This window comes from Arachis ipaensis, chromosome B10 (genome assembly GCF_059453495.1).
Source record: "Arachis ipaensis isolate K30076 ecotype BB chromosome B10, ASM5945349v1, whole genome shotgun sequence".
Classification (NCBI taxonomy): domain Eukaryota; kingdom Viridiplantae; phylum Streptophyta; class Magnoliopsida; order Fabales; family Fabaceae; genus Arachis; species Arachis ipaensis.
The window spans coordinates 143,233,607-143,305,695 of record NC_142435.1 but is presented as its reverse complement, the minus strand read 5'-3'; the positions used below and the strand labels follow the sequence as shown (position 1 = coordinate 143,305,695).

At 33.9% G+C, this 72,089-nt stretch overlaps 5 protein-coding genes, 1 long non-coding RNA gene and 3 pseudogenes across 13 annotated transcripts; 6 read left to right on the top strand and 3 right to left on the bottom strand.

Moving 5' to 3' along the window:
* Positions 1–17,177: 17,177 nt before the first annotated feature.
* On the top strand, positions 17,178–17,963 carry LOC148581984 (receptor-like protein kinase FERONIA). Its single transcript, XM_088484780.1, has one exon. The coding sequence runs from the start codon at positions 17,178–17,180 to the stop codon at positions 17,961–17,963; it is 786 nt and encodes a 261-aa protein (XP_088340906.1).
* A 20-nt stretch (positions 17,964–17,983) lies between these two features.
* On the top strand, positions 17,984–19,651 carry LOC148581983 (receptor-like protein kinase FERONIA pseudogene; annotated as a pseudogene).
* A 5,147-nt stretch (positions 19,652–24,798) lies between these two features.
* Positions 24,799–25,278, bottom strand: LOC148581982 (uncharacterized). The gene has a single exon (XM_088484790.1). It carries the CDS (start codon positions 25,276–25,278, stop codon positions 24,799–24,801), a length of 480 nt encoding a protein of 159 aa, XP_088340916.1.
* Positions 25,279–41,115: 15,837 nt separating this feature from the next.
* Positions 41,116–43,293, bottom strand: LOC148581981 (uncharacterized). Its single transcript, XM_088484775.1, has 2 exons — positions 41,465–43,293; positions 41,116–41,150 (listed from the first exon to the last, which is right to left on the bottom strand). The coding sequence occupies exons 1-2, from the start codon at positions 42,651–42,653 to the stop codon at positions 41,116–41,118; spliced, it is 1,224 nt and encodes a 407-aa protein (XP_088340901.1). The 5' UTR covers positions 42,654–43,293.
* Positions 43,294–45,358: 2,065 nt separating this feature from the next.
* LOC107621365 (senescence-specific cysteine protease SAG39 pseudogene) lies at positions 45,359–47,465 on the top strand (annotated as a pseudogene).
* Positions 47,466–48,638: 1,173 nt separating this feature from the next.
* On the top strand, positions 48,639–50,801 carry LOC107621366 (pentatricopeptide repeat-containing protein At2g22070 pseudogene; annotated as a pseudogene).
* Positions 49,537–50,431, top strand: LOC148581980 (pentatricopeptide repeat-containing protein At2g22070-like). Its single transcript, XM_088494784.1, has 4 exons — positions 49,537–49,753; positions 49,892–50,083; positions 50,198–50,322; positions 50,378–50,431. The coding sequence occupies exons 1-4, from the start codon at positions 49,537–49,539 to the stop codon at positions 50,429–50,431; spliced, it is 588 nt and encodes a 195-aa protein (XP_088350910.1).
* An 895-nt stretch (positions 50,802–51,696) lies between the features above and the next one.
* LOC107622722 (pentatricopeptide repeat-containing protein At2g22070-like) lies at positions 51,697–61,464 on the bottom strand. 8 transcript variants are annotated; one of them, XM_088484757.1, is made up of 7 exons: positions 61,214–61,464; positions 58,353–59,066; positions 57,767–58,004; positions 53,581–56,354; positions 53,245–53,376; positions 52,587–52,683; positions 51,697–52,105 (listed from the first exon to the last, which is right to left on the bottom strand). In XM_088484757.1, the coding sequence occupies exon 4, from the start codon at positions 56,246–56,248 to the stop codon at positions 53,882–53,884; it is 2,367 nt and encodes a 788-aa protein (XP_088340883.1). In that variant the 5' UTR covers positions 56,249–56,354; positions 57,767–58,004; positions 58,353–59,066; positions 61,214–61,464; the 3' UTR covers positions 51,697–52,105; positions 52,587–52,683; positions 53,245–53,376; positions 53,581–53,881. The 8 variants fall into 8 exon arrangements, with proteins under 8 accessions (XP_088340883.1, XP_088340892.1, XP_088340882.1 ...); XM_088484766.1 differs by having other exon boundaries at positions 57,767–57,799; positions 61,214–61,448; XM_088484756.1 differs by lacking the exon at positions 58,353–59,066 and having other exon boundaries at positions 61,214–61,458.
* A 496-nt stretch (positions 61,465–61,960) lies between these two features.
* On the top strand, positions 61,961–63,617 carry LOC148581979 (uncharacterized). Its single transcript, XR_015881002.1, has 2 exons — positions 61,961–62,325; positions 62,921–63,617. It is a non-coding gene; the product is annotated as an uncharacterized LOC148581979 (long non-coding RNA).
* Positions 63,618–72,089: the final 8,472 nt, after the last annotated feature.

The following is a 72,089-nucleotide window of genomic DNA, read 5'->3' as shown; positions in this document are numbered from 1 at the left end:
TCGATTGCACACGTGTGTAGAATAATTTTTAAGAAGGAGTCATGTATAGTAAATGCGCTCGATGATTGTAAAACTGTATACTAACATTGATATAATATTATTTCAGGTATATATTTTGTAGGCATCAAAGAAAAGTGTTGAGTTATTTTTTAGTAGATTTAAATTATTTATTGTTTATTAGAGAATTTTGTGCATTAGAATTTTCTAATAATTTATTATTTATTTTGATATAATTTTGATATGTCCTTACTTGACAGTAAAACAACATATAAAAATTTGTTGGTGGGTCTAAGTATTATTAAGTTATTTATGGTCACATTGAGTATATATGTTTGATTTATTAAAGAAAGTAGATTACTAAAACCAATTAATAACTATTTTAGAGTTAATATATTTAATACTAGATTAAGAAAAAACAAATAATACATAACATATTATATTTTTATTAATCAAATTATTATAATTTAAATTAATTTTAACAAAATAATTTAAAATTATAATTTTAATCTTATCACGTGCATGGCACGGGTTAATACACTTGTTAAAATCACTAATAATGACTAATTAATGGTTATAAATCATACAAATTGCTGACCCTCCCACTCCGCTATTTTTAAATTTTTAATTAATATTTTTATAAAAAACATTTGTATATAAATTTTTATGAGTAAATAGCTAAAATCGTCCCTGAAAGATACCCCAATCTCCATTTTGGTCTTTCAAAGATAAAGTTAATCGAAATCGTCCTCGAAAGATACACGATTGGTCACGTTAGTCCTTCCGTCAATTGGATGATGACGTGGGGACTAATGCCACGTGTCATAAGATGATTGGTTGACGTGTCAGCTCAGTGACACCTGGCATGCCACGTGTCAGATCAGTGACACGTGACATGCCACGTGGCACTTGACATGTAAAAAAGTTATTTATAATCAAAATAGTCCTTGAAAGTTCAGATGTAAGTCATTTTCATCCCTGAAATTTTAAATGTTTTAGAAAAATAGTCCTTTGTAAGAAAAATATTTTAGAATAGAAAAGAATAAGATAGATTTTGACAAGAATTAAAAGAGAGAGATAATTTTATTGAAAAAATTTTTAAGAAGAAAATATACAATTATTAATTTTTTTATTGTCAATTACATTTCTATTAAAATTAGTAGTATCAAAAAATATTTTAAATTTAATATTATCAAGAAAAAATAAAAAAAATTATATAAGGACTAATTTGATTAATTTTTAAAATTTCAGAGATGAAAATGACTTACGTCTGAACTTTCAATGACTATTTTGATTATAAATAACTTTTTTACATGTCAAAGTGCCACGTGGCATGCCAGGTGTCACTGAGCTGACACGTCAACCAATCATCTTGTGACACGTGGCATTAGTCCCCACGTCATCATCCAACTGACGGAAGGACTAACGTGACCAATCGTGTATCTTTCGGGGACGATTTCGATTAACTTTATCTTTCGAGGACCAAAATAGAGATTGGAGTATCTTTCAGAGACGATTTTGGCTATTTATTCAGATTTTTATCCTAAAATAATATACAATAATATTGTCTAAAATCTAATGGTATGTAGTTGTTAATGGTAAGAACATTTTATATAAATAGTTAAAATAAGAAACAGTTATTTTTTTATTAATATTAGTTAATTTTTTTAAATTTTAATTACACAATTTTAATTTTAAATTCTAACTTTAAAAAAAAATTAAAATTAAAAAATATGATATAAATAATTAATTACTATGCTTATAAAAAAATTCTTAATACTTTTTCATGTTTCAAAAAAATTGTTTGGTGTTTGGAGCTTGCATTGAAACTACAAGAGATTGGTGAGACACATCAAGAACGTCTTGTTATTGCAACTGAAATGCTTGAAATTAGCCATGTGTAATGAGAAAATATTCAGTTTGGTCTTTTAAGTTATATTTGAGTCTTAATTTAGTCTTGAAGTTTTAATTGTCTCTATTTAGTCCCTAAATTTATCAAATTTTAATTATATTAGTCTCTACGGTAGTTTCCATCACAAAGTCATTACCGAAGAAATGACGTGTATAACAAAATGTCACGCTGGACGTCTAACAGATATATTACGTAGCATTTGAAATTTTTGCATCAGTTTAGTCCCTAACAACGATTTAAATTCCTAATCCCCAATTCTATTTGAAGCTCCTAAGCTTTTTCTTTAATTCTTACTCCTCTTTTGGGAGACATTTTTATGAAGTTCATGCTGGGTAGCGACAATAAATTCGTGAGGAGTTTCAACAACCAACGCTCTAATGGAGGTTGGAGAACCACTCGAAGCAGAGAAGAACGATTTTCAGAGTGGTGTGGGTGTGGGTGTAGACCGTTTTGAGATGGTCAAAAACAGATGCAAATCCAGAGAGATCTTTATTTGGATGTCCAAACTACAATGTAAGTTTAAGATTATTCTTAACTTTTTCTAAAATTTGTAGTATCTGATTCTTTCTCCATCTCTATTGAATCTGATTGCAGAGTATTGACAAAAGATGATGTGGGTTGTTTGTTTGGACTAATGAATTTCATAAAGAAGGAAAAGTAAGAAGCAGAGTGGTATCAAAAAATGAAAATGATGAAGATTGGAGGATGAACTTTGCTTGAAAGATTGAAAACTTGAAATCTGATGTTAGGGCTTTGAAATTGGGAGTAACTTTGTTGGTTGTAATAAATTTGCTTGTAGTTGCTATGTTATTATGAAAATGGTGAAGATTGGCTTGATATTTTTTTGTAAAAGCTAAATTTGATGGTTTAGATTCAAATTGCAGGAATATTTTAAAAAAAAGTTATATTATTGTATCTATTTTTGTATTAAGTCTCAATGAATGAAAATTACACCTGTGTTAATATGAATCAAATAACACAAAATAAAATATAACAATTTCACACAAGAAATATCATCCCGTTCTTTTATAATTCATTAACAAAACATTCACATTGATAATGAATTTAAATACAACTAAAAGGTTTTGTGTAATGCAACACACAAACAAAATAAGTAAGTTATCCAAAAAAACCATTCCAAGTATGCAAACTTAGAAAAACAAGATAACTAATACAAAATATAATGCCTTATTATATATAAGACTTCCAAACACAGAATGATCAACAATTCAATTCTTTTTTCTTGGAGGTTTGAATTCGGGAGTACGGACAAATTTCATGAAACTAGCTAGTCGCATGGCTGTCTCTAGAGATGCACCTTGTATTGGATCAACTAGTACATTGGTTGTTGGTGGAGTACTAGATGATCGGGACACCATTCTTTTGGTTACAAGTTTTGGGGCCTTGCATTATGTTACATTACACTAATCTCCATCTATAAAAAGTGTGAAGTTAGTGAAATTTGAACAAAAAATAAATTGGCATAGTGGTTAAATTTAAGAACTAATTTAAAATATACCATTATTTGTAGAGAGTCTTCATTCTGAGACATAATTGGTTGGCTCATGCTAAGCTCAATCTCAGTATGACCTTCATGCTAAATTTTTTGGTGTTGAATTATAGGTAGATTGTTATTAGGTGCATCAACTTGAGATGGTACATCAGCAGGTGGAATAGCATGGGCAGAGTTCACAACTGGCGCAGCAATGGTAAGAACAGCAGGGTTGGAATTACCACCATTAGTAGTAGCAGCCAGCTGCCACTTCTTCAGCCTTCTTTTTTGGGCAATTTCTGTTGGTGTGAGCTTTTTTTCCACAATAGTGACAAAAACCTTCTTTATAAATCCTCATCTTGGTCTTTTGCTTCTTGCTTCCATCAGGGCTCTCATCAGCATCCTTTCTATGTTTTTTTTGGGTGCTCCTGGCATCTTTTGGAATTTTGGTTCTTATGGTCTGTTATTGGAGACTTCTTCCACAATGCTTGGCCAAGAATAGGAATGCATATTGTCATTATATGCATTCATTGTCAACCACTTGTAGCATAATTCATCAAGACGTTTTTCAACCCTAGCCAATGCAGCACAAGCATGGACACAAGGCATCCCTACACATAGAATTACAATAGATACAACCAGCAATATATCAATATATTTGTATCAAAAAACCAAAACATGGTATCATATAAGATGAATCTTGATCATGTAACAAAAAAAAATTCATTAACTACTACTTAGTTGCCAAAAACCACATGAATATAGCCTCTCTCCTAAATCAACTACCATATTGGTTAGGTGGCCAATAACTTCAAACTTTTCATACTTTTCGTCTCCAGACCATACAAGGTTCCAACTCTTTGATTCTTTCCTTATCTTCTCCAACTTACTACGCTATATTAGGGGTAAAATTTCAATGTGGCTCCTAAGTTTCACCTTAGTCCTAGCAATTGTCCTCATAGCATACATTCTAACCTCTTCCAATAGTGTGATGATGGGTTTGGCTCTGGCCTCCTTAATTCGTGAGTTGAAAACCTCACATGCATTTTTATGAATATTGTCCATGTTGGGTACATTACTAAAGAAAGTTCTACTCCATGCATCCTTTGGCCACTTGTTCAAGTAAGATCATGCCTCTTCATTGAGCCTCTTAATTCTTCTCATTCCCTCAATCCGCCCTTCTTGTGTTGTTGACCTTACACATTCCCACAATAGTCTTCTAAACTCATTGTCCTTCCATTGCTTGTTAAAGTTTTTCTACATATACACAAAATCTATGATGGGCATTCGGAATGACTTTCCAAAGTGTTGGAATCAGCCCCTATACAAAGTTAAACAAAAAATCACAGAATGTAATTATTCTCGAGCCTCAAGAAGATCCCTGAACTAGTTTTAATGAACTCAAACTGGTCCCTGAACTAATTTTAATGAACTCAAAATTAGTCAGTGTCCTTAAACTAGTTGTCAAGGGCATGTTGGGAACTAACCACCTACATTGCTCGACTTTATCATAGCCAAGGTGTTTGTAGTAGTCTCTGACTGAAAAAATATCTAATGTATTTTTTTTTTGAACTAAAGGAGCTCAACACATGGACAGAAACCAAAAGAAACTAGAAACTAAAACGTACCCACCCAACAACTTTGCAACCTAAAACAATCCCCTTGTCATTTTCGGCACTGCCATCAACAACAAAAGGGATCCTCCCTCCTCCACTCTTGATAACTAATGCTAGACAAGTTGACAACTTCTTCTACCTCTTTGCCTTTATTCTGAAATATCCTCCTATTTCTTTCAATCCAGATGTTCCAAACTATTGCAAAGAATGATATATACCATTTTTTGTGCTCCTCTTTTCTACAAGTCGCGCCTGTCCAGCTTTGAAAATGGTCCTTCAAAGTACCCGGGGCACACCAATTCCTGTCAAGAAGAGATAACCAAGCGCACCATACCTGCCAAGAAAACTCACATGCAAGGAATAAATGATGGACATTTTCTACATCCGTATGACATAGGGCGCACATATTATCCTCATTATTAACTATCCCAAGCCGACACAATCTCTCTTTTGTATTCACCCTCCCTACTAAAGCAAACCAAACAAGCAGCTCCACCCTTGGAGGAACTAATCCTTTCCAGATGGTCTTGGTGAAACTAAAACTGGTTACTTCCTCCAGGAGCGTTTCCTCCTGCAATACCTGCACAAATGAGTTAGTGAAAAAAATACCTTGTCTTTCAAACTTCTACACCACTCTATCCTCTCTGTCAACTGCTAACTTAACTATTCTCAGAGTTTTATGTAATTGATTCACAATTTTTAATTCCCACTGAAATAACTCACGCCTCCATTGGAAATTCCATATCCACTCTAACCCATCCCAGAACCCACAATCCCCTATGACAGATCCTTTTTGGTTTGAAACCGAGAAGAGTTTTGGAAACTTATCCTTTAGAGCACCATAATTATAGCCAGACATCCTCCCAGAATCTAGTTCTTCGATCATCACCAACTTCCATGGTCAACCCTGTTATCATATTATCTCTTACATGCTGCTCCTTTATCTGTAGCTGACAGATATTCTTCCATGGACCCCCTCTAGTCGGTAGTTTCTGAGTGGAGATGAGCTCGTCGGGGTTGAGTTTATTACACGAACATACCACTTTTTTCCACAACGGACAATCCTCCTTGGAAAACCTCCTTGGTCGCCAACTCCTAAACCCCCTAGCTTTTTTGGGGCCTGAACCAATTCCCATTTAACCAAAGCCATACCGTTCCTACCATCCTCCTTACTCCATAAGAATCTCCTCTGTAATGATATCAACTTCTCAGCAACCACCTTTGGCATCTTATATAAGCTTAAGTAATATACCGGTAAGCTATTTAGAACAGCTTTGATGAGCACCAATTTTCCCACTTTGTTGAGCACCTTAGACTTCCATAAGCTGAGCTTCTCCTCCACTTTGTCTATAATTAGCTTCCAAGTCTTGACCAACCTCGGATTATCTCCTAGAGGAATTCCAAGGTATCTGACCGGAAGAGTAGCTTCATTGCATCCTAACAAGTTGCACATACTTTGCACCCACTGTGGATCACAATTGATTGGGATGAAGCTAGATTTTTCAAAATTGATGCTTAGCCCCGACATAAACTCAAAGCAGCGTAGGAGCCTCTTATAATTCTTGATAGTCTCTTCCTCTGGCGGGCAAAATAACATAGTGTCGTCTGCAAACTGAAGGTGTGACAGTTTTATACTGTCTCTCCCAACCAACAATGGGGATATACGTCGGTTTCTAACAGTCTCACCTACCATTCTATGTAGGACATCAACGACAAGAACAAATAAGAATGGGGAAAGTGGACCACCTTGTCTCAAGCCTCTTTCCATCTTGAATGGTTTCGTTGGTGAACCATTTACCAAAACTGACATAAAAGCTGTGCCGACACACTCCATCACCCACTCCCGCCATTTACGCCCAAACCCCATCTTCTGTAAGACAAAGTCCACAAATCTCCACTTGACTCTATCATATGCCTTCTGAAAATCCAATTTGATTATTGCCGCTTCCTTTTTCCTTTCTTTAAGCCAATGCACAGTACACGCAATAAGTGTCCCATCATGTATTTTACGACCCTTGACAAACACACTCTGAGTCTCTCCAACCAGTCCTGGCATCACTGATCTCATCCTCCTAACTAATACCTTTGAAATCACCTTATATACACATCCAACCATACTGATCGGCCGAAGGTCTTTGATCTCCTTAGCCCCAATGAACTTGGGTGCCAGCGCCACCCATGTGATATTAGAGTCTTTAGGTAGTCTGGATGTCTGAAAAAAATCAGTCACAGCTGCCGTAAACTCAGCCCCAATCTCACCCCAACAGTTCTTGATGAAGTTCATGTTATATCCGTCACTTTCTGGTGCTTTAGACGATTCACAGTCCCACAATGCCTCTTTAATCTCTTCAACTGACGGCAAAACTTCTAAAGCCATTGAATCCTCTTCAGATATCATTTCTACCAATCCATCCCTGAAGCCCACCAAAGGAGATTTCTCCTGATGATACAACTGCTTATAAAACTCTCTGATAGCAATCTTTATTCTAGCCGAGTTTCTGACTAATCTTCCATTGATTACCTGACCATCAATTATGTTATTCCTCCTCCTTGAAGAAGCTATGTGGTGAAAGTATCTGGTGATTTTGTCCATGTCCTTCGCATGCTTAGATCGCGACATCTGTTTCCAATGTACTTCTTTCCTGACATACCATCTCTCACAGCAAGTCACCAGCGCCTTCCTTCTTGCTTCTAGTATTGCATCATATACCCCACTACTTACCAAGTCGTCTACCTTCTTCATCTCTTCCTCAAACCTCTTAATTTTCTTATCCATATCCCCAAAATTATCTTTGCGCCATCTTCCCAAAGGAGCTGTCAAGGCTTTCAATTTTTCTGTGAACTCTATCTCCCCCAACCCCCTCCATTCCTCCTTGACCATTCCTAGAAAACCTTCATGTGTAAACCATGAGTCTAGATTTCTAAACGGTCTTGGACCACCACTTATCTTTGTATCTTCCACTATCATCGGACAATGATCTGATAAACCCCTTGGGCCTCCCTTAAGGCGGGTATCGGGAAACTCCTTAATCCATTCCAAGCTAACCATCACTCTGTCAATCCGACTACATGAAGACCCTCTGAATCATGTATACTTTCGGTCATTGAGCGGCAAATCCACTAAGTGCATATCTTGTACCCAGTTCTTGAAATCCTCAGCCGATGCTGTTAAGTTATCAGCGCCTTTCCTTTCCTCCACCTGTACAATCTCATTAAAGTCCCACATGAATCAGCAAGGGACCTGGCATAACCCAACAATATAGCTCAGCTCCTCCCACACAACAAGTTTTTCATCTCTAGTATGAGCGCCGTAAACCAAGAAGAATGCGCAATTGAAGTTATTCTTTAATAAGACCCCTTCAACACACAACTATCTCTCTCCTTTGTAGCAATTGTTCATTTTAAACGTCAATTCGTCCTAGATTAACAACAATTCACCCGATGCACCACAGACGCAACATATTCCCACCCCACGCTATCGCTCCCCCAGAGCCGTGCTACATCAAATCTCGTCAATACATGCCTTTTAGTCTCAATCAATCCTAGCATATTCAGTCTATATTTCAACTTTAACTCCTTGACCATTCTCAGCTTTCCATCACCCCTCAAACCCCTAACATTCCATGAACTGAAAATTATTTTAATAGTTTATTACACACCTTTTTTCCATTCTTGGGTCTGCACCGTCTTGCTTTCGCCTTTTGCTTTGCTAATCTTCTTTTTTGAGCATTTTCTTCATTCTGAGCTTGGAGCATTGCCATAATATCGCCTTCTTCATCATATAACATAGCACCAGATTCCACCACTAGATCCCAGGTCCTTTTATTCTCCATCATTTGCTCCTCCACTTTTGAAATCTGATTGCCACTCGTATCTCTATCAACTTCATTACCTTTTGCTTCTATTAGAGTCTCCCCAGTTTCAGCCCCCTCTTGCGCCACACTCTCCCTGATTACCGTCAACCCGCTACGTTTATTAACAACATTAGCTTCATGATCCTCGTACTCGTTAGCCCAGGTTTTGTTTTCCATGTCACTGTCCGAGTTCCCAGCATCATTCCCTTCTTGGCTCATCTCTCTGCTATCCCCGTTCACGTCTACCACATCTTCATCATCTCTAGCTAACCCTGTTCCCAAGTCCTCCACTCCCGCAACGTCTTCACTGCTTATAGCCAGCCATGTCCTCACTACTTTAGTCTCAACAGAATCCCCTGCGACGCCGGTCCCTTCATCTCCATGCTTACCAGCCTCATCGGTGTGATTCACGCTCCCTGGACGTCGCGGACCCGCCTTACCACTGCTGCCAACAACCTCAATTACACCGTCCTTCACTCGACTATCTCCGTCGCAGCGTGTCCTTCTATTGGCCTTCATCGCCGGCCAACCTTCTCCATAGTCTCTCCCTCGAGCTGCTGCGCTAGGAAGGAGCGAGTCGCTCGCTTCAGATGCGGCGCTAGGGCCTGGGCAAACTTCCCCCCGCTTCCCACGATCCGCTCGACCCGGCTGTTGATGGATCAGTCCACCCATGCCTCCTGACCTAGCGTTGCTATGGCTTGGTGCGTTTGAAGGAATTGGGCCCTGTTGCAAAGGCAAGGCCTTAATAGCGTGGCAATTGACCGTGGGCCATTTTTTTTGAGCCCACCACGGTTTTTCTTTCCCTTATGGCTCCCCTGGCCAGCCCATATATCTGATTGCAAATCCCCTCTGATATAGTTCTGTCTGAATCTTCCCCATCACTCATAATATCTCTTCCCACAAAATCAGCTCTTTCTTTAATTCCATGATAATTTCGTTCAACTGTTCCCATTTTGATATGATTCTGTTTTGAATTGTCATAATTCCATTCATTCAAAATTTCTTGTGAAACTACCAATATGCCCTTACCTTTTTCATCCTCCCTCGTAACCCTCATCGGCAACTCCGCCGCCTGGTCTCGGTTATTCGGCAGGATTGTTCGCTGCTACTAATGTCGCCAGCTGCCAAATTTTTGAACTTACATCCTACACTATATGTCTCTCCTCCCACTTCTTTTACCAGTACATCAAAACCACTGAGGCATATTGTAATATGTATCCACTCATTGATCACGTCCATAGCGCATGTATCGATCTGCACTCGCCCCGACACTGAATGAATTGCAGGATTCTGTCATTTTATCGCACCCAACTACTTCCCCCCATTGTCCTCCTATTCTCTTGAACGTGTCTACTGACCAAACATGCAAGGGGACTCCAAATCATTCTAACCAAACTCTTTTTGTTTCACTTCGCTCCGCCTCCTCCCATCTCCATACACTGTGAAAGAATTGTAGGAGGCTATTCATTTTAAAGGTGTAAGTCTCTTCCGCGCTTAGCACACAATCAAAAGTCAGTAGAGCTTTGTATGCACCCAATTCTCGTACTTGAGTGACTTGCGGGAAGTTTTTGGCTATAGTGTCTTTCAGAGAATTAAAATCAATAGGCTTTGCCGTTCCTCCTACTAAGCTCCTTTGTAGCCAGTCCAAATTCTCTTTCGCCACAGTAACCTCCATCTTTTTTGTCCACCCATTTCCATGTGGATCTTGTTTTTTTTCCTCCATTCTGACCTCTATTGTATTCAGACGTGCGTCAATTCGAAGTTCTTCACATTGTGCCTGTTGAGTAATGTTGTTGTGATTAGTTTCTCCTCTACGAGGTCTATTCATGACGGTCGCACCCATCTTCCTTCTGTACTTCGCTTCACCCACAAAAACCACTTTTCCTCTCAACCTCATTCGATTCATTTCCATTATTGCCTTCAAGGCCCCCCTTCGTAGTGTATCGTATGAACGCAAAAATGTATATGTTATCACGTTTTTGTTTACGTGACAAATATATGTCATTTATGCGTCCCGTCCAATTGAACAACTGAAACAGCTCCCTCTTTGATATGTCTTTAGGAAGGTTATCCACAAAGATGAAAAAAGATTCATGCTCCAACTGTTGATACGCTTCTCGGTTCCAGATTCTCGGATCTTTGTCATATTTCCTAGCTCTACCCCCCCTGTGTTTTCCACCCACACACACTCTCTCTCACTCTCTCTCTCATCTCTTCATCTAATGTATTTGTATCTAATTCAAGTAATTCTGAAATTTGCTCCCTGCAATATGTCAAGCTTCCATCTTCATTTATGACAAATGATCCTCCATGGTGATATATAATTTTAATGAATTGATCTTCCTTCTACGCATAGAAAATTTAAAAAATGGTTAACAACAACAATAATAACTAGAACTAGTGTGCTTGATATAAATATAAGTTGTTATGAGACAACAACAAACTAAATTAATGCACAAAAACTAAATTTAGAACATCCACATATGAAATAGGAATAAAAAGAGGAACGATGTACAAGAATAAATACTAATATCTTCCCCACAAAGGTAAAAAACTAGGAGGGCAATTCTATGATGTGTTGTATTATCTCTTACAGGAAAAATATAATTATTCTAGGTTCTCAAAAAGAAAGCCACTTAGATAAAGATATCAAAAATGTCTTTTTATAAAGATGATTTTTAAAAATTAAAATTTAATACATATAATCAATTAAATTATATTATTTTTATTAAAATTAGACTAGGCAAATCAGTTTATCAAAAAAATTAATAAATTAAATTTTAAATTGGTATAAATTAATATTTTTTATAAAAAAATTACTACAATATCCCTATTATAAAACACAACTAAAATATTCCTATATATATATTAATTTTAAAAAATTTTAAATTCTAACCCTATAACGATAGAGAAAAAAAGGGCTAAAATTTAGAATTCTCAAAATTAAGATATATAATAAGAATATTTTAGTTATTTTATATAATAGGGATATTGTAGTCATTTTTTATAAAAAATAATATTAATTTAGACGGATTCAAAATTTAATTCACTATTTTTCGGTCAAATTAATTTATCTGACCTAATTTTGAGAAAAATAACATAATTTAAGTGATTATATGTGTTAACTTTTAATTATTAAAAAATATTTTTAAAAAAAGACGTATTTTCTGCGTCTTTATGAGAGTATCCCCTCTCGAAAAATAAGATCAAACCAAAAAGTAATGTTTCCAATAAATTCGGTAAAACATAAAAACACAATTCAAAATTAATTAACTAGCAAGTCCAGTCGTTATTGGCATAAAAAAACGAATTTTATAATTTCATACAAAGTAAGCAGCAACTCAAAACAAAATTTTCATTTAAATTTAGAATATGAACACTTGAACAGTGTCCCGTTCTTGGAAGTTCAATTTTTGAATTTAAGTTTCCATCATTTTTATCTAGTCAGCTTTACTCTGGTCTTGAATATAGGTTGTCATAAGAATCCAAATACGGATACACTGATGCTTTATTACATTACATGAGATTCAGAAAATAACGAGTCGTCTTGGGCATTATCAAACAATTTCTAATGGAAATGAGTGTCTTGAACTATTTATATCGAATGGAAAATAAACAAACAACATGCATATACAATCAATAATTAAATCTTCTAAATCAATCACTCCATGTTATAAGATGCAATAAGCAATTGACTTAATTAACATAGTTACATATAGAGATTAACATTTTGATGAAACTGTACTTTTTTTTTAAATAAAACAGAAAAAGAATCCAATATAACATATTATACATGACAATCTGATTTCATCCTTTTATTTCTTAATCCATTAATTATCAGACAAACACACCAATGTCGAAACTCTAACCCAAAAAAACTCCTCTAAAATACTCACAATCAAATTAATGGTACAGAAACAAAGAATGATCGAACATCTAACTAATAAACCAAGAAATTAAATGATAGTCATTGAAATCATAAACCCTAATAGAGAATAAACATAAAAATTAACATATACTAACATGTAAAGCAAAATGCAAGAATGCATAAAAAAAAGAAGGGAAACCGAAAGTGAAACAAAAAAACAAAGTATCATCATGGGTATAGAATTTTTTTTCATTAGTTTCCTTACCTCAAACTTACTCAACGTAGGTGAAGAAAAGACGATCGATGCAATATGAAGTGGTTGAAGAGAAGAGAATCGCGACTTCAACGAATCTAATAAGTCAAACTCGCAACAGTGCCATTGAAGAGATGATAAAGAAGGAGAATAGTCCTATTATGGGGAGAATATGGTGTAGTGGTTGTTTAACTAAGACGTTTGTCATCTCTTCCGCCTATATAACGTCGTTTTAGTGGAGTCCAGCATGGCATTCTATTGTACACGTCATCTCTCCGGTAATGACTCTGTGACAGAAACCATTGCAGGGACTAACATGATTAAAATTTAAAAAGTTTAAGCACTAAATAGAGGCAATTGAAACTTCAAGGACTAAATTGAAGCTCGAGTGTAACTTCAGGGACCAAACTGAATATTTTCTCAATGTGTAACTATGTAAGATGGAAATTATAGGGATAATGCCACATCTAAAATAAGGCAACGACTCAAAGTGCAGCCCTTATATGTAGTTCACTACAAGAAAAACGTTGAGTACCATTGGATTTACTGCCAGAAAAATGAAAAAAATAAATTTACCGTAAAAAAGAATCAAACGGTATAAAATTCGCCGGTAAATGTTTACCGTCAAAATTTTTTTGTCCGACAGTAATTATCGTTCGATTCTGCAATAGATTACCTATTCAAAAAACTATTTGGTTATCAGCGAATTTTTCTGAAAGTAATGTTGGCACCAAGATATTTTCTGAAAGTAATGTTGGCACCAAGATATGTTGTTTCTGGTACTATTACCGTTGGATTATTCCCTTGGTAAATCCGACGGTAATGTCAATTTTTTAAAAAAAAAATGAAATAAATGATCAATTTTAATTTTTTATTCAAATTTATTTTTTACACAATTAATGGTCAATTCATAAATAATGAAAACCTATTATTTAAAATAAATAATACAAAGTTCAAATAAATTAAAAATCAAGTACATCAAATAAATACAATAAAACAATAAAACGAAAATACTAATAACTACAGATCCAGGTAGTCGTCGTCATCGTCGGTCCCGTAGCCCTAAGTCGGCGGTGCAGAAGGTAGTGATGTCTATGTGCCACCAGCAACGATGTTACCACTAGCAGGGTTGATGTCAGCGATGTGCATCTTGGCCTGGTACACTTCCATCTTAGCCTCCATACGCTGAAGCCGCTCCAGTGATTCCCTCAACTCCAGCCTGAGCTCATCTGTAGACGTCATGCGGGTGAGGATCTCCTGAAACCTCTCCCAGTAATCGTTCAGCTCCTGAGCCGGCTGGTGAAGGCTGCGCTGGAGCTTCTGCACCTGTAGCCTCAAATCTACGTCGTCCTCGAGTTCACCGGCTCGACTAGTGGCAAAGCCTGACGATAGAATCAACGTAGAGGTGTGAAGGCTGCTGGCAAAGAACGACCCTGACCTGTATACGTAGTTTTTGTATGGCACTGAGATGGTCTCGCGCCAAAATACATCAGGATCGACGACTGAAGCTGCTGAGCAGTAAGAGGCGGCGTCATCATCATAGACGGAGGCACGTAGTTGGGGTTAGGGACCACGATGAACGGTTGGTCCGCTAAACACAACCTGTGACGTCACCGGGGTGGTCAGAGTAGAGGGAGAGGATCCAAAAGTCCCCGGGGTACCGGAAGAAACCCTTCCTCTACCCCAACCACGACTACGACTTACCAGCAGCCTGATCCAGCAGACTTCTACCTGTCGTCATGTCTAAAAATAGCATACTAATTGACAGAAATTCAGAACAACAAATCAATGCTATTCAACAGTAAGTTCAACATTAAGTCAAAAAACTATTCAAACAAATTTCAGCAAATTCAACACAAATTCAGCATATTCAACACAAAATCAACAGCATTATCCATCAATTCAGCTAATTTCCAACACTTTCAGTAATATAACACAAACTAATAATCCTAAAATTAATCTACCTTAACCACCTAAAATCAATATACTTGGCAAAAATTTTGTGTATATAAATTACAAAAATATTAGCAAACAACTAGCAAATAGCTACGAAAGATAAACTACTAAAATCTTATTGCATGACTAGCCAAAGGCATAAGCACATGCTTATCAAAGCATCAATATCATCATCACAGAAACTATACACCCATCCTAAATTTATAAATCAACGATAAATTCAATATACTTGGCAAAAGAATAAAAAATTTACAGCAATAAATGATTTAGCTAAGTGATTTTTTAAGCAATGCAACAACAAATTCAATCAATTTTCAACAATTGTTCAACAAAATAAATAATCTTTTAACATTAATTCACATAAATTTAACATATTCAACACAAAATCAGTAGCATTATCCATCAATTCAATCAATTTTTAACACTTTCAACAATATAACACAAACTAATAATTCTAAAATAAATCTATTTTAACCACCTAAAATTCACTAAAATAAAAAATTAAATCTAACTAAATTAACTAACTAAAATTAGAATATTAAAACAACCTAATCAAAACATAATTTGAAAACAAAAAGAATTTAAAAAAATCTGGAATGCAAAACTACGAATTGGTTTAATTAATTTGTATAAGAAAGAATCATAAATACGCACAAATTATGGATGTTAATTTATTCAATATTTTGAAATATTATGTATAAGATAAGAATTTAATATTGATGGTTGTTTTTGTTGATGGCTTTCTACTGCTCATGGTTGTTTTGTGATGTTCTAAGACTCTGACATAGCATACACATATCAACATAGCAATGTATTGAATTATTGAATTTCTTTTATGTTCTGAAATTATGTACTGAATTGCCTTTGGTGTATGGTTTATGCATATATTAAGTGTACACAAAAATTAGCAAACAAAATAAAATATATATCAAAATATAAAATACGTATAGAATTATAGAAATGAATTAAATTATATTTATTTATACACAAATATATAATGACTAATTTTATTTACTGATATTTTAGTGCGCAAATTGCATTTTTGATTTTCCTATATATAAATTATAATTGGAATGAGGCATGCCACGAATTGAAGCTACGGCTGGTAAAAATCCAGGTACCAATTAGAGTTCTCAATCTGGAAGTACCACTGGAATCGTTAGTTCTTTTGAAAAAAAAAATTGCCAGGAATGCTCTTGGAAGTAGAAATAACTTAGGATGCTGAGAGCATGAGATTTCTGTAGAAGGAGATGTGAAAAAAATACGATGCAAACACTAGCATAAGATTTTTTTAGGTGGAGTTTTTATACATTCAAACACCACTTTGCGGGACCTTGTTCCTTGTAGAGCTAACTATTACTAGTGAAATTGATAAGCAAATGTGTGATACTGTGAGTGGGTTGCAAATGAATTTGATAACCAAACAAGCATGGCTGCATGGGTAAGGCTGCTGAGGAAGATGACATTCATGGTGAAAAAAATGAAAGTAAAAAAAAAAAAAAAAAAAAAAAAAAAAAAAAAAAAAAACTGAAAAGCAACATATTCAAGAAAAATCACATTATGAAGTTATTTATTCCATTTCATCCGTAATATCCAAATATGCATGTAACTAAAGAATAGAAAGAAGAATAATTAACTAAAAAGTAAGGAATACTATTCATGCACCACCACCATTAAACTAAATTTTGGAGTTGAATTAAATTTACTCAGTTTTAAAAGTTTTGATTAGTTTTTTTACTCTCTCCCTTGCTGAAATTTCCTGACTAAAACATCGACCGCGTAAGGTCTCAATCAAGCATAGCATTCATAGTGTTCTTCACCATCCTTCCCTATACGCCAGTTTAATTTTCTAGACGTTGATATTACGGTTCCTAGCTTCCAAGCAAGAACCAAACGAACCAGACAGAGCTTTCAGTTTCAATAATCTTACTTGACTAAAAATAGTGTTTAATGCCTCTTGATATATATGTCTTCTTACCCAAAACAAAGTACTAATAATATTCTTTCTCTGAATTAAACACTAAGTACTACTCCTTCCCACCATGCTTTATCTTGCATTTTAGTATTTTATTACTACTTGCCCAGTACTTTCTAGCTTTCTTTCTTCCTAGTAATATAACTACCGGCAATCGGAACAATGGCCTCACCTCATTATTTCTTCATAATTTCACTGATTCCTTTTGTTCCTAACCACATCTGCAATTAAACACTCGACTCTCCTTTTCAACCATGAACTTGAGGAGTTATAGCATAACCTCTGCCATATCCACTATCATTTACCTTTCTTTCTTGTTCCTCTCGGACTTATTAGCAATATCCATTGAAGCTTATGTTCCAGTTGATAGCCACAACATCAATTGTGGCTCAAGTGGCAAATCCTCCGACGGTGAAAGGTCATGGAACGGAGACATAGACTCAAATCTCTTAACTCTTCAACACACAAAAACAATCGTTGCTCAACCAGCCACACAACCTTCTTCCAACAAAGTTCCATATACCAGTGCTCGCTTGTCTAACTCTGAATTCAGTTACTCCTTCCCGGTCACAGCTGGCCAGAAATTTGTTCGTCTCTTTTTCCACCCTGCTTCTTACGATGGCTTTGACCGTAATAATGCCTTCTTCACGGTCAAATTCGAGGGCTTCACACTCCTTAAGGATTTCAACGCTTCGCTTAACACCGATGCTGCAATCAGCGACACCATCTTTAAAGAATACATCATCAACGTGGATGATGGGCAGAGGATCAACCTGACCTTCACTCCAAACACATCTCATCCAAATTCTTACGCGTTTGTGAATGGAATTGAGGTGGTTTCCATGCCCAATGATCTCTACTTCTTTGAACCCAGCGGACAACAAATTATATTTGTGGGTCATCCAGGCGTCCAATACGAAATGCTAAACATTAGTGCCCTGCAGACAGATTACAGAATCAAAGTTGGCGGCGGAAGAATCACACCTAAAGGTGATACTGGCATGCTCGGAGCTGGGCAGGAAATGATGACAATTATTTAAGAACGCCAAGTGCTTTGTATATGCTATCCGGTGATACGACCGGAAAGATGAACATCACTGTGAGTCCTGATTATGAAGCACCAATTGAGCTTTACAGAACATCACGTGATATGGGCAGGAATGGAACTCTCAACCAAATGATAAATTTGACCTGGGAGTTTCCTGTTGATTCTGGCTTCAACTACATGCTAAGGCTTCACTTTTGCGAGCTAGACCCAGACATCACTAAAACCAATGACAGAATGTTCAACATCTACATAGCAGGCCAGTTAGCTGAGTACCATGCCACTGTTCTAAAATGGAGCAAGCAAAAGGGAATTGCTGTACAGAGAGACTACGCAGTTATGATCCAAGGCCAAGGGATTACTCAGGAAAAGTTTAACCTTTTACTCCAATTCCATCCTGTATCAGACACATGGTACAGCGACCCTTTCTTGAACGGCCTTGAAATCTTCAAAATTAGTGACCCTGCGTCTAATAACCTGGCAGGACCCAACCCTGACCCTATTCCTCATTCATTTGCCCCACCACACCTCTCTGTCTCTCTTCAAATCTCAATCAAGAGGATCATAATAATCATAATAATCTCTGTTGTCCCTGCTGGATTCATTTTTCATTTCATTCTAGTGTTCTTCATCCGTAGAAAACAGAAGACAAAGAGCATAGCCAACACTCAAACCTTATCATTGCCATCCGCTCTTTGTCGTCGATTTTCCTTGGTTGAGATGAAAACATGCACCAATAACTTCGATGAGCTCCTCCTTATCGGAGTGGGAGGGTTTGGCAACGTGTACAAAGGCTACATCGACCAAGGTTCAACACCAGTCGCGATCAAACGGTTAAAACCGGGTTCACAGCAAGGGGTTCACGAATTCAGGACCGAAATTCAGATGCTCTCTCAACTGCGCCATCTCCACCTTGTGTCCCTTATTGGTTACTGCTGTGAGAGCAACGAGATGCTCTTGGTCTATGATTTCATGGATCGAGGAACCTTACAAGATCATCTCTACAACAATAATAATAACCCTTCCCTCTCGTGGAAGCAACGGTTGCATATCTGCATAGGAGCAGCGAAGGGGTTGCATTATCTCCATGCAGGTGCGGTCCACAATATCATTCACCGCGATGTAAAGAGCACCAACATCTTATTGGATGAGAAATGGGTGGCCAAGGTTTCCGATTTCGGCTTGTCCAAAATAGGACCCTCTGGCATTTCAAGAACCCACATTAGCACTGTGGTGAAGGGCAGTCTTGGGTATTTAGATCCAGAATATTATAAACGACAGCGTTTAACTGTGAAATCTGACGTGTACTCCTTCGGAGTAGTGCTGTTTGAGGTGTTGTGTGGGAGGCCGCCTTTGATGAGGACAGTGGAAAAACAACAGATGTCACTTGCTCATTGGGTTGTATGTTGCCATGAAGATGGCACGTTGGATCAGATTGTGGACAAAGCATTAGAGGGTCAGATTGAACCGGAGTGCTTAACGAAGTTTGGTGACATTGCTGTGAGATGTTTGCATGAAGATGGTTCCCAACGACCTTCCATGGATGAAATTGTTTGGTGTTTGGAGTTTGCATTGATACTGCAAGAGAGTGGTGAGACGCATCAAGAACATCTTCTTACTGCACCTGAAATGCTTGAAATTAGCAATGTGTAACTCTGTAAGTTGGAAATCATGGGGGATAATGCCACATCTAAAATAAGGCTACCAGTTGCATCCATGCATCCATGCCGAATTGATTATTAAAAATTATTAAATAGTAATTTAATTAAATATATAAATTATTTAATAATTTTGTGATTGATTTTAATATATGATAATGTTTTTAAGAGAAAGTCTAGGAGATTAATATTTTTATTGAAATTTGGCTAACACTTAATTAGTAAAAAAAAATGAATAATTTTATACTATTGAATAAAATCTCACACCATTAAAAACACTAATAATGACTAATTAATACTTAATAGTTACAAATCATACAAGTTGTTGACTCCTCACACTCTTCTATTTTTAAATTTTCAATTAATATTTTTGTAGAAAACACTTGTATATAAATTTTTATCCTAAAATAATACACAATAATATTGTCTAAAATCTAATGGTATGTAGTTTGTTAATTGTAAGAACATTTTATATAAATAGTTAAAATAAGAAACAGTAATTTTTAATTAATATTAGTTAATTTTTTATTTATTTTTAAATTTTAAAATTTAATTTCAAAATTTTAATTTTAAATTCTAACTTTTTAAAAAAAATTAAAATAAAAAAATATAATATAAATAATTAATTACTATGCTTATAAAAAAAATTTTAATACTTTTTCATGTTTAAAATAAATTGTTTGATATTTGGAGTTTGCATTGAAACTACAAAAGATTGGTGAGACGCATCAAGAACGTCTTATTATTGCAATTGAAATGCTTGCAATTAGCCATGTGTAACGAGAAAATATTCAGTTTTGGTCTTTAAAGTTACATTTGAGTCTCAATTTAATTTTGAAGTTTTAATTGCCTCTATTTAATCCCTACATTTTTCAAATTTTAATCATTGTTAGTCGCTGCGGTGGTTTCCATCACAAAGTCAATACTAAAGGATGATGTGTATAACAAAATGCCACGCTGGACGTCTAACAGATATATTACGTAGTGTTTGAAACTTTTGCATCAATTTAGTCCCTAACAACTATTTAAATTCCTAATCCCCAATTCCATTTGAAGCTCCTAAGCTTCTTCTTTGATTCTTACTCCTCTTTTGGGAGACATTTTTATGAAGTTCATGCTGGATAGCAGCAATAAATCCGTGGGGAGTTTCGGCAACCAACGCTCTAATGGAGGTTGGAGAACCACTCGAAGTAGAGAAGAACCATTTTCATAGTGGTGTGGGTGTGGGTATAGACCCGTTCTGAGATGGTCAGAAACAGATGCAAATCCAAAAAGACCTTTATTTGGATATCCAAACTATAATGTAAGTGCAAGATTATTCTTAACTTTTTCTAAAGTTTGTAGTATCTGATTCTTTCTCCATCTCTATTGAATCTGTTTGCAGAGCGTTGACAAGAGATGGTGTGGGTTGTTTATTTGGACTAATGAATTTCATAAAGAAGGAAAAGCAAGAGGTAGAATGGTATCAAAAAATAAAAACGATGAAGATTGGAGGATAAACTTTGCTTGAAAGATTAGAAGCTTGGAATCTGATGTTAGGGCTTTGAAATTGGGAATGACTTTGTTGGTTGTAATAAATTTGCTTGTAGTTGCTATGTTATTATGAAAATGGTGAAGATTGGCCTTATGTTTTTTGGTAAAAGCTAAATTTGATGGTTTAGATTCAAATGGCAAGAATATTTACAAAAAAAATTTATATTATTGTATCTATTTTTGTATTAAGTCTCAATGAATAAAAATTACAGCTGTGTTAATATTAATCAAATAACACAAAATAAAATATAACAATTTTACACAAGAAATATCATCCAATTCTTTTATAATTCATTAACAGAACATTTACATTGATACTGAATTTAAATACAACTAAAAAGTTTTGTATAATGCAACACACAAACAAAATAAGTAAGTTATCCAAAAAGAACTATTCCAAGTATGCAAACTTAGAAAAACAAGATAACTAATCCAAAAGTATAATGCCTTATTACATATAAAGTTTCAAAACACAGAATGATCAACAATTCAATTCTCTTTTTTTGGATGTTTGAATTCGGGAGTACGGACAAATTTCATGAAACTAGCTAGTCGCGTGGCTATCCCTGGATATGCACCTTGCATTGGATCAACTAGTACATTGGTTGTTGGTGGGGTACTAGATGATCGGGACACCATTCTTTTGGTTACAAGCTTTGGGGGCCTTGCATTATGTTGCACTATACTAATCTCCATCTATAAAAAATACGAAGTTAGTGAAATTTGAACAAAAAATAAATTGGCATAGTAGTTAAATTTAAAGAATAATTTAAAATATACCATTACCTGTAAAGAGTCTTCATTCTGAGACATAATTGGTTGGCTCATGCCAAGCTCAATCTCAATCTGACCTTCATGCTGAATTTCTTGGTGTTAAATTAGAGGTATATTGTTATTAGGTGCACCAACTTGAGATGGTACATCAGCAGGTGGAATAGCATGAGAAGAGTTTACAACTGGCGTAGCAATGGTAGGAACAGCAGGGTTGGAATTACCACCATTAGCAGTAGCAGTCGCAGTTGCTATAGTAGCTGCCACTTCTTCAGCCTTCCTTTTTGGACAATTTCTCTTGGTGTGAGATTTTTTCCCACAATAGTGACAAGAACCTTCTTTATAAATCCTCTTCATCTTGGTCTTTTGCTTCTTGCTTCCATCAGGGCTCTCATCAGCATCCTTTCTATGTTTTTTCTTGGGTGCTCCTGGCATCTTTTGGAATTTCGGATCTTGTAGTCTGTTATGTAGAGACTTCTTCCACATTGCTTGGCCAAGAATATGATTTAAATGGAATGCATATGTGTCATTATATGCATCCATTGTCAACCACTTGTGGCAAAATTTATCAGGACATTTTTCGGCCCTAGCCAACAGTACAAACATGGACACAAGGCATCCCTGCACTCAGAATTACAATAGAGACAACCAGTAATATATCAATATATGTGTATCAAAAAATTAAAACATGGTATCATATAAGATTAATCTTGATCATGTAACAAAAAAGAATTCATTAACTACTACTTAGTTACCAAAAATCACATGAATATAGCCTCTCTTCCAAATCAACTATCATATTGGTTAGGTGGTCAATGACTTCAAACTTTTTATACTTTTTGTCTCCAGACCATACAGGTTCCAACTCTTTGATTCCTTCCTTATCTTCTCCAACCTACTACGCTGTATTAGGGGTAAATTTTCAATGTGACTCCTAAGTTTCACCGTAGTCCTAGCAATTGTCCTGATAGTATACATTCTAACCTCTTCCAATAGTGTGATGATGGGTTTGGCTCTGACCTCCTTAATTCGTGAGTTGAAAACCTCACAGGCATTGTTGTGAATATTGTCCATCTTGGATACATTACTAAAGAAAGTTCTACTCCATGCATCCTTTGGCCACTTGCTCAAGTATGACCATGCCTCTTCATTGAGCCTCTTAATTCTTCTCATTTCCTCAATCCACCTTTCTTGTGTTGTTGACCTTGCACATTCCCACAATAGTCTTCTAAACTCACTGTCCTTGCATTACTTGTTAAAGTTTTTCTACATATATTATACACAAAATCTGTGATGGGCATTCGGAATGACTTTCCAAAGTGCTGAAATCAGCCCCTATATAAAGTTAAACAAAAAATCACAAAATGTAGTTACTCTCGAGTCTCAGAAAGATCCCTGAACTAGTTTTAATGAACTCAAACTGGTCCCTGAACTAATTGTAATAAACTCAAAATTAGTCAGTGTCCTCAAACCAGTTGTCGAGGGCATGTTGGGAACCAACCACCTATATTGCTCGATCTTATCATAGCCAAGATATTTGTAGTTGTCACGACCCAAAATGAGTCATGACCGGCGCTCAGGAAAATAATCCTATAGCAAGCCTAACATAGTCAAATATAAGTTCAATAAGCAAGTACAAATATTTTACAAGTTCTAAAATAAATAATTATATATTTTTAACAAAAAAAAATTAAAATAACTAAGAATGGTTGGTCCTGCCTGTGACATATGGAGCATGTACTTCTAGGAATTCGACAAAGAATAGGTACTCATTGCAGACCATTACTCTTGAATAGAAAGTCTCACACAGTCAAATATTTGTTCCTGAAAAATATTTTTAGAAAAACGGGGTGAGTTTTGCAACTCAGTGACCAGACAATACATCTATAATCAACATGAGACTATACAAACATTATCATCAAAATAATTTTAATTAGAAAGTAATAGTTAATAATAATAAGTGAATCAATAAGGGAGTTCTCATACAGAAATCAAATCAAAAATCCACACCTGGGCGGCTCCACCTCTATGGGTAGCCCTTTCCTCTTGTGTGTCCTAACAGAATAACAGATCTAACGTGTGGCCTACACGTTAGGCTAGCAACACCCCTGCTAGCTGGAGTCTGAGTTAGATGCATCTAAGTTAACGTCATAACCGCCGTTAACTACGGTTTTCTAATACGAGCCTCCCAAACCAATTCCAAACATATAATTTCAAATACAACAAATATTTTATTTTTCAAATATATAGGGTATCAAATCAAATCAAATCAAATCAGATAATACTCTCTCATCAGAAATCTTTTTCAATCATATTTTTTCAATCATGAGAGATTTCAAATATATTTCACAATTTTTAAAATAAGTGAGTACCAACAAATACTTCAATACTTCAAAAACAGATATTCAAGTAAAATCAAACATTTTGGAATAATGCAAAACTTTAAAAAAATATATATAGTCTCATGTATAGTTCCAAAAGTATAAACTTCATAAAAATGAGTTATTTAATTCTAATAAATCAATTATTTTAATCAATTCAAAATCGTTCAAAATAAATATAGCTATAATTCAAAGATCATAATAGATGTATATATCAAAATAATTGCAGATGCACAATCAAACAATTATAAATGTAAAGCCTACTCAAAACGTAGTCCCAAGGGACTGAAGATACCAAACCCAGAGTGCCAAATTCAAGGTAAGAAGGATTGAAGTGGAATGAAAAGAATGAGCGTAGAATTTGAACCGGAGTAGCGACAAGATAGAGCTGGCCATAGTTCTCGATTGTTGAAACTATAATCCAAACGCGTCGACGGAACCTTTCCTCTCAACCCGAAACTGCAGCAGCTACAACCTCAGCTCCAAATCACTTTCTCAGCAACCACAACGACTCGGACTTTAGGAAAACAAGTAGCGGCAGCACCGGTGGTGGTTCCGGCAACAACAGCGCCATACCCATTGACCAGAAACCCTGGCAGCGGAGACGGCAGAAGAACGGCGACCTCAATGTGACTTCCCGGCGGCCAGAGGTGCAGTGGCGCTTCCGGCAGCGGCGAGCCACTCCAGCATCCCCTTGTGCAAGCTCTCTTCCTCCGACAGCGACCCAGACGGCGGCGGTGAGCTCGTCGCAGTAGCTCCCCCGACAGCTAGCCCTCCAACACGACAACAACACAAAGGCTTCCCTCTCTCTCCTCATGTTCACCTCTTTCTCTCTCCTCCATCGTTGTTGATGATGGCGGCAACTGGCAGCAAGGTGTGATGGGTTCGGCGGCTCAGTGGGGAGGGCAGTGGCAGGACACGCAGCGGCGGTCCTCTCTTCTCCCTCGCAGCGCAGCTCTCCCTCCATTCTTCTCTTCTTTATTCATGTGATTTGTGTGTGTGTTTTAAGTGAGGAAGGGGGTTTGGGGAGGATGACGGCTAGTGAGGACTGAGGGTTGAGAGAGTGTTTTTTTGTGTGATTAGGGTTAGGAAAAAAGAAAAGGAAGAGTGGCCCACAATTTTTTTTTTATGAGTTATTACAGTAGTAGTCTCTGACTGAAAAAATATCCAATGTATCTGTATTTAACTCAAATAATTCTAAAATTTGCTCCCTGCAATATGTCAAGCTTCCATCTTCATTTCTGACAAATAATCCTCCATGGTGATATATAATTTTAATGAATTGATCTTCTCTCTGCGCACAAAATTTTTAAAAAATGGTTAACAACAACTAGAATTAGTGTGCTTGATATAAATATAAGTTGTTATGAGACAACAACAAACCAAATTAAAGCACAAAAACCAAATTTAGAACATCCATAGATGAAATAGAAATAAAAAAAGGAACGATGTACAAAAATAAATACTAATATCTTCCCCACAAAGGTTAAAAACTAGGAGGACAATTCTATGATGTGTTGTATTATCTCTTATAGGAAAAATATAATTATTCTAGGTTCTCGAAAAATAAGATCAAACCAAAAAGTAATGTTTCCAATAAATTTAGTAAAACATAAAAATACAATTCAAAATTAAGCAGCAAGTCCACAGATAACTTATTTATGCATTGTTTGGATTAAAAGAATTTGTAGAAAAATAAAATGCTGGAGAAAAAAATAGATGAAAAAATCAATTTTTTATTGTTTGAATTAACAAAAAAATTGAATGAAAAACATAAAAATATATGTGGAGCTCATGTAAATTTTTTCTCTTCAAAGTTGCGAAGAAAACTTATGCAGAAGTGTAAACATGGGTTAAAATACAGAGTTACCATTTGAATTATAATTTATATATAATATATAAAAATATTAATATAATTTTATTCTATTATAATTTTTTCTCTTCTTACTTTTCCTTCCATCCAAGCAAAAGAAATTTTTTCCTCTATTTTCTTTCCATTCATTTTTTCTTCATCTAAACACACACACAAAAATATACTTTTTTTTTTCATTTTGTTTCCTCACATTTTCTTTCTTTCTATTTTCTTTCCTCTTATTTTTTATCTTATATTCAAACAATAGCTTAGTGTTTATCTATTTATCTTCTATTAATATTGTTATTACAAGGATACATATGATTGTATAAAAACGATATAACCTAAACTTTGATTATTTGAGAATTTATTGAGTGGCTAGAATAGCTCCACATCACAAACCAATGAATGCTAACAATAGGGATGATCACAAAAACAGCTAAAAAAGGTATTTGCAAGGATTACTCGCATTTTGGGGCTAGACTCGTGAAATCCTCACGACCTGCCACCCGAAAATGAATAAGGACTTGGGGTGGCAAACGGGCCAAAATCCGTCAGGCTGACCCGCATAACCCGACAAAAAAGGAGGGTTGGGCTGGAAATTTGAGACTGTCAAACTTAAAAAGTCCGCATACTCCGCACCACCTAATCCATGAGCTTTGGCGGGTTTCGGTGGGACGGTGCAGGTTTTTCCGCTGGACCAAGCTTTTATTTTGTTAAGACCATTTTTTTTACAAATTTTTTTGATGTTATTAATCTACAAGAGGATGAAAATGATAATTGAAGATGTTCTAAGTTATATTTTGGATTATGTTTTTATGTTTGATTGATTATAAACTTGAAGATGTTCAATTATATATTTTGGATAATATTTGTTTTGCTTTGGGCAATATTGATTTTATTATTCTATTTCAAAAAATTTGATTTATAATTATGTTTATTACATATTTATAATTATAATTTTTTTATATTTTTAAAAATTATAAATTTATTAAAATTATTGTAAAATTATATATATTGTTTAACATTTAATGATTTATAAAAAAAAAAGGAGAGCCCGCCAACCCGCCAGCCTACTATTAGGCGGGGCGGGGGAGAAATTTAAGACTGCCTTACTAGGCGGGGCGGGGCAGGCTAGCCCACCAGATCGCGGACTTTTGGCGAGACAGGGCACTTTCCTGTTTGCCACCCCTAATGGGGACACAGACATAAGTACCCACCCCATGGAATAAAATTATTAATTTATCCTAATTTATATATATATATATATATATATATATATATATATATATATTCATTTCTTGAATTTAGTAACCCTAATTTCTGTCTCCAATTCGAATTCTTCCTTTTTCTTTCAGACTCATTATCAGTCTTGATCCCCTCTCTCTCTAACTCACTTTCTCTTCCTCTCAAGTCCGTCACTACATCGCTCAGTATCGTCCCAAAAAATTATGTTATGTTATTATGTTGGAATATATTTTTATGTTTTCTCCTTTTAAAGTGTTATTTTTCATAACGAATATGTCATAAATTGTGTTAAATTATATTGAACTGATTATTTTATGATTATTATATTATGTCTTTTTATGTTAATTTTTTTCAAAAGTTTACTGAGGAGATTTGCATTCTCTAAGGGGTAATTAAACAAGAACATACAATGATAGAGAAGGAACGGAGGCATTTTTTTTTAAATAGGAGTGAGAGATGGGAAGGGGGCTTCTCACGCTCCTCTGAGTATTCATTACCATATCTAACTAGCAACGGAGATCCAATCTGAGTCGATTTAAGAGGGGACGGGTGGACTTCATTTGCATCGGGCCTTTAAGGTAATGAACCTAAGTCGGATTTGGGACCCTAACAATGGATTTTAGTTGATCTTGCTTGCATTGAGGTCTTACTAGGCCCAAATATATCTTGAATTAATATTTTGAGTCATTGTTATAGCAAATACTATACTATTTAATATTATAACACTTAGTATATATAAAAGTTGAATATATTTACAAGATATTTTTTTAATTCAAATTAAAAAAAATTAATTATCTCTTTTTTAGTTTTAAATATTATTTTTTTAATGTAACGAAAAAGTAAAAATAACAATAATAACTCACATAATTAAAATAAATAATTTTAATATATACATGACACTATATATATCAAGGATTATTATATATGATATATAATTTTTTCTGTAATGACTATTTATATAATTTATTGAACAATTTTTTTATCTTAATATTTAATAAATTAACATACAAAATATTATTTAACATACAAAATAAATAACTTAAGTCATCATCCAAGGCAATAAATATAATAGTGCAAATATTTATTTATTTATTTATTAGTGGTGAAAAATATGTAAATAGTATAAAATGATATTTTTTAGTATAAAAGCAATAATAAAGGTTATTAATTAAGTTAATTACCTAATTAAAAAATTATTAAATTTTTTTTAAATAATAATAACAAATAAGATCACTATTTTTACATAATACAAAGTTTATGAAGTAAATTTTGGATAATAAATCAATCCTCAATAGATTATACATTAATTCTGTCAAAAAATAAATAATTAATACATTGGATATTATTATTTACGTACTAATATAATTAATATATATATATATATATATATATATATATATTATCGATTATTAAGTTTATAATAATTAATTTTTAATCCAATTTTTGGTAATTAAAATTTAAATGATTGAAATTATTAAATATTAAATATTTTACATTTAACCAATTTATTTTTTTTATTGAAATAAAAAAAGTCATTAATCAATTCTAAATTTAAATTTAAATTTGAGTAAGAAAATAAAAAATATTTTAAATTTTATCTCACTAACCAGAATTAATTTCAAGATAAGAAATTATTTTGCATATCATATATATATTGTGGGATAGTATGGTCATTTGCTATTTTTTAATGGTAAATATTGTCAAATAAAATGGTGTAAAAAATTAGAAGAAAATATATTTATAAATTTAGGAAATATTAATTTATTTTTCAATAGAATAAATTATATATTGAATAACAAAACTTATTATTGGTTTCTCTTCACACTAACTAATACTCAACAATGGTGTTTTGGTACACCATGTTATCAAGAAATATTAATTGATCTAATAACTTTTGTAATGACATAAGTTTATGAATTTAAAAATTTAAAAATTATTTCATAAAATATGAAGTTTTATCAAGTAACAATGTTGATCATATTATTTTGACTTTAAGAATGAATACGTACCAACAAATAAAATTTTTTTAAGTAAATTTCAACAAAGACAAAAGTCCATAAGTATTGCTATTAATGAAAAATTAATCTATCTTAAAGACAAATACATTTTTTTTACGGATTTTCTAACTCGACAAGTCGAGGATTAATTCACCACATATTGATGCTCTATGTATTAAGAGTGAGATTCGAATTCTAAATACTTGCTTAAGTAGACAAATGAGATAACCATTCAACCAATCCAAATTGATTAAAATAAATATTAATTATTTTTAATATTTTTAAATTATAAAATATTTATAATAATAATTACTATATATATTTTTTATTTAAATTTTAATAAAAAAAATTTATATAATTTTATGTATTACTCTGGGAATATACATTAGTTGGCATAAAAAAAACGAATTTTATAATTTTGTACAAAGTAAACAACAACTCAAAACAAAATTTTCATTTAAATTTAGAATGTGGACCGTGTTCCGTTCTTGGCAGTTCAAATTTTGAATTTAAATTTTCATTATAAAAACCGCAACTAATTAACCAGTTAATTAAGTAATTAATTGCGCAAATTAGATTTTGAAAAGTTAGATATAGAATTTGAGGATTTAAAGGTGATTTTTGGACTCAGTGGGTCTTTCTGAATCAGAAAATGTGCTTTCTGCAAAAAAACCATGAAAAATCGCGAACCAAAAGTTGAACCGATTTTAAGTCTGTCCGATACCGCACGAGAAAAATATTAAAATTATTAAAAAATTAAAAAATTATTAAAATTTATTATTTTTAATCATTATTTTAAATATCAATCTAATTTATTTAGTTTAATAATTCAATAATATATTTTTATTTTTATTTTTAAATATTAATAATTAATTAATAACTATAAATAAAATAAAATTATATATCTAATTTTTTTAATTAATTAAATTAATTTAATATAATAAAATTAATTATAATTATCTTTATTCTGAATCTTATTATTTAATTTGATTAACTTTAATTTATAAAAAAATTTAAATATATAATATTATTTTTAAAACAATAAATTTTAATAATCTTTTAACCTTTCTTATATTAAAAACAATAAATTATCTGTCCAATTGTTTACATGATTTATCAAATATTATATTATCATGCATAGTAAGGCTGGATTTTTTTATTTAAATAAATAAAATAATAATAATAATTACGAAAATAAATATTTTAAAAAATATTTATCGATTTGCATTCTCCAGTCATATCTTGTTTACAGTGTAAACGAGATATGATACGTCAGCTGCAACGTGGCTATCTCGTTTATACTGTAAACGAGATAAGACTGAATGGCGTCTATCAGTATAAGTCGTTTACATATTGTTTCTGGACCCCGTTTTGACTTAGTCAAACTCTTTCTCCCCTCTTTTTACCTTTTTCTACTATATTTGAGTCCGATACGGTGATGGCACGCCAGGCGGGGAACGACAGGAACATCAACAGACTAAACGAGACGTCGCATTACGCCGGGGCGGCCGACTTCGAGGTTAGTTGCATTCTGTTCGGTTAATCTAAGTATATGGACATTGTTAGGGTAGTCTCGTAATGACAAGCACTGAGTAAAATGCTTTAAGGATTGGACTGTATCATGAATTTAGAACAATATTTGCTTGTGTAAGATTGGTATGACTTAATTAGAATTTGCTTACCGACATAAGTAATTTAGAGACATCTGTAAAGTAGACACATGGTAGTATTTTCCTAAGTAGTAGTAGTACTTTGTTATTAAGTAGAGTACAAAAATTTATTATTATCTCTTTATAGGTTAAAATTTTGTTTTTTCATTCCGCAGAGGCCTCGCCTTCTACTGCCCAGGCGAGTCAGCCAAACCTTTCCTCCATTGGACGCCATCGTCCCGTATCTGGCTAAGACCGGATTCGGCGATACGGTGCCCCTCAAGGACTTCACATTTGACAATTTCCTGATTTCGGCACTCGTGGAGCGATGGCGTCCGGAGACGCACACGTTTCATCTCCCATAGGGTGAGGTCACTATCACCCTGCAGAACGTGGCATACCACCTAGGCCTACGTGCACACGGGAACCCCGTTAGGGGGTGCCTTCGTGACTTTGGTAGGTGGTACGGCACGGAGACGTGGGCCATGGTGGAGCAGCGGCTTAGTGTTAGGCCTCCGATGGTGGCACAGCAGGCTGCACAGAGGAAGGAGTCGTTCACGTTGAAGCTGGTTTGGTTGCGTGATCGTGTCTGCCAGATGCCCCCAACCGACGATCCCGAGACCCTCCGACAATATGCCCGATGCTATATTATGTTACTGATCGGAGGGAATCTGTTGACAGACAAGTCCAACAACCTGGTGCACGTACGGTGGCTACCGCTTCTCCGGGACTTCGCGGAGTGTAGGGGGTTATCTTGGGGCTCTGCTGTGCTCGCCTGGACTTACCAATCACTATGTTTGGCGGCACAGCGGGGCGTCACGGACATTGCCGGTTGCACTCCGCTTTTGATGAGTTGGATTTACCAGAGATTTTCTCAGTGGTGTCCACCAGATAGAGGAGTCTATCAGTATCCGCTAGCTGCGAGGTAATCGAATATTACTTTTTTATTTCGCGTTAAACATTGTCGTTAATTCGCATGGTTTTTTACTTAATGAATTGTATATATCTCTGTTACTGTCAGGTTGGTTGGATTGCAGCAGCAAAGTAGGGATCAGCATCAGGGCAGGGTCCTGTACTGGAGGGTATCGATCGACCGGTTACGGTTCGATGAGGTTAGTCATGAAAGTAAATATTTTGTTATTTAAAATACTTGCTGTGTTGTAATACTTGTTATTTTTTTACACGTTTTTATTCAGTTTGCATGGATGGTGTATGATGACCCTGCGCTGCAGGCCCTGTGCCCGCACTGGTTCCGTGAAGAGGAGGAGTGGGGTACATGGTTGTCGGCTGTTCCGCTGGTCTGCTTCAATATTGTCCGGTTTCACCACGTTGATAGGGTAAAACGACAGTTCAATGGGGAGCAGCCAGTGCAAGGCATTCCAGTGAATCTTGACAGATATGAATGTTAGTTAATTTCTTCAAAGTTATACATTAGTAGTTGTTTGTTATTCTGATACTGATACTATTTTAACAATAGGTATCTGACCACCACTGATCGTGGTGAGGATGTCTGGTGGCCGGAGCGACTCCAGCAGTGGTACGACGGTTGGAGGCAGAGGTTCGACCCGGGTCGCAGGATTACCGTGCACCATACATTCGACACTAGGCCTACCGGCGAGTACTACGATTGGTGGCGTGGTGCTTGCCGTGTGAGGCATCTATCGGGGCAGAACATTTTGGAGGACCCCAGGCTGGTAGAGTTGCCCCCTGACGTCCAGCCCACTGCAAGCCAGCCGAGAGACGATCTGACCCTTCCGAGGGGCGTGCCGGATCGGAGGAGACGTGCGAGGGAGGTCATAGAGGACACTTGCCGACCTGCTAGGAGGAAGCGAGGCCAGAGAGAGCGTCGACCAGGTGAGCCCGTCAGGAGGGAGAGGGCCAGGCCTCGACGGGCTAGGGGTGACACAGACTCGGAGGAGGAGGCGGAGTTCGACCGTCAAGAGGACCAGGGAGACGTACCAGTTTACGATGTCGCTTCACCTACAGGACCGACTCCTCCACCTCCTCTCCCTCCCTCGGGGCAAGGAGCGTGGCATTCATCAGGTTCCAGTGGGCAGCAGTCTCGGCCAGCTTGGGATACATCACCACCAGGTTGGTATGAGGGAGGTCCATCCGGAACAGGTGTCTCCAGAACACACTCATCCTCATCCCACTGTTGGACTAGTTGGTGTCACCACTATCCTCCACGTAATCCTCGTCCGACTCCTCCTCACCCTCCTCTGCCTCATCCACTGGAACGACGACATGAATGGGCGGTGGTGCGAGGGGTCGGTCGTCCTGTACATAGGTCGAGTGTACGGAAGGACCACCGCCACTGTGTCCCACTTCTGCAGAAAGCTCCATTACTTGCTCCACCATGATCCTCCCATGGATGTCGAACATCACTCGCACATGCTCATCCCCTAGAAGTCGGAAAAACCGGAAGACTCTGTTACCCATGGGAGCCAGCAACCTATACGCCACCCTTCCGATTTCTCTCGCTTCTATACCACTAACCTTGCTCAATATCAAACTCCTCAAATCGGACAACGTCTCCACACGCTGAGTGCGAAACAATATCGGATCCTCACACTCAAATGTTATCCCGTTGTCGCCGTTTCTCATACGACAATTAGGATAAACAAGCACAACTATGTATGGACTATCACTGGCCATTAATGCCTTGTATTTGTGAGAAATATGAGACACAAAAAAGATAAAAAAAAGTTTGTGAAGAATATCAAAGGTTACACATTCATTTATAGCTGGTGGGACTCTACTCCATATATTTCGTTTACACTGTAAACAAGATGAACATTGCATGTATATTGTTTACACTGTAAACGATATATATATCTCGTTTACAGTATAAACGAAATATAACTGAAAACGTACATCGATAAAAAGAAAGATTTATAAGAAGGTATGGTTAAAGAATTTAATTTTAATATATTAAGAGTGTAAAATTATTTTATATTTATATTTAATTATATAATGTTATATTAATAAAAATAATTAATTTTTATATTAACTGTGTAACTAATTATTTCATTTCTTATATTAATTTTGCATGTGAGTAGTGTTTTTTTTAATATAAAAGAAATACAATTAACGGTTGAGATTTAATCATAAATTTTTAAAATTGTTAGTTTAATTAAGTAAGACAAATAGTAAATTTTTCAACCACAAGTAATATAAGGATATGGATATCGATACTATTTTGATTAGAGCATATTAACTTGAATATTTATTTTCTTTTAAAAGTTGAAACACTATCACTTAAGTAGTCGCCATCCACGTGTGCACAACAATCATATAATGAGTAGTTCTAGAATATTACATAGCATTAATCAATATATAATATTGGAAAATTTATTGGATGCTCTGAGAATAAATAAATGTATTTTTTTGTGTTTAAATAAATAAATGTATTTGTTCTGTATGTGTTATTTATTATGTTGTTACTATCAGCGCGAGGTTAGTTTATATTTTATTAATGTTTTTAAAATTTAAATTAAAAATAATAATGAACTCATAATACTGATATAAAAAATAATTAATTTAACAAAATATTAGCTTACAATCAGAACATCTAAAAGATTAATAAATTATAATTCAAATAGCATAATTTTTTTATACTCAACTAAGGAGTCACGAATTCGAATCTCCCTATTTTTAATAAAAAAAAAAATCAGAACATCTAAAGAACTATTTCTCATAATATTTTGCCTTCAATTTAACATCCTTTTCCAGTCAAATTGATTTTGATTTATATGCCATATTCATGATCCCTTTTCTTGTATTATTTCATTTATTTGTAGCTTTTCTATTTCGAGAGGGATTTTATGATTTGGGAGTGAATCCTCTTAATTGTTAAAAAAAATTGAGAGTGTAAAATATAATTTTTAACTTTTTATAATTTTTTTTTCATATTTATTTTTTATCTTATTTATAAAATTAATGATAAAAGATTATACTTTACTCTCTTAATTGTTAAAAAAAATTGAGAGGATCCATTTTGTTTCATATAGAATATCTTGGTATGTAGTCAAAGTTATTAATCAAGTTGTTTAATTTTTGTCTTCCACATAGAATGAGTACGCCTGTTACCAATAATGTGCCAACCATATACTAAAATGAATGGTAAAAGTTGTTATAAATAGAGTTATGTATGTATAAAGAAAAAAGAATAATAATCCGTATTGCATAACTAAAAGGAGAAAACAAATATGGAGTAATATTGTAGTAAACCATGGTTTTAAATTACAAGCCACTTGTTGAATCATGTAATTGTGCTACATAGGGGTTACAATATATATTCTATCCGCGAGTATTTAATCCGACTCTATTCAATTGGATAGGATTGTCAACTTAATTTACAGCAAATAGAATAGAGTGTAGATAGAATTTTCGTGCGGTCGAGTAAGGTGTGGATCGAGTTTCAATCCTATTCGATCAACTTGCACCTTATATATGTATATATTATTATATACTTATATAAAAATATTTTTTAAGTGGATGTTGAACTAAAGATTTCTCACTAAATGCAAAAGATTCTTAACTACTAAAAGAAGATCATTAATTGATAATTTAATATTTTTTTACATAAAAGTCAGTTATATTTTAAATTATCATTAAATTATATAATAATGTTATATTTTTTTGTAACTTGCAGATATAATCAGATACCCGCAGTTAAGAACGGATAGAGTTAGAATTGAGATATTCTCAACCTACGAATAAAGTAGGATTGAGTTTATATAAAAATCTCAACTTGCGAATAGGGTTAAGATTAGCTCCAAACCATATCCTTCTCATGGTCACCCCTAATGCTATATAGGATACATATTCACTTTAAATTTTTAGAATATCACAACATCATTGCAATAAATAGGTTGTACCAAGGCCTTATGAACTTACTAAGGTTTGTTAAGTAATAAATAGATTTATAATTTCAAGTTGTACAAACAAACTTGTCCCTCTCTCTCCAAATTAAACAATCTCAGTGACAGCAGGTGAATACTTGATAATAATTGAAATTGCATCAACTACTGCAACTATTTCTGTATATAGTTTATGAAACTACAATTTAACATCCAATAATAAAAATTAAAAGTGAATCGTTAAAATAGTCTTGTAAAGTTTTACTCTATATACCAACTAGTCCCCCAAATTTTTTAATATTAATCATATTCATTTTTACCTTATTTTTCGTATATGCTGCTTTATTTTCGTTCATTTAATTTGTGAATTTATCATTTCTAAGTTGTAGTCGTTTTAAATTTCTGCTAAAAATATTTGTGGCATGAAATTTTTAAAATATCACGCTCACTTTAAAGGAAATTGAATATTTCCTTTTTACATTATATTATTTTTTATTTTCCCAACCCCCATTTCTTTCAATTTATATTTTATTCAAGTGTAGCTGTGTAGGTTTTTTTTAAAGGAATACACTTTGGGAAAATCATTAAAATCAGTAAAATTTTATGAGGATTCCTAGTTTATGTTAAAATTACATTACAAATTTGTGAAAGGTTTATAAATTTACAATATATTTAAAATATTACTGTAGTTTTTATTAAGAATTTAAATCCCTACAAATTTAAAATTCTTTTAGAAGTGACAATACTACTCTCGAAATCGCGAATATTTACCTACTACTCGGTTGAGACAGATTTTGACGGTAGAAGATATGAACAGAATTTTAGACAAGATGGGACAGAGTCAAATTTAGAGAATATTCGCCCTAATATATATTTGAATATTTTTTTTATGACTATATAATTTGAATATGTAATGTATTTAATATATATAAAAAATAATATTATTATTTAATATTATATTATTTTTAAGTTTTTAATTTAATATATGTTATGTATATAATTATGATTATATAAAATTTGAAATTTAATTCTACTGATTTTAATAATTAATAAAAACAGGTAAAAGTGAGATAAATATTCGCAGAAGCGAATTAGAGTATAAATTTTTTACTATCTATAAATAACAATGGGACGAATTTTATATAAACTATTATAAGGAGGAATAGAATTGAGTAGGACAAAAATTCATCTCTATATATCCATTTTGTTGTCAATCCCACCCCTCCCTCATGTGAGTAAAAAATAAGAATATAGACCAAAAAAATTAAGTAGAAACAAATATGATTAGCGTTAGAAAATTTTAAAGATTAATTTGATCGAGTGAAAACTTAAAATGCCAATTTAACTAACAAACAAAATTTAAAGGACCATTTTAACACTTTACTTTTCAATAAAAGGAAAAAGGACCTACAACATGCAATGGATTTTCCCTCCTAAAAAAATTGATAGTAGTTTTCTTATTAGTAGGATAATTCAAATATGTTTTAATGCTTTTTTAAATACCTAAAAAGATATTTATAATTAAAATATGCATTCTGAATATGAAAAAAAAAAAAAAAGAGAAATATATCGCAACAAGAATATGATAAGATTGTTTATTCTAAAAATTTTACTTGATAAATAGAGATACATATAAATAATTATATATCTAAAAAAAAATATATGCATTTTAAAAAGAGATTAAATCTGGTATTCAATTTACGTTTAATTTGTTAGAGATATAATTATTCGCATGTCTCATCTTATCAGTTTAAACTTTAAAAAAAAGAATATCATGATATAATATGAGAACTTATGTGAAAGTGGTGAGTTCTGGAAGATGAAAGAGCGACTTCACGAAACTCAGAGAAGGGAGAGTGTGTTTCTTATTCACATCTCAATCACCATTCCACTTGAAAAATGGGAATGCAAAAACTATCCATACAAAATAATACTGTTGATATATATAGTCACTAATTACTCTACTGCTAACTAATTCTTCTCTCTTGTACAAAGTAACTAAGTCACTGATAAGTTTTGTAACCAACACTATACACATAAGCTCACTACACTAACTAACTAGTAGAAGTGTTAAGTCATGTAACACCCCCTCTCAAGCCAGAATCAGTTACATCTATCATTCTGAGCTTGTCATGACAGTCTTGAAACATCTTTGGAGTTAAGGCTTTAGTCAATATATCTGCAGTTTGATTAACAGTTGAAACAGGAAGCAATTTTGTCACTTGTTCTTGCCATTTGTCTCGAACAACATGACAATCCATCTCTATATGCTTAGTTCTTTCATGGAAAACTGGATTGGCCGCAACATGCAAGGCCGATTGACTATCACAATATATTGCAATTGGCTTACTCAATTCAATCTTCAAGTCTCCAAGTATATTGGTGATCCACTGCGCTTCTCTGGTGGCCATTGCAAGGGCCCTATATTCTGCCTCACATGAAGAACTGGCCACTGTGTTTTGTTTCTTGCTTTTCCAGGATACAATAGAAGTTCCTATGAAGAAGCAGTACCCTGAAATTGATCTTCTTGTGTCTGAGCAGGCTCCCCAATCACTTTCTGAAAAACCAGTTGGTTCCAAGTCAGTTTGGGATGAGAACATTAGACCCAGGGTAGGTTTGGCCTTGAGGTATCTTAATACTCTGATGGCTGCTTCAAAGTGTTTGTCAGTAGCACAGTCTAAGAATTGGCTTAATTTTCCTACTGCATATCCAATATCAGGTCGAGTATTGGTCAAATAGAGTAATCTTCCTACTAATCTTTTGTATTCAGATGCTGAATTGAGTAAACTCCCTGAATCTTTTGCCAATTTTATTGTGTAATCCATTGGTGTAGTTGCTGCCTTTGCATCCATTAATCCATACTCCTTCAATAGGTCGATGCAATATTTTCGTTGACATACTGCAATGCCCCTCTTGCTTCGAGCTATTTCAAGGCCTAGAAAAAAGTTTAAGTCACCCAAATCTTTGATCTTAAACAAATCATGCAAGTGCTTCTTGACGGACCCAATTTCATCCATGTTATTTCCAGCAACGATTAAGTCATTTACATATACCAAGATGGCTGTGAATTGTGAACCATGACATTTTGTGAAGAGACTATAATCATTTCGAGATTGAGTGTAGCCAAAATCGATCAAAGTAGTTGATAATTTGGTGTTCCATTGTCTACTGGCCTGCTTCAAACCATACAAGGATCTGTCTAATCTACAAACTAAGTCTGGTGAAGGCAATGTTAAACCTGGAGGGGGTCGCATGTATACTTCTTCAGCTAAATCTCCATGTAAAAATGCAGTGTTGACATCTAATTGGTGTACAAACCAATTCTTTACAGCTGCTATTGACAAAATTATCCTCAGTGTGCTCATTTTTACCACGGGACTGTAGGTTTCAAAGTAATCCACCCCTGCTGTTTGGGTGAAGCCTTGAGCTACCAGTCTTGCCTTGTATCTCTCCACAGATCCATCAGGATTCAATTTCAACCTGAACACCCATTTGCACCCTACTGCCTTTTTAGCATGAGGAAGCTTGGTAAGAGTCCAAGTCTGGTTTTCCTTTAGAGCAATTAATTCTGCATAGATAGCTTCTTGCCAGTTCGGATCACAAACTGCCTCAGCATAGGTTTTTGGTTCTTTGTATTTGGCCTGGTTGGATTTTTGTGTGATTGACTCAGGTGATAAAGGAAGGAGAGGAACTGGAGACTCAGACTCAAAGAAAAGAATGGAAGACTTGTCAAAAAATTGATCTGCCTGGTTTAGTAACATATTTGTGTAATTTTCAAAAAATTCTTGAGAAGAACATGATGAATTGTGTGAAATGTTAGAAAAATCATTTGCTGATGCATTCATGCTATTGCAGTGATAATCATTGAGGTATGTGGGACGTCTTCTTTCTCTTAAGGGTCTTCTAGGTTGTGATGCTATGTCAGGATATGGATGCTTTGAGTTAGTGTGGCAATGTGGTGATGGATGTAAATTGTTATTAGAATTGGTTTGAGTATGTGAGGTAGAATCTAAATGAGATGATAGATGCATGGTATCTAACCAACCTTGGGAAAAAGAAGGTTCATCCGAATCTAGAAATGGATCCTCAAATAAAGATGCATGATGCAATTTTGGGACAGTTTGCATTTGTCTATTATTTTTATCATTGCTTGAAAATTCCTGTAATGCAAATGGGAAAAAATTTTCATAGAATTGAACATTTCTAGAAATGAAAATGTTTCTACTCTTAACATTGTAAAGAATGTGTCCTTTAACTCTATCTTTGACCCCCAAGTATACACACTTGTGAGCTCTTTGATCCAGTTTTGTTCTATGTGCTGTTAATGTTGATGCATATCCGAGACATCCAAACACCTTGAGGTATGATATATCAGGTAATTTTTGTTTCAAAATGTAGTATGGTGACTGGTTTTGCAGTAGAGTACTAGGAATTCTGTTTATTAGATGCACTGAATGTCCTACTGCAAAGTTCCAGAACCTTTTAGGCATGTTTGAGTGAAACATCAATGCTCTTGTAATTTCTAAAATGTGTTGATGTTTCCTCTCTACTATGCCATTTTGCTGAGGAGTCTCAACACAGGTAGTTTGATGTATTATACCCTTAGATGCATAGAAATTTGGTAGCTTAAATTCATTTCCATTGTCTGTTCTAACCTTTTTAATTACCATGCCAAACTGAGTTTCAACCATTTTAACATAATTTTTCACCAAATCAGCGGCTTCTCCTTTTGATTTCATAAAATACAGCCATGTAAATCTACTTTTGTCGTCAACTACAGTTAAAAAATACTTGAAACCAGAAATTGAAGCTGTATTTATAGGTCCCCAAATGTCCATATGGACAATGTCAAATTTATTTTCACTCTTTGAAACTCTAGTTGCATACGGTAATCTTTTTTGTTTTGCATAGTGACATGAGTCACAAGGATTATTACAAGCAGAAAAATTCAAGTCATTGTATTCTTTTTTCATTACAACAATCCTATCATGAGGTATGTGTCCTAATCTGAGGTGCCAGAGCTCAGAGTTATCTAATTGTGCAGGCTGAACAGCTAGTGCAGATGCAGATGAAAGAACAGATGAAGATGCAGATTGTGTAGGCTCAATAGCCAGTGCAGATGTAGATGGAAGAACAGATGAAGATGTAGCTTGAACAGGTGTGAGGTTTTCAAAAGCATACAAGCCTCTTCTCTGTTCAGCTACACCAATTGTCTTCATGGTAATCTTTTCCTGAATTTCACAACCAAATTCATCAAATGTAAGTTTTAATTTTGAATCGGCAGTCAATTTAGACACAGATATTAGATTAAATTTGAATGTTGGAATGAAAAACACATGAAACAATTTAAACTGGTCTGAGAATACTATGGTTCCTGCATATTGGGTTATTGTATTGGTACCATCAGGCATATTAATAAGAACAGGTTTTATTTGATATAGGCATTGAAAAAATGACTTTGAATAGGCAACATGATTTGTAGCACCTGAGTCAATGACCCAGGATTTTGGACTGAAAATGGACATTGACATTATGTAAGATATACCTTGGTTTGACGGAAGTGTGGTGGCAACAATTTGATTTATGCTATGCTTTGGTTGTGCATCTTGCTGATTCAAGAGAGCTAATAATGCTTCCTTTTGCTCTAAAGTAAAGCCAAGCTCAGAATTGCCGAATGCTTCTTGAGACTGATTGCTGTTATCATCACTTTCTTCAGCAACCAAATTGTTGATAGAGGCACCACCATTCTTGAAATGAGGAGGGAATCCATGCTTTTTATAGCATGTGTCTATTAGATGGCCATTTTTGCCACAATAACTGCACTGCTTTGAACCTCTTCCAGTCTTGTGATAATTGCCATGGCCCCCCCTACCTCCTTTGCCTCTACCCCTTCCTCTAATAATTCCACCATCAGTTCTTGCATTGGTTATCAATGCCTTCCCTTCAACCATTTCATTCATGTTAAACTGCCTTTCTTGCTGAAGCAAATCAGAAAAAACTGCATCTACCTTGGGCAATGGTTTCATCAGCATGATTTGAGATCGTACAGTAGAATATTGATCATTCAATCCACGCAAGAGTCTTACAACACTTGAGTCTTCCTTATAACCTCTCAATATATTCAATTCACAGGTGCAGTTTTCAGAACATCTTGAACAGATCGGGATCGGGCGCAAATTATCTAATTCTTCCCAAATCTCTTTCAATTTTGTATAGTAAGCAGTAATTGTTAACTCTCCTTGTCTTGTAGCAAATAGATCTTCCTCTAGTTCTGCAATTCTATATATGTCTCCGTGACAGTACCTATGCTTTAATTCTTTCCACAATTTCTCAGCAGAATTTATCCACACTACACTCTTAGCTATCTCAGGGCTTAAAGATTGATTAATCAAAGAAATCACATATGTGTTAGATCGTTCCCATGCTTCAAACAATGTAGTTCCTCTTTCAGGTTTTTTAATTGATCCATCTACAAATCCTAGTTTATTCTTTGATGTAAGTGCTCTCCACATAGCTTTCTCCCAAATTTGGTAATTGTTTCCTACTAAAGGAGTCGAAAGTAAAGAAGAACCTGAATTTTCTCCGGGATGCAGAAAATAGGGACTCACTGGATCCAATGCAGGATTTGATTGCGTTCTTGTTGCATTCGATTGCATAAGATTGATCTGGTTAACCAAACTTGCAAGAGCCTGGATGTCTACAGAAGAGAACGGTGGATTGTTGTCTGACGCCATTTCTTCAATTTCTTGCTCTGGATTCAATTTTAAAGAAATTTTAAGAACTGATGGATTTGTGGAATTTTCGCCCTAGAACTCGCTGATCGGATCACTATTTGTCTGAATTAGCTTTGTGCAGAACAAAGTAGCTCTCATCAGTCTCTATTGTGTGAGTTCAAGGGAGAAGGAAGAAGAAACAAAGAAGAAGAAGAAACGGAGTAGAAGATGAAATCGAAGAAGAAAGAAAGAAGAAGAAGAAGATGAAATTGAATTTGCAAGAAGAAGGAATTGAAACTGCATGCAGGTTAATTGAATCAACAGGGAGACGAAATCGAAGTTGCATTCAAGTTTCTTTCGAAGTTTCTCAATCCTTCCATCCACGCTCACCGCACCATGTGAAAGTGGTGAGTTCTGGAAGATGAAAGAGCGACTTCACGAAACTCAGAGAAGGGAGAGTGTGTTTCTTATTCACATCTCAATCACCATTCCACTTGAAAAATGGGAATGCAAAAACTATCCATACAAAATAATACTGTTGATATATATAGTCACTAATTACTCTACTGCTAACTAATTCTTCTCTCTTGTACAAAGTAACTAAGTCACTGATAAGTTTTGTAACCAACACTATACACATAAGCTCACTACACTAACTAACTAGTAGAAGTGTTAAGTCATGTAACAACTTATATGATTAAGATGTCTAATATTAGATCGTTGTTATTTTAAAAAATATATATATAAAATAAATAAAAAAAACTTATATAAAAAATTTATACAAATCTACAAAAACAAAAAAAACTCTTATATAAGAGAATAAGTTAGAGATATAATTATTTTTATGATTTTTTTATCCATTTAAACTTTTAAAAAAAATAATTTTCATGATAATATATGAGATTTATAAAAGACAATTTTTTTCGTTTTATCATTAAGGATCTATCATGTCAAATTGTCGGCTAATTTTTTTTTGGTGACTAATTGTTTGCTAATTTGATTGAATAGCACATATACTGTTTATATATGAGAATTAATCTCTATACATACATTATTAACAATTGACCAAATCAGTTCATTCATATAAAATATATGTTTAAATTAAATTAAATAATATATTTTTATATATAATATATTATTACGTATTTAATAACTAATTTTTTACATGCACGTAGATTTTTATCTCAGAATAAGATAACATAGTCTAATTTTTGTATTGATCATCTTTTTCGTTTGAGTTATTTGAAATGAAGTAATAAAACTATTAATAATAAGGGTGTTGATTTAATTAGTGGTAGATGCTCACTATACAATAGTAGTCTAAGAAAGAATCAATATTCCACTCTTGAAAAGAGACTTTTGAGGAGTAAACTTGTCTATTTTCAAAAGAAGATAGTTTCTTTTGTATTTCCTTCACATTTTACAAATGTTCTTATACATACTATTTGTGTCATATAGATACATAGTACAAAAGTTATTTTGACACTAAATATCTTTAGTAAAAGATTATTTATAATATAAAGCAAGGATAAATGGACGACTGCTCTCTATGTATGGGGAATTATCTTCCCATTTCATAGACACCTATTAGCATTAAGTCCCAAAATATATGAGATTAACTTTACATTAATTTAATGAACTTAATTTTTATATGCTGTTCAGTATAAGTTTTTATAGAATAATTAACTATATATTATTACATTAATAAAAATGCTTACTTTTTAAATTTATTATTTAAAATATAATCTAAACACATAAATCTAATGAGATAATCATGTATATAAAATTATTTATACTGTATTAAAATTAAACTCTATAATACTATACACTTTTCTCTCTTTGTATTTGATATTTAGATTTTATTATTAGAAATGTCATTAATTTGGATAAAAGAAAAATTAATCGCTTTCAGTATCAAATTTTCTATTTATAGAATTCAAATTTGAGATCAATCACGGACATGTTTTAGTGTTTTATAACTAAACCAACTACTATCCATGTATTATTGGTACTTGTTAAATATATTTTTGTAAATATTGTTATATTTTTCTAGTTTCTTACGATATTTTTCAATCCGACAAACGTCGACAAATAAGTTGTTGCATATACAAAACATAATTCGAACTTCCGAATCCCGACACTTATTTAAACAGATTAGTGAGTTAACCACTAGACCAACCTAACTTAATTATAAATATTGTTATATCAACGTTCAAGTTTGATGCTAAACAAAGTTCTTAATTTTTTTTAATTTCAATTCAATTTTTTTTTAGTTGAAGTTCTTAAATGTAAGTTAAAGAAAAATAAACTAAAAGAAAAGTAAAAAAAAAAAAAATTGTAGTGGCTAAAGATGATACACAAATAGATTTTTTATATAAAAAATACTATGTGGATATTAAAATTAGTCACTAAAATCAGTCATAAATATATTTGTGTATAAATATATGTGTTATTTAATTTATTTTCAATACTTATTTATATTTTAATATATATTTTATACTAATTAGTAGCTAATTTTAGTGATTGATTTTGGTATATACGTAATATAATTGTTTTTATATATACATATACATGCCCGACGAAAAATACAGTATTTATTATTTGTGATCTTTCTATGTTTTTTCTTTTTAATTATAATATTTTCATAATTTATTTTCGTTCTTACTTCAAATTTTAAACTTTTATTTTGTTCATCTTTTTCTTGGATTGAAATTTATATTAAGACCATGATTATCATAACAAAAACCCTCATCACCTATATATCCCTACACTATTCCAAGCATCAATCATTGGCTTCCTTTAGCCAAAGCCTTTATGTTTTAGCTTTGTTCGTCATCCTTGCTTTATGGAACTCTCGGGTAACAATGTCTCGCGAGCTTGTTGAGCTAGAGGCATGGTAGAACATGGGAAGTATTACAGAGATGTTGCTGAAAAAGAAAAACGTTACCAAATATTCAAAGAAAACGTTGAGTTCATTGAGTCATTCAATGCTAATAATAAGAACTTAACTTTCAAACTTGGTGTTAATCAATTTGCTGACCAAACCTTTGAAGAATTTAAGGCTTCATCACTTAATGGGAAAAAGGGGTCACTTGGTTTATTGGGGATGGAAGAAATAAAAACACCTTTTAGGTATGAAAATGTCACAGACATTCCTGAAACTATAGACTGGAGGAAAAGAGGTGCTGTTACTCCAATCAAGGACCAGAAAGATTGTGGTATGTAATTACCATATATAATTGTATTTTTCATGTTTATTTCTATTATTATTATTTCAGGTTAAGGAATTTCCGTGTATAGTATATGATGATGAACTGAGTTTTATATTTTTATCTAAATATTAGTCTATTAGATTTTTTTGCATGTAACATTTTTGAGAAGATAATTTTATATTACTAATATAAAATAATTCGATATTATATATAAAATAAAATTTAATTTGATATTTGGATATTCTTTAAACACATTTAATATGCATTTTTTTATGTATTGTAAAAACATATAGCTATTTATTTTCAAATTGAATGTTTTAAAAATAATGTTGAAAACTAAAAATAATGATGAAAATTTGTTTATTTTTTGGTACATAGATGAAATATAATTTTAAAACATACAACATATTTTTTGTTATATGTATATCGATCATATTAATGTATTAGCTAGTAGGCACTAATATACCTATTAATCTAATTATTTTTATAAATTAAGTATGTACAATAATAACAAATATACGAGCTAGATTAGTTAAGACACTAATATATAAAAATTTAATTACCAAAATGTTTAGTAATTAAAGAAATTTAACTAAAAATAACCATAACTTATGTTTAATATTATTAATTATTACAATAATTAATAAATATTAAATAAGACAAACTCTTATTTTTCTTTTTGTTTCTCTAACATTATTGAATTAATTATTTGCCAACGGAAGTTGATATTTGTTCTTCCCTTTTTTACCAACACTATAGGTAGCTGTTGGGCTTTTGCAGCCGTGGCTACAGTAGAAGGTATCCACCAAAGGATAAGTGTAGGGCCACCACTTTTATTGAAATTTGGCCAGCATTTAACCATCAAAGGAAAAATGATTAATCCTACACTATTAGATCTCATCTCACATCATTAAAAATATTGATAATGACTAATTGATGGCTAAACATCACAAATTCTGCTGCTCCCTAGCACTCCTCTCCACCAAATTAGCACAGGAAAATTAGAATCCCTCTCAGAGCAAGAACTAGTAGATTGTGTTAGAGGAAAATCTGGTGGATGTAGTGGCGGTTTCGTGGAAGATGCCTTCAAATTCATAGCTAAAAAAGGAGGGATTGCAAGTGAAGCAAAATACCCTTACAAACATGTTGATAGGACTTGCAATTCTAAGAAGAAGGAACCTGTAGCCTCTATCAAGGGCTACGAAAAGGTTCCTAAAAACAATGAAAAGGCGCTCCTCAAAGCCGTCGCGAACCAACCGGTCGGAGTTGACATTGAAGCCGGACAAAAGGCTTTCCAGTTCTACTCTGGCGGGGTTTTCACCGGAAAATGTGGAACTAAGAGCGACCATGTTGTTGCCGTAGTTGGTTACGGTTCAACCGAAGATGGTACTAAGTATTGGATAGTAAAAAATTCATGGGGCAAAAATTGGGGCGAAAATGGTTACATGAGGATGAAGAGAGACATAAAATCTAACAAGGGTTTATGTGGTCTTGCTATGAATCCTCTTTATCCGGTTGCTTTTGCTTAATTAATTAAGTACTCTAGTTCATGCATGCATGATGTGATAATAATAATTAAGCTAAATCTATCGTTATCATCATACTATAAATAAAAATAAAGGGCTAATTGTTATTATTATATGCATATGCATGCTCTTAATTTAAGCTTCTCGTGTGTTTGTAAGTACTGGTGTTATGTATGAAAAATAATCTTATTCTCAATCATATAAAGAAATGGTCCTTGGTATATATGCCATATATTCAATGCTTTTGTTTCCTCTTAGATTCTAGCATTATTATTGTAGTATATATATGCCATAGTCTATGATATTGACATTTTTTTTATAAAGATGAATGCTATATCAGTATATCCTAAGTATTCTCAGCTAAAAGGAATAAAAGGACAATAAAGAGCTTAATCATATGAAGGAACAATGTACAAACAGATTCATGTTCAGTACCCAAGCGAAGCTTATTTCATTCCCGTTATTTTTTAAGATTTTTTTTCTCTACATTTGTTATATCTAACAATAAAAATAATTGATAAAAAATAAAAAAAAAATATTTTTTTATACCTGTTCAGGTCCAGCCCAGCTGGCCCAATGCTCGAATCTGAGCGGCCGGCCGACCCGACGGGTTGACAAAATCCGAACCGGTGAACGATCCAAGCATCCCTCCACGAGGCACCTGACAGCTGGGGAAGGAAATTTTCTGAAAGGTGGGACTACCCATGAGGGGTTCACCCCAGCACGGACTATATAAGGGGAGGGTCCTACCCCTTCTAGAGGTATGACACCTATCCCTTATTTTTTTCTGCCACCTTGTATAAATTCTGACTTGAGCGTCGGAGTCCTTTTTACTGGTGGCTTCCCCCCACGTCGCACCAACCAGTTTGAAAGATCCTCGAGCCCTCCTCCACTCCCCACCATGCCAGTCTGTGAGATCCCGTCACTCGAGAACGATCCGGATCCAGATCCCCTGTCAATCTAGAGTATCCAACACCCCCGACCTATTCAGGAACCGAACAACCGAACAATACCATAAAAAATATACAAAAGACTGAAAAGAGTATATAATTAATAACGCTCTTTTAATGAGAGTGATTTTTGTTGGTGTTGGACCAACTTAGATAAAACTTGGATAAAAAATACTTGGATAAGTAGCATAGTTAGAAAATAATTCATTACCACGTCATATATGACTTTAATTTAAAAAAATTGTGATGGAAGTTAAAGTTAGTTTATAAACCAACTAACACATGATATAATTTATAGGTTGATTTCAGAATCTAAATTCTAAATTCCTCCAACTTCTCCGCGACTTCACCAATAGAGCCTCCATCTTCATGCGGGTGCTGAATTCAACACTCTCACTTTGTGTTGATGGGGATCACAAAATCTCCCTGCACTACTTCTTATGATTCCCATTCCGATTTATACGTCGATGTTCTCCAATCCGCTATCAAATCCAGAGACCCTTTTGTCGGAAGATCCGTTCATGCTCGAATCATCAAACACGGCCTTCACTTGGGTGTCTTCTTGATGAACAATCTCCTCAATTTTTATGCTAAAACTGGTTCCTTCTCTGATGTTCACCGCGTGTTCGCTGAAATGCCATTGAAGACCATTTTCTCTTGGAACAACATTCTGTCAGCATATGCCAAAAGGGAGAACTTCGAAGCTGCACAGCGAGTGTTTGATGAAATTCCTGAACCCGATTCTGTTTCCTGGACTTCAATGATAGTGGGGTATAACATGTTGGGTCATTTTGATAATGCCATTCATATGTTTCTCAGGATGATTTCATGTGGAGTGTCGCCAACCCAGTTCACATTTACCAATGTTCTTGCTTCATGTGCTGCAACTGAAGCACTGGATATTGATAGAAAAGTTCACTCCTTCATTATAAAACTTGGATTATCCAGTGTTGCTCCTGTGGCCAATTCACTTCTTAACACGTATGCAAAGTCAGTTGATTCAGTAATGGTGAAGGTTGTGTTTGGCCGGATGAGGTTAAAAGACAAATCAACTTGGAATACTATGATTTCGATGCATATGCATTTTAGTCAACTTGACCTTGGACTTGCCCTTTTTCAGGAAATGACTGATCCAGACATTGTCTCTTAGAATTCAATCATTACAGGATATACTCATCAAGGACATGATGTCAAAGCCCTTGAAATTTTTTCGCTTATGCTTAACAGTTCATCTTCAAAGCCAGATAAGTACACCTTGGGAAGTGTTCTGTCAACTTGTGCCAATCTTGAAAATTTGAAACTTGGGAAACAAATCCATGCGTACATGGTAAGAGCTAATATAGACATATCTGGAGCCGTGAGAAATGCTCTGATCTTAATGTATGCAAAGGCTGGTGGCAATGAAATTGCTCATGGGATTGTAGATATTACAGGTATCTCAAATCTTGATGTTATAGCATTCACATCACTGCTAGATGGCTTTGTCAAAATTGGGGATATAAACCTGGCAAGAGATATATTTGACTCACTAGAATTTTGAGATGTAGTTGCATGGACAGCCATGATTGTAGGTTATGCACAGAATGGTTTACTTAGCGATGCTTTGGATCTCTTCAGGAAAATGGTTAGAGATGGTCCAAAGCTAAACAACTATACATTAGCAGCGGTTTTAAGTGTCTTTTCAAGCTTGGTTTCTCTTGGTCACGGTAAGCAGCTTCAGGCAACTGCCACAAGATTGCAAGAAGCATCATCAATTTCTGTTGGTAATGATTTAATTACTATGTATTAAAGATCAAGAAGCATCAGAGATGCAAGGAAAGTATTCAAACAGATATGCTCTAACAAGAATAAATTGACTTGGACTTACATGATTATAGCTCTATCTCAACATGATTTTGGAAAAGATACCGTAGAACGGTTCGACACTATGCTGAAACTTGACATAGAGCCTGACCAAATTACTTATGTTGGTATCTTGTCTGCTTGTTCGCACGTGGGACTGGTACAATAGGGTAAGAGTTACTTTAGTTTAATGAAAAATGTTCATCACATTGAAGGTAACTTTTTTGGGACGTGGAACCGAGTACACCGCTTCATCAAAAGAAGAATAGGGAAAGAAACTCATCTTTATGGCAGTGCCAAATCTTATGTTGAGGTGTGATAGCAATCCAATGCTGGTTTGTGACAATTCAAATATTCAATGCATTAATAAGCATGAGTATTTATGCAAATGCAACATACAATTTTATTTTTATTTTTATTTTTTTTGTTACGATTAACCTACCCATTGAAATAGATATATTTTTTCCAATTCAGGTTCTTTGGTTAGTTGGAGGAGCAAGGTTATTCTACCTAATTTTTTATGGCCTTGCATGTATTCAAATTTTTTTTGTTAAGAGTTGCATGGGTTCTCTAAATGTAAATGGTATATCACGTTAACGCAAAATAACAATTTTCTGCTATATGATTACTCAGAAATAACTTAATAATAATATTTATCAATCGTGCCAATTATTAATTCATAAATCATAATCTTATATTCTAGTTGGGTGCATGCCAGAAGTGTGTTCATTTTTCAACTAACTCACAGGAATTGACTGCTAATCTGTCTAAATACACATTATGTTGTGACAAAAATTCTTAATTTAGCATCATATGTAAGGCTGGTTCCATAAAATTTGTGGTCCAGCTTCACAAAAAAAAATTGGTGTCCAGCATTACTCGATCATAAATGCAAATAAGCTAACAGTTGCAGATGAATTCACATCCTATATCCTAATTGGCTAACTAACCAGTACATATGATTTGTATGGATTATGGAATCATCATGCTAATGATGTATGATTCATGGGATGCATGAGGAAGTAAAGTAACAATTGGCAGGAACTAATTAATTTAAGTAAAGTTAAACTCAATCATCTTATATAATGTTATGTGACTTTAATTTGAAGATATACGGAGATGCATGGAGACTAGGAGAGGAGGAATCTTTATACAAGTTCAGCGTGATATTATATTATTAGAGGAATGTTAGGAGCAGCAACTTTTGTGATTTGTAGCCATCAAATAACCATCAATGATGGTTTTAATGGTGTGAGATTAATGTGAGATTTCATCCAATGGCTCACTTTTCTTTGCTGATTACATGCTGGCCAAAATTTAACAAAATTGCTGGTCCCCTAGACTTTTCCATATTATTATTCCAATAATAAAAGAATAAATTGTTAGTTAAGAACTAGGAGTGTGGTTGTTTGTCATGAATTATATTTCTTCTCTTGGTAGCAATTAATACATCTTTTTATTTATTAACTATGTAGAATAATATTAAATATGAGATTAGTTTAGATGATAAATTACTTAAATTCAAACTAAGCCATGAAACTAAAAATGAATTTATTTTCTAATTGACGAGTGCGAGCTCATAGAAGAATGTTGTTATTGTCAGTAGTTTGCGAAGAGAAATGGAATAGGAACAAGAGTCAGCTTCCATTCATATGGAGAGTAAGATAATTCACTAATGGAGGTAACTATGAACATAGGTACAACTAGGTATTTTACTATGTCCACAAAGAGATCAAGAATGAGTTGAATGAAGTTGTCCAACGCTCTATTCCACAGGAATTTCTTCACCGGCTCGAGTGAACTGTTCCAAAGCTTTTGTGTGTTGTCTGGTAATTGGTTCAATTTTATCTTTCCATGGTCATCGGATGAGATCTTTGGGCGTGTTATCAAAGAAGAACAAATGTCTTAACACTTAAATTCTTCTAAACAAAGCATGATGAAGCCTGCACAGTACAAAGAAGAGTTTTCAACAGATAAAGCCAATGCCTTAGCTAATTGTACCGTAAACTGCAAAAAGAAATAATTTCTAAACAGAGTGTAAATTTTATCAAAGATTCATAATGTTGAAACCAAATAATAACTGTACTTTTCAGATTCCATTAATTCCATAATACACAATCACAAACAAACAAAGAAATAATATATGTAAATAGTTATTTACACTTATCATTTGATTACTGTAAACTGTTTTAACAGAATGACCGAATTCAAAAGTGTAAATTAAGCCCTTTATTTTATTTTTTTTTCAAATATGCATACTGAATAACTTTCATTCATATTACAAAATAATATGAACACTATAGTAAGAAAAGAAGCTCTACCAGCAACGGAAACAATTGGTTTTGTAAATTACGCCTTAGTTCCTATTCTTTTTTTTCGTATTCCTATTCCTTTATATTTGCCCATTATAAAGCTAACACTCACCTTATAAAGTGTCATAAACTCGTTAAATTCCCAGAATAAGCAAGGCAACAATTGCCCATGGTGAAGGTAATCAGTTGTTACCACTCTTGTTGGCCTCCTGAAATTGAAATAAAATTAGGCAATTAGCATTATAATTTTGTCATAATAGATACACCAATATAGCATAATCAAGGGAAAACCATTAAGTCAACGAGTTCATCAAATGAACAAGAGCTCAGGCCTGTCCCATTAGCTTCCTAACACATTCAAACAATAAATCAAAATTTCTTGGCAGCGCATTGCAGTTCATCATGACACACCATATATTAATGAATATAATACTCAGTATTAAAATATGAACAACTAGAGGCACGAAAATTAATTTACCAGACAATACAGTATAAATTTGTTTGCATTTTTTTTTTTTTGGGAAAAGAAAGAGTGAAATATAGTAGAGCAAACTAGAGGCAGTGATATCATAGGTATATAATTATAATTATAGTGATAATGAAAAATAATTTTATTATCTTATAATATAATATATCATAAAATTAGCTATGCCAAATGAGTTCCAAGCAAAGCTAGAATTTTTACTGCAAGTTTGTTAGGTATCAACCTCACTTCATTCCAATCACATAAGCTATTCGGGAAAATGGGTAAACAATTGATCAAAATGTACCTTTTCCCAAGTGCTTGAAGCCAATGGATTAACAGTTGTGATTCTCTTCTCTTTTTTATTCGGTGAATCTAACAATGCTTTTGCTAAAATATTCTCAATGCTAAGAGTGTCATTTTTTTCCAAGTTTGAACACTGCAAGACCCAAACATAGGAAATATACCATTCTTATTATAATAGAATCAACTCAGTACAAAATTTGTAAGAACCTCATCATTGTGAAAGGTTTATCTCCCTGTTAATCCCATATCTATTGATTTCCACAACTGAAAATTCGGATTTTGTGTTTACAGAAAAGCCAATATACCTCGTGAATCAATAACAAAAAAGCTAATATACCTTAGACGACGTGAGGCAAGGCATCGACAGCCCAACGGTGCGAGACAGGGCGGCGAAGGCGGGACAAGGCAGAGCATGGGCGATAACAGGACGGCGCGAAGCACGAACAAGAACACAAGCATTTGATTGACTCTGAAGCATTCTAGCGCGCGTCCACTTGAAGTCAGACCTCAGGCAAACTCATCTAAAAAAGTGAATGATTTTAAGCTCCTGTGTACATTTATATATTTTCAGTTTAATATACTTGTAAAAATTACTCCTCAGTTTTAGTCGGATACTTCATGAAATTCCACTGTTTCTTCTACCAGTAATCCTGACATGAACATGAACCATCATTGAAATGATGAAAACGTGTGGAGTCTCTTACAATAATTTCTCTACCGACAAGCTTAGAGATATATTTTATGGCGGAATGACAGTCATTGCAGACTCTAAGGTTCTTCATTATCCTTAGTGTGGCATATCCTGGAGTATTTAACAAAGCAAATGCAATAGCGAGTTTTTCGCTATGGTGTCTAAGGATTTGTTCCTTCACTTCTTGGTCTAGATCATGCAAGACAGAATCAGTGTCTGGAATAAAGCCCATTTTCTTTATCTCCGTCCATATTTTTGAAATCATTTTATATATTGCATCTCTTTGTGGATGAAGCCCATCTTCAACCCCAAAAATATGGACCTTGTTCTGGATTTGAACCCAGCTTATTCCTTGTTCCTTCTTTACTGCTCTGTCCTTCATTGCTTTCCTAATCATAGCAGCATCTTTCCATCTTCCACAAGCTGAAAGCGTATTAGCAAGTGCCGAGTAAGCCCCACTATTGTTGGGATCAAGAAGAAGCAAATTTTCAGCTGCCACTTTAGCTAAATCCACATTTTTATGAACCCTGCAAGAAGCCAAAAGTGAACCCCAAGCTATAACATCTGGTTCAACAGACATGTTTTTTATAAAATGATATGCTTCTTCAAGCAATCCAGCACGCCCAAGCAGGTCAATCATGCAAGCATAATGGCTAGAAGTGGGTTCAATGTGATGAACATTTTTCATTAAACTAAAGTAACTCTTACCCTGTTGTACCAATCCCACATGCGAACAAGCAGACAAGACACCAACATAAGTAATTTGGTCAGGCTCTATATCAAGTTTCAGCATAGTGTCAAACAGTTCTACGGCATCTTTTCCAAAACCATGTTGAGCTAGAGCTATAATCATGCAAGTCCAAGTCAATTTATTCTTGTTAGAGCATATCTGTTTGAATACTTTCCTTGCATCTCTGATGCTTCCTGATCTTGAATACATAGTAATTAAAGCATTACCAACAGAAATTGATGATGCTTCTTGCAATCTTATGGCAGTTGCATGAAGCTGCTTACCGTGACCAAGTGAAGCCAAGCTTGAAAAGACACTTAAAACTGCAGCTAAAGTATAGTTGTTTGGCTTTGGACCTTCTCTAACCATTTTCCTGAAGAGATCCAAAGCATCGCTAAGTAAACCATTCTGTGCATAACCTACAATCATGGCTGTCCATGCAACTACATCTGGATATTCTAGTGAGTCAAATATATCTCTTGCCGGGTTTATATCCCCAATTTTGACAAAGCCATCTAACAGTGATGTGAATGCTATAACATCAAGATTTGAGATACCTATAATATCTACAATCCTATGAGCAATTTCAATGCCACCAGCCTTTGCATACATTAAGATCAGAGCATTTCTCACGGCTCCAGATATGTCTAGATTAGCTCTTACCATGTACGCATGGATTTGTTTCCCAAGTTTCAAATTTTCAAGATTGGCACAAGCTGACAAAACACTTCCCAAGGTGTACTTATCTGGCTTTGAAGATGAACTGTTAAGCATAAGCGAAAAAACTTCAAGGGCTTTGACATCATGCCCTTGATGAGTATATCCTGTAATGATCGAATTCCAAGAGACAATGTCTGGATCAGTCATTTCCTGAAAATGGGCAAGTCCAAGGTCAAGTTGACCAAAACGCATATGCATTGAAATCATAGTATTCCAAGTTGATTTGTCTTTCAACCTCATCCGGTCAAACACAACCTTTGCCATTACTGAATCACCTGACTTTGCATACATGTTAAGAAGTGAATTGGCCACAGGAACAACACTGGATAATCCAAGTTTTACAATGAAGGAGTGAACCTTTCTACCAATATCCAGTGCTTCAGTTGCAGCACATGAAGCAAGAACATTGGTAAATGTGAACTGGGTTGGCGACACTCCACATGAAATCATCCTGAGAAACATATGAATGGCATTATCACAACGACCCAACATGTTATACCCCACTATCATTGAAGTCCAGGAAACAGAATCGGGTTCAGGAATTTCATCAAACACTCGCCGTGCAGCTTCGAAGTTCCCCCTTTTGGCATATGCTGACAGAATGGTGTTCCAAGAGAAAATGGTCTTCAGCGGCATTTCAGCGAACACGCGGTGAACATCAGAGAAGGATCCAGTTTTAGCATAAAAATTGAGGAGATTGTTCATCAAGAAGACACCCAAGTGAAGGCCATGTTTGATGATTCGAGCATGAACGGATCTTCCGACAAAAGGGTCTCTGGATTTGATAGCGGATTGGAGAACATCGGCGTATAAATCGGAATGGGAAGCATAAGAACTAATGCAAGGAGGTTTTGTGATCCCCATCAACACAAAGTGAGTGTTGAATTCAGCACCCGCATGAAGATGGAGGCTCTATTGGTGAAGTCGCGGAGAAGTTGGAGGAATTTAGAATTTAGATTCTGAAATCAACCTACAAATTATATCATGTGTTAGTTGGTTTATAAACTAACTTTAACTTCCGTCACAATTTTATTAAATTAAAGTCATATATGACGTGGTAATGAATTATTTTCTGGGCTATGCTACACATCCAAGTATTTTTTATCCAAGTTTTATTCAAGTTGGTCCAACACCTACAAAAATCACTCTCATTAAAAGAGCATTATTACCAATGTTCTGAAAACCAATTCGAACCGGCCGGTGAAACCAGTTGAACCGCAAACCGATGATCATTATGGTTCAGTTATATATCAAAACCGAGAAAAATGAAAACCGGTATTGAACCGTTAAACCGGCCAGTTACCGGTTGGTCGAACCAAACTGGAACTCGGCCGGTTTTTTTATTTTGCCCAAAAACCTCAAAACGCAGCGTTTAGCATTCAGTAACCCCCCACAACCCTTACCACCAAGGTTCTGAGAACCGGACCGGTCATCAAACCGTTCCAGTCACTGGTTTACTGGTTTGCTGGTCCAACCGGTCTAACTGTGGTTCAACCAAAAAAACCGTTTTAGAATAAAATAATAAATAAATGAGAAAGTCTAAGGGGTCAGCAATTTTGCAATTTTGTTAAAATTTGGTCAGCACTTAACCATCAAAAGTAAAATAAGTAATTCTGCACCATTGGATATAATCTCCCACCATTAAATACACTTATGATGGTTGATTGATGGTTATATATCACAATTTCTGCTGGTCCCCTAGCACTCCTCTAAATAAATTATAAATAAACTTCCTAGAATATAGAAGCAGCTTGTGAGTGACTATTAAAAGAAAATGCCAATTCAAATAGTACAAAGTGTGAAGATATCAGATAAAGAAACCCAATAACCAGCACTATAATCACTGTTCCAAGAAGTCCGGAGAGAATGCAAAGCTAAATTAAAAACAGTAAATATAGAAAGTAACATTTCAAAGAGAGATAACAAGTATATCAATACTCGATACTCTTAATTGTTATTATCCTATTCCGCAACATATGCAAGCTATAATGTACAAATACTTCGTTTCTACTCAAATATCTGTACCATAGGCATATCTGCATCATATACTATTAAATTAAACTTCCTAATTGTGACTATAATTTTGATAAAATGGCCCTGTTTACATATTCCTATTTGTGCAAAATGGAAGGCAAGACTAGCTAGCTTTAATTCTCTTACAAGAAACTAGTATAAATTGGAAAACAAAAATGATAAAGCCATGAAATGATTCTATTAGTTCCTACTAAACAAAACAATTAGATCAAAACTAAGGGTGAATTTTCAGTATTAAGAAATTAACTGTGTCTCCTGAATCTCCAATTCAATTATGCCAATAATCCAAAGAGTTGACTTACTATACAATGAAGGAGTGCAGAAATAGAAGGAGAGATGAAGTGGTACCAGAGGGCAGAAAAAGAGTTAGTTTTCTTGTTCCTGCGAGTGTGAAAATTGAGAAAGATGATCAACACAAAGCAAGTGAAGAGTGGGGAGTGAACATCCACAACTGAGAAAGATGATCAACACAGCAGAGCCACAAAACACACCACAGCACACCAGAACCCAGAACCCACAGCAGTAGCACCACAGCCAGAAAATTAATAGCAGCACAAAATTAATACTACCAACAGCATTCAGCATTCTGCAAGAAAAAGTATCATTCAGCAACAAACAGCATTTGATTTGATTTCCATTTTTAACATTCAGCAACAAATATTACAAAACAGCAACAAATATTACAAAACACACTAAATCACACTAAACCTGAAATCAATAAAGCTAAACAAAAAAATTTCAATAATAATTTGATTTCCATTTTTAGCAGCAACAATAAAATTTCAACAAAAAATCCAGGAATTAAAAAAAAAAGCAGCAGCACAAAATCAATTATTTGATTTCCATTAATCCATTCACAATTTCACATTCAAAAATCAGCAAACAGAGCATAAAAGGAAGAGAAGAACCAAAGAAGTGAAAGCAATGCACTAACCTTCGATGGAGACACGAACGGCGACCGGCGAGACGACGCCAAGCTACTACAACCTCAAATAGAGAAGCCAGGGATGACGGAGACAGGAGGAAGGAGGACGCCGGGCTACAAGAGAGGACGCGGAGGCGCCGACAGCACGGACCGCGGCGGCACTGTCTCAGAACTGTTGCAGGGAGAACCTAGGGTTTTGGTTGGGTGATTTTGAACTTTGCTTCAGTTCAAAGATAGTGATTCACGAACAGGGGGTGTTGGGGGAAGAGAGTGAGTGAGTGAGGGCCAAGGTTCTGAAAACTGGCTGCTGCGCAATGGAGGGGAAGTGAGCGAGCACGAGGCGGTGGCTGTTCGAAGGAAACAGTGGTGGCTGTTCGAAGGAACGAAGCCGGCGGCGGCACGAGACGGTGGCTGGACAGAGGTGAGCTCGATGAGATTGAGAGGATTGAGGAGCCCTCCCCCTGACTAAGTGTGTGTGCGAGATTGAGAGAAGCTCGATTAAGACTTGGCTTGCGCGATAGAGTAAGAGTTAGGGATTGCTGGTGATTGAAACGGCGACATTTAGTTGCCTTCTCTAAAAACCGGCCGGGTCACAATTCGGTTCGACCAACCGGTTCCAGACCAGTTTTGAAATCTGCAATTTTACCTGTTGTCCGAACCGCTTTTTTCGACGGTTCACGGTTCAACCGGTTCGACCGGCCGGTCCGAACCGGTTTTCAGAACCTTGGTATATATACAAAAAGGTAATACAACAAACGTCATTTTTCATTTTTTTTTTTGAGAAACAAATTGTTTATTTAATTTTTTTTTTCTTTTTTGTGCATAATGATATATATCTGATATCATTATATACATGTCATGTTCAAAACAAATATACATCTCTTAAGAGATTATTTCAGACTTCAGTCCGTGTTAATTAGTGCTAAAAAATGATGTCGCATTCATAAGACGAAAAGAATATCCGAAAATTTTCGACTAATTCTTAGTTTCAATAGAATTCAGCTTTTGGTGGAACTAATTACGACTCTTTTTTTTATGTGATTTTTTTTTAAGATAGACTGGACAGCCTTTAATTTTAAGTATCATAAACTCACCCACACTACACACTCACATATATTTAAGGGTTCTATCTACTACTTAATCATTATCAAAATTTGAATTTAGATCAAGATTCTGAAAACCATACCAGTCATCAAACTGCTTTAGTCACTAGTTCACTGGTTCATTGATCCAACCGGTCCAACCGGTGGTTTAACCGAAAAAACCGTTTTAGAATAAAATAATAAATAAATTATAAAGGACCAAAGATGAAGATATTCCAAGAACTCCTATTAGATGCAACAGCATTCAACATTATCACATATTCTCACGCACATATACAAAGCCTTAACTCAAAGAACAACCACAGCAAGTGAGTTGGAAAGAAAATGTAAACACCGAAACAATCACAGGCATACAGAACATGTGAATATTATTATAGCAAACATAATAATAAAATAGCTCTTCTAATGCGTCTCCGAAAATATCCCAAATCAAGAAAACTACATAATCTGATCCACTTGATTCAGAAAGCTACATATATTAGAAAAATTAAGAATCAACTAAAAGAAAAAGAAAAGGAAGGCCTGGTTGATTCGATTCAATTGCCTGAGATGAAGAATCAAACAGGGCTGAGAAGCTGAGAGTTTAAATGTTAAACCTCAATATTCAAATAACATGACTCCATTATTGTTATTATTACACCCTTCTAATGTCACAAACTCAATATATATTATAGTCCGTTGACACTTGTGTATTCACAACTTGGCCTCATCATTTTGATTCATACCTTAAGTAGAAGAAAAAGTCCCAATTAGCTTTCGTTACAATTTTATCCAGAGAGTTGGGGTTTTGGTTCGGAGTTCATGCCAATGATAATGACGAGAGGGATGAATCCGTGAATCAGTAACATAGGCAGTGCAAATTTTAACAAAGTTCATCACAATTATTAACAACAACAACAAAAAGCACTGAAGGAACACTCAGTAATATAGACAGTGAAAATTTTTAACAAAGCTCATCACAATGATTAACAACAACAAAAAGCACTGAAAGAACAGTGAATCAGTAACATGGGCAGTGTAAATTTAAAATTTAAAAGTTATCAATTTAAAATTTATCATCAAATACAATCAGTGAGCAAAGCCAATCAATCAAGCACTGACTGAGCATTCTGTTCTGATTCTGTGACTGGGAAGCAACAAATTCAGCAACAAATTCAAGTTACAGCAACAAATTTAACAAATCCTAGTAAAGTCCTGATTTACAGCAAAAAGGCAAATTTATTGATTACCAATTCAGCAACACGCAAAAATACAAGGAGAAGGGAAATCTGAAAAAGAGAGAACACTAAACCAAAACATTAACCAATAATCACAAAACACTAAACCTTCACCCAGCAATTACAAACAAAGCCAGCAATTACAAACATTAGCAAATTATAAAACATTCCAAAACACTAAACCTTCACCCAGCAAAACCAGCAACTACAAACAAAGCCATCAGTAAATTTGAACAAAAAAATTAAGAGCCATCAGCAACTAACAGAGCCATCGAGCCATCAGTAACAGAGCAAAGAATTGAAAGCAACAGACTTAACAGAGCCATCGAGCCATCAGTAAATTTGAAAAAAAAAAAATTACAGCCATCAGCAACCAGCAAATACAAGACAGGTCCATCAGCAGCAGACAATTACAATTTACAAAACATTACAAGAAAAATGGAACAAAAATTGAACAACAATTTCAGAACTTCAAATGAAGAAGAAGACCGAACATTCAGAAATTAAAAGGAAGAAGCGGAGGCGCGGAATTGAAAGCAGGGCCACTAACCTGGGTTCCGTGCCGAGAAGCCAGCGAAGATGAAAACGACGTGCCGAGCTACCTGGGGAAGAGGAAGATGAAAACGACGTGCCAGCGAAGATGAAAACGACACGGGGAAGAGGAAGCAGCGGCGGCGCTGAGGACTTGGGGACGGCGGCGGCGATGAAGGGCTAGGGTTTTCCTTGGCTTCAGAGGTCTCCCCGGAGTGCACGAATGATTTTTTTGGGGGGGGGGGGTGTGCTTGGTTCACGAATGGTTCTGCTTTTTTTTTTTTTCTTTTTTCAAATAAACAAAACGGCGTCCTTTTGTTCGAACCGGCCGGTTATCGGTTCGGTCCAACCGGCCGGTTTGATGGTTTTTAAATATTTTTCTTTTCAACGGTTATAAATATTGGACCGGATTTTTTTATTGTCGATTCTCGATTGAACCAGATCGACCGGTCCAGTTCGGTCCGATTTTTAAAACCATGATCTAGATACAACATATTAAAAGGCACCATATATTGTCACTCAACCAATGTCCAACCGCTTTATGTAATTAATAATGTTCTGAAAATCGGTTTGGACCGACCGGTCGAATCGCGAACCGGACACAAAAACGGTTCGGACAATCAACAAAACCGTAAAATCTAAAAAACGGAGTTGACCAGTGAACCGTTCGGTCAAACCGAACCGTGACCCGGCTGGTTTTTGGGCTGGACAGCAAAACGCTGCCGTTTCCGCCTCTGAAACCCTAAATCAATGTTCTGATCCCTAATTGCCTTTAGCCCTTCACAATTCTCATCGAGCTTCAGAATCAGATAACGCCATCACAGTCTCACAGTCTCACATGGCCACACGGGTTCGTTGTCGAGCAGTCACCTCCGTCGCGCAGTCACCTCCGTCGAGCAGTCACCTCCGTCAAGCAGTCACCTCCGTCGCGCAGTCACCTCCTTCGACCAGTCACCTCCGTCGCGCAGCAGCCGTCGTTCCTTGGAACAGCCACCTCCATCGCGTAGCAGCCGTCGTCCCTTCGAAGGTGCTCCACCACTGCTTGGTTCACTCGGCGTCGCTGTCTCCCACTCTCCCTATTGCATGTTCAGTTGAAGCCTTGAAGGTGCCTTTGAGCTTCCAGAGTTCCAGGTAATTTTTTTTAGTTATGAACTTATGATTGTTTGATTGAATCATTGAATAACTGTTGCATGATGAACTCTGATACTATGAACTCTGATACTGTGAACTCTGTTCATTGAGTAGCTCTTTGATTTTGTGACATGATGAACTCTGAAACTGTGAACTCTGAACTGATCCTGCTAAACTGAACTGGATTTTGTGACATGATGAACTGCTAAACTGTGAACTCTTTGATTGAGTAGCTCTTTGATTTTACCTTGTTTACTGAACTGGATTTTATTGTTTGTTGAATAATTGTGAATAATTTTAAATAATTTTGGATGTTGTTTGTTATGAACTTGAGAGTTGAGATTATTGGGTTGGATTGCTGTTGTTGATTTAATAAATTGTTCATTGAGTGGAAGATGGAAACCTGCCATGATAAACCTACTCCTGCCCTGTTAAACCTGTCATGTTAAACCTACTCAATTCATTTCATTCTTGGCATTCATAACAAGGCTTTTAAATTCATTGCAAGAGTTGTGGTAATCTTGATGAAGCTATAACAATGTAGGCATGGATAAATCATAAGCTTGATATCTAACACACTTTATTCCACAAACAGAAAATTCACATGACAGAAAAAAAGAGAAGAAAGAAAACACATGAAGCTTTGCATGGCCTCTGATCTCCTTTGATTGTTCTGTTAGGCAAATCCACAAACAAGTCTCGCAAGCCACAAGGGTTTAGATAAGTGAGAGATTAATTTATATATAGAGGTATTAGAAAGAAGCTTGATTTGGAGGCGATTAATTAATAATGATGAGCCATGATGTATTACATTATGATAATAATGATGGTGGTGGGGTTGATGACTCTAGTACTAATAATAAATGGTTTTGAGAAGAACCTCAGAGATAAGAGATACTTTCATCTCGTTTTTTTTCTTTGCTCACAAGTTATATATTGTGCTGGTAGAGTAGGAGTAGTTGTATTTGCACAATAAAAATGAAATCTAATTGTATATTTATATATGATTGATGCTGATTTAGATTAAAGTGGTAGTGGGTGGTGGTAGTAGTATATGTTATGCTGCACCACTTGATTTTTATGGTCTAAGTAATTGATGTATCAAGGAAGCAAAACTGCGGCAAGTTATGGCGGATTTTGACAATTGATGACAAACTTGGATGCTGGTATTTTATGGTTGATTGGTTGTTTTTGTTATTTGATTTTTGAGTTTGTATTTGAATGAGATTATAACATTCTAGTTTATGTAGTACTTTTAATTTGGATGATATTTTAAAATTTATATTAGACTATAATTATGTTTTAGTGTATTTATTTATATTTTATTTATTATTTTATTATATAACGATTTTTTTCGGTTCAACCACAGTTAAACCAATTGAATCTATGAACCAATAAACCAATAACTAGAGCGGTTCGATGACCGATTCGATTTTCAGAACCTTAGTAATTAACTACTTTAACTTAATTAGGTTTTTTTTTTGTCATGAACTTAATTAGGTTGTCTTGAACTCTTTTTTTTTTTGGCGATAGTCTTGAACTCTTTATTATCCATATAAGTTACATGTGAAGTGAGGGGTATATTCCCCTTCCATCCATAAACAATGTTGATTAGCTGAACCAAATTGGGCTTAACCAGCCTTGGGATTATTTCCTGCCTTTATTGTAATCCCCTAAAGCCCAAATATTTGAGGCCCAGAGAGTCTGGTGTTGACTTCACCCAAAAGTTTTCAAATATTTTTGTTCGCCAATTTAGCCTAAAAAATCTATAGTAAAAGAATACCAAAAAATCATAGCCGAAAAAAAAAAAAACCTCAAAATTATCATGATTACAATTTTATCTTTATGGAAAAAAAAAAGGGGGTATATCTAAAATAAGCTCAACAATTATGAGTTTATTGAATAAGCTAAACTTATATAGATCATTAAATTTTATTAGATGAAAATCAAAGGCTAATATAAAAGAAGAGCATTGATGGACTCTAATAAATATAGATTATTCTAGTATATAAATAAATACTTTAAATAGCAATATTTCAAAACATAATAATTTAAACGGCAATAAAATCTTTTATTCTTAAATAATTAAATATAAAATATATAAATATAAAATATATGAGTATTTTTTATTTATTAAAATTAATTATTATGTAAAATTTTTTATAATATTAAAAAATTATATTAAAATAATATTTTAAACTATAACATAAAAATATAAAATAATTAAAATTTTATTTTATATTAATTGATAAATAATTAGATTATTATATTTAAAATTTATTAACTAACTATTTTTATTAAAGATATTAATTTTTTATAAAAATATTTTAAAAATATAATTTATTTAAATTATTATATATAATACATAAAAATATTAATTTTTTATTTTTTTTAATTTAAAAAAATAATATAATTTTAAATACGTACCTTAAATAAAAAAGTTAATATTTTTATACATTATATATAATCTTTTAAATAAATTTTACTTTTACAAATATTTTGACAAAAAATTATATTATATAATAATATATTTAACAAAGTAATTAGTTAATAAATTTTAAATATAATAATCTAATTATTTGTCAAGTAATATAAAATAAATTTTAATTATTTCATATTTTTACGTTGTAGTTTAAAATATTATTTTAATATTATAAAAAAAATTTTGCATAATATTTAATATTAACGAATAAAAAAATTTATATTTTTTATATTTATTTATTTTATATTTTTTAGAATAAAAAATTTCTACCTTTATACAGTAAAATATGTGGTAATCTTCTTAATATATATATATATATATTAGGAGTGGAAAAACGGATTGAATTCATCGAGCCGATCTGCCGACCTGCTAAAAAAAGTGGGTCAGACTAGGATTTAAAACCTGTTAAATTAAAAAAATTCGTTAAACCCGCAAAATTTTTATGCAAAATTTTTTTATAATATTAAAAAATTATATTAAAATAATATTTTAAATTGTTTAACTGTAACAGATTTAATATGTTTTCTGATTTCAATGTTATTATACTATTATAATTATTTAATACATAAAAAAGTTAATAGATAGTATATATATTAGGGGTGGCAAAGCCAGCTGGCCCGCCTAGCCCGCCCTGCTTTATGGCGAATTGGCGGGCCAGCGGACTAGTCCGTTTGACTTTTTTATTTTGAAAAATAAAATTAATTAAAATTAACTAAAAAATAATAATTAAAAAATTAAATACAAATAAAAAATAGTCAAATTATAATATAATTTTTTTATTATTTTTTTTATTTTTAACTTCAATAAAATTGTTCAAAATAATATTCAATAGAACCATCTTTATTTTAAAAAAAAAAGTCACATAGTTTAAACATATATACGAAATTATAACATAAAATAAATAAAGTCACATAATTAAAACATATATACATAATTTGGCAAATTTTTTTAATTTGACAGATTTCAAATCCTAACCCGACCCATCTTTTTAGCAATTTTGGCGGGTCTACCCGACAGATTCGACCCGTTTTACCACCCCTATTATATATATATATAAAAAGAAGATTATCACATGTTTTATTATATAAAAGTAGAAACTTTTTTGTTCTAAAAAATATAAAATAAATAAATACAACAAATATAAATTTTTTTATTCATTAAGATTAACTATTATGCAAAATTTTTTTATAATATTAAAATGATATTTTAAACTACAACATGAAAATATAAAATAATTAAAATTTATTTTATACTACTTGATAAATAATTAGATTATTATATTTAAAAATTTATTACTTAATTATTTTGTTAAATATATTATTATATAATATAATTTTTTACTAAAATATTTGTAGAAGTAAAATTTATTTAAAAAATTATATATAATATATGAAATATTAATTTTTTATTTAGGTATGTATTTAAAATTATATTATTTATTCTATTTTTTTTTTAAAAATTTAAAAAAAATAAAAAAGTTAATATTTTCATGTATTATATATAATATTTTAAATAAACTATATTTTTAAAATATTTTTATAAAAAATTATATTATATAATAATATCTTTAATAAAAATAATTAGTTAATAAATTTTAAATATAATAATCTAATTATTTGTCAAATAATATAAAATAAAATTTTAATTATTTTATATTTTTATGTTACAGTTTAAAATATTATTATATATGTATTATTTTAAAAATATGAAAATTATAGGTCTAACCAAATAATATTTTTAACAATATAAAAATTATTATCTAATATAATAAAAGAAATTAGAGAAAGATAGATTTAATGTATTTCTTTTTATGAAAAATACTAGAGGGTCATCAAAATTTATTATTTTTGTCTATCAATTAATCATCAATATTTAAAAGTATGAGATAAAGAATATTGTTAGAGTATTAAACTAAAAAAATTGAATTGATAACTAAATAATGACAAAAAATAATAAATTCTGATAGCCCCTAACATTTATTTTCTTTTATTTCTAAAATAGTCTTTCATCATATGTATATGAATAAAAAAAATTCTTTTTTTCATTTACAAAACTTAAACCCAAAATTTCTTAATTAAAGAATAAGATATTCATATACTCATCATCTTTACTCATTTTGCATTGTAATAATTATATATATTTAATAAATAAAAAGAAATTAAAAAATACTTTTATACCTACTAATTTACTAATGTATATATCTATCTATTAATCTATTAATAATATATTAAAATAGAGGCTAAAGTAATCTCTAAATACATTGTTCTCTTTCTTAAACCAAATTAATAAGTACATTTATGCCCACCAAATTCAAACACAACAAATTCATTCCCATCTATTTTTTCAATGTGGTTACTTGTTCGGCCTGTATTCATAGAGCCAATCAGCTCCCATCCATCCAGAGTTTATTCTAATGTGACTGGCTTATTAATACAAGTCATTATTTAGCCACAAATTTATTACCCTTAGGTGATACGAAACGTAACCCAAAATAAGATGAAAAATCAAAGAAAAAGATTCATCTACTTCAATTTGATTTCTTGATACAACAGCTAAGAAAATCACTCTACCTCATCTGTTCACACTCAAATTTCTCAAAGAAATTTAAGAAAATTTCATTCATCAAATTAAGAATAAAAAGTGGCTACTAGGTTTTAGAGGATTTTTATACCTCTTAAATTTAAAACCCTAACTCATAAGTTTACTAGAATAAAAATATGGGCCAAATCATAATTGGGTCTAAAACAAACAAACAACAAATAAATAAATAAATAAATAAACATAGAATAAATTCTAAGAAAGTGATGTCTCTTTTAATTCATCTTGACTAATGAGAGTCTTCAATGCATCTTGTAAAATAGTAAGATATTTGACTTTTGATAATCGTTAATCATTGTCTTGCCCAATTCTTGATACATCTTCTGAACACATGATTTAGCCATGTTTGCAAAACCTTCTTTTATTCTCTTAGTTGTTGCTCTTGTAATTGGACCAATTGGCATATGACAGTTCTCAGTTTATCCCATAGGGCTCGTATCATTCCCTCCCTCCTGAAAAAGATTCGTCACAATCAAAAGGAAATAGGTCAGAGACATTAAAAGTAACTGATACATTATACTCACCTGGAAGGTCAATCTTGTAAGCATTGTTATTAATCCTTTCGAGCACTTGAAATGGACCATCACTCCTAGGGTCTAACTTGTATTTTCTTTGAGTAGGAAACCTCTTCTTTCTCAAATGAACCCATACCCAGTCACCAGGTTCAAAGACAAGTTATCTTCGACCTTTATTTACCCGTTGAGCTGTCAACTTATTTTTCTTTTCAAGCGATTCACGTGCTTTCAAGTGCATTACTTTAACCTTTCCAGCTATACCTTCTGCATCCAAGCTAACAATATCACTCAAAGACAAAGGTAATAAGTCAAAAACAGTTAAAGGATTAAAACCATAAATAAGTTCAAAAGGAGAAAAACCCATAGAAGAATGAATGGTTCTATTATAAGCAAACTCAATAAAAAGGTAAACAATCTTCCCAAGTTTTCAAATTCTTACCAACAACAGCACGTAATAAGGTCCCTAATGTTCTATTTACTACTTCAGTTTGACCATCAGTTTGAGGATGACAAGTAGTAGAGTATAATAATTTTGTGCCTAATTTACCCCATAAAACTTTCCAAAAATGACTCAAAATTTTTACGTCACGATCAGAAACAATAGTTTGGGGAACACCATGCAAACGCACAACCTCTCTAAAGAACAGATCAGCAATATTTGTTGCATCATTAGTTTTATGACATGCAATAAAATGAGCCATTTTACTAAATCTGTCTACCACAAAAAAATGCTATCTCGACTTTTTTTTGTTCGAGGCAAACCAAGAACAAAATCCATAGAAATATCAACCCACGGATGCATAGGAACAGGTAAAGGGGCATACAAACCATATGGTAAAGACTTAGATTTAGCCTATTTACGTGCAATACACTTAGCACAAAATTTTTCAACATCTCTACGCATGCGTGGCTAGTAAAAATGTTCAGATAACACATCCAATGTCTTATGCACACCAAAATGACCCATCAAACCCATTATGTGATTCAAGAACAAGTAAGTCCCACATAGAACAAGCAGGCACACAAATTCTATTACCACAAAACAGAAAACTTTCATATCTATAAAATTTGTTAAATGCACTATGTTCACAATAGGCATAAATAGCAGAAAAGTCAGAATCAGTGACATACAACTCCTTTAAAAACTCAAACCCCAATAACTTAGAAGTAAGTGTAGTAATCAAAGCATACCTCCGAGATAAAGCATTAGCAACAACATTATCTTTACCTTGTTTAAAGGCAATCACATAGGGAAATGCTTTAATAAATTTCAGCTATTTAGCATGTCTTTTATCAAGCTTACCTTGTCCTTTTAAGTGCTTCAAAGATTCATGATTCGTGTGAATCACAAACTCCTTAGGTAAAAGAGGTAGTGTTGCCAAACCTCTAAAGCCCAAACCAAAGTATATAATTCTTTGTCATATGTTGAATATTTACGCTGAGCTAAATTTAACTTTTTACTGAAGAAGGCAATGACTCATTTTTCCTGCATTAAAACATGGGGTATTGACTTCATGGGGCCTTTCCCACCATCATATTCAAACACTTATATCCTGGTGGTGGCAGTAGACTATGTATCTAAATGGGTAGAGGCAATTGCAACACCCACTAATGATACTAAGACAGTGCTGAAGTTCCTCCAGAAGCATATCTTCAGCAGGTTTGGTGTCCCTAGAATACTGATCAGTGATGGAGGCACTCATTTCTGCAATAAACAGCTTGACTCTGCTCTGATCCGATATGGAATTAACCACAAAGTGGCAACTCCGTATCATCCACAGACAAATGGGCAGGCTGAAGTCTCAAATAGAGAACTAAAATAAATCCTGGAACGGACTGTAAATACCCGTAGAAGGGATTGGACAAGAAGTCTGGATGATGCTCTGTGGGCATACAGAACCGCATTCAAGACTCCTATAGGGACCTCCCCATACCAGCTTGTGTATGGCAAAGCCTGTCATCTACCAGTGGAACTGGAACACAAGGCCTACTGGGCAACCAGGTTCCTAAACCTTGATGCTAAGGTAGCTGGAGAGAAAAGATTACTCCAGTTGAATGAGCTGGAGGAGTTTAGACTCAATGCTTTTGAAAATGCTAAAATTTATAAGGAAAAAGTAAAAAAGTGGCATGATAGAAAGCTGTCATCTAGAGTCTTTGAGCCAGGGCAGAAGGTTCTGCTGTTTAACTCTAAGCTCATATTGTTCCCTGGGAAATTGAAATCCAGGTGGAGGGGACCATATGTGATTACAAGTGTGTCACCATATGGATATGTAGAGCTTCAGGATATGGACTCTGAGAAAAAGTTCATTGTTAATGGACAGCGAGTCAAGCACTATCTTGAAGGCAATGTTGAGCAAGAATGCTCAAGACTGAGACTGGATTAAAGCTCAGTAAAGTCCAGCTAAAGACAGTAAAGAAGCGTTTGCTAGGAGGCAACCCAGCCATTAAATATATATATATATATATATATATATATATATATATATATTAGATGTTCATAAATCATATGAGTTTATTTAATTTTGTTATTCATGTTTGTTAATACATTTCAGTAAATAATACAGAAAAATGAAGGTTCAGAACATAAAGCAGAAGAATCACAGAGAAAAAGAGCCCACTGGCGTCAAAACGCCAGTAAAGAGGAATTTTGGACGTTAAACGCCAGAATGGCTATCATTCTGGGCATTTAACGCCAGTAAAAGTATCATTCTGGGCGTTCAGAAAAACGCCCAGTAACAAAAGATTTCTGGCGTTTAACGCCAGCCAGGTACGCTCAAAGTGGCCACCAGATGGGCGTTAAACGCTAGAATGGCTATCATTCTGGGCGTTTAACACTAGAACAACAAGTGGGATGTAATTTCGTTTCCAATTCAATTTTTTTTCGAATTTTCATGTTTTAATTCATAATTTTTTGCATAAAAATGTTACAAATATTCATCTTTCCATTTCCATTTCAAAAATTAATAATATTATAAGTTCTTTTTAATTCTTTTTCAAATTCTTTTCAATTCTTTTTCAAAACGTTTTAAAACTCATTTTTTCTTTCCAATCTTTTTCCAAATCTTTTTAATTCATCCATATTATCTTTTAATTCTTAGATGCATTAACAAAAATTCAGATTTCACTTTCTCATATCTTTTTTATATCTTTTAAATTTCAAAATCGTATCTTTTTCATATCATGTCTATCTTTTATCAATCATATCTTTCTCTCATATCTTTTTCTAAAAATTCGAAACCCACCCCTCCCTTTCAAATACACATTCGACCAACCTCCTTAGCCCATTATTCGAATCCTTCTCTCTCTCTATTCCTCTTCTTTCTTTTCTTTTGCTTGAGGACAAGCAAACCTCTAAGTTTAGTGTGATTTTCCGTGATCACTGACCAAGATCATGGCCCCTAAAGGAAAACAAACCACTCCAAGAGGCAAGAAAAAAATAATCCAAAACTACCTTGGATGCATGAGATGTTCTGCACCAAAGAACATGCAGACCATTATTTCAAAATTGTGTGCAGAAAATTAGTGATCCCAGAAGTTAAATTCGATCTGAAAGAAGACGAACATCCGGAGATCCAAGAGCAGATTCGAAACAGAGGCTGGGAAGTCCTAGCTAATCCTGAGATGAATGTGGGAAGAAACATGGTCCTAGAATTCTATGCAAATCTGTGGCTGACAGATAAGCAAAGAATGGAGGGAACTACCTTCCACACTTTTTGGACTATGGTCAGAGGGAAGGTTATTTACTTCCACCTTGACAAAGTAAGAGAAGTCCTCAAACTTCCTCAACTACAAGATGATCCAGAATCCTTTAATAGGAGAATGGCTAAGGACAAAAAGCTAGATCAAGTTCTAGAGGACATATGCCTCCCTAGAACCAAGTGGATAACCAACTCAAAAGGTGTTCTAAACCAACTGAAGAGAGGAGATCTCAAACCGGTTGCTAGGGACTGGATGGATTTCATTGGGCGTTCTATACTTTCCACCAGTAACTGCTCTGAAGTCACTGTCAAAAGAGCAGTAATGATTCACTGTATTATGCTGGGAAAAAAAGTGGAGGTCATCAGTTGATTCCTTGTGAAATTTACACATTTGCAAACAAGGAATCCACTGAGGCCAAATTGGGTTACCCAAACTTGATTAGTCTATTATATAAAGATGCGGGGGTAAAG

Excerpts from the sequence above, each read along its gene's own strand:
- LOC148581984 (XM_088484780.1), top strand. The coding sequence starts at position 17,178 with ATGAACTTGAGGAGTTATAGCATAACCTCTGCCATATCCACTATCATT.
- LOC148581982 (XM_088484790.1), bottom strand. The coding sequence starts at position 25,278 with ATGGAGGGAGAGCTGCGCTGCGAGGGAGAAGAGAGGACCGCCGCTGCG.
- LOC148581981 (XM_088484775.1), bottom strand. The coding sequence starts at position 42,653 with ATGGCGTCAGACAACAATCCACCGTTCTCTTCTGTAGACATCCAGGCT. Across the intron at positions 41,151-41,464 it reads CACACTTCCGTCAAACCAAG|GAAAAGATTACCATGAAGAC; the intron begins GTATATCTTACA and ends TGTGAAATTCAG.
- LOC148581980 (XM_088494784.1), top strand. The coding sequence starts at position 49,537 with ATGCTTAACAGTTCATCTTCAAAGCCAGATAAGTACACCTTGGGAAGT. Across the intron at positions 49,754-49,891 it reads TGGGATTGTAGATATTACAG|GTTATGCACAGAATGGTTTA; the intron begins GTATCTCAAATC and ends CCATGATTGTAG. Across the intron at positions 50,084-50,197 it reads AGCATCATCAATTTCTGTTG|CTCTATCTCAACATGATTTT; the intron begins GTAATGATTTAA and ends ACATGATTATAG.
- LOC107622722 (XM_088484757.1), bottom strand. The coding sequence starts at position 56,248 with ATGGGGATCACAAAACCTCCTTGCATTAGTTCTTATGCTTCCCATTCC.